This window comes from Pristis pectinata, chromosome 10 (assembly GCF_009764475.1).
Source record: "Pristis pectinata isolate sPriPec2 chromosome 10, sPriPec2.1.pri, whole genome shotgun sequence".
Lineage (NCBI taxonomy): Eukaryota > Metazoa > Chordata > Chondrichthyes > Rhinopristiformes > Pristidae > Pristis > Pristis pectinata.
This window is the reverse complement of record NC_067414.1, coordinates 48931576-49003664: the sequence shown is the minus strand read 5'-3', so window position 1 is coordinate 49003664 and position 72089 is coordinate 48931576. Positions and strand designations below refer to the sequence as shown.

General features: G+C 40.8%; 1 protein-coding gene across 1 annotated transcript; it reads right to left on the bottom strand.

The window, feature by feature from the left end:
* Window positions 1–20660: 20660 nt before the first annotated feature.
* On the bottom strand, window positions 20661–54906 carry LOC127575205 (33 kDa inner dynein arm light chain, axonemal-like). Its single transcript, XM_052024909.1, has 6 exons — window positions 54751–54906; window positions 30687–30796; window positions 25970–26139; window positions 24212–24390; window positions 23083–23247; window positions 20661–20696 (listed from the first exon to the last, which is right to left on the bottom strand). The coding sequence occupies exons 1-6, from the start codon at window positions 54904–54906 to the stop codon at window positions 20661–20663; spliced, it is 816 nt and encodes a 271-aa protein (XP_051880869.1).
* Window positions 54907–72089: the final 17183 nt, after the last annotated feature.

Genomic DNA, 72089 nt, shown 5'->3' with positions numbered 1-72089 from the left:
TTTACAAGTCTGAGGCCTTTTAGCAGGTTCACTAAATTGGTGTGCTCAGGCTGCCTTTTGAAAACAGTATTCAGCAAAGAGGGAATTTCTCAAGGTATTACGAAGAAAAAACACCAAGATGATCTCTCCTGTGAGAGACCTAAGTTGGAAGGAAAAGACAGAGAAGTTGTTCAGCCATTAAAGCAGTTAATTGAAGGGATAGAAAACAACAGGGTTGATTTTCATGGCTCTGCATCCAGGCACCTTGGTTCAACTGAGTGTAGCAATCATTGTAAAAGTGAATTAGCGTACATATATGTATAGGGACCCACATGATCTACTTCTGCAGGCCCAGCAAAATCTAATCAATGAAAAAGTTAATCCAGACATCATTTGGAGTTAAATCTAACTGTGGGATAAATAAATACAGACTTAATAACAGCATCATACAAAGAATGATTAATAGCTGGAGTTATTTTCTACATGCAGTAGAAATGACAATTAGATGTTGTGATGATTTTTCTTTGGTTTTGATGAACCAAATCATAATATCCGTGTTATATGTGGATGTGCTGATGTAGTAGTTGTTACCAGACTAGTAGTGCAGAAGCATGGATTAACAAACTGAGTTCAAAACCTACCATGGCAGCTATGGGTTAATCTAGAAAAGCTATCAAATTGTTATTAAAAACAAGCTAGTTCTCTGAAAATAAAGAAGCTTCAGGTGCTGAATATCTGAAATAAAAGCATCTGTTTCACTAATGACCTGTTGATATGACCTATATGAGACTCCTGGCCCATTGTTGTGGACCACTCTCAAATGGAAATAATAACTCGTGTAATTCAAAGGGAACTAGGGATGCATAATAAATATTTGCCAGCGATGCCCACTTTCCAAAAATGAATAAATCAGAAAACAAAATAAAAGTATATATCCCATAGATAACAGTAGTTGTGAACTGTCAGTTTTTTAAAAGTCTGTGCCACTTTAAAGATTGTAATATGTGCAAGATGTCTTTGTTATAACATTGTTTAGTACAGAACTTTCCAGAGGCTGTCAGAATATGTGGAAGAAAGCCAGAATAAGTCCCTGACAATGCAAGTTTTTCTTTTGTGTTATAAAGTACCCTTGTTGTTCATTTGAATTACTATTTTTCCTATGTCTCTTAGAAGGAGACTGACTTTCTTTTAATTTATGTTCCTTTAAGATCTTGTACATAATTCAAAATCTTGAGCAGCATTTACCTCCATGACTCTGCAAATTCAGTGAGCTAGGATTCTTGATTTCCAACAGTCAGCCATATTGTAGTAATTTCAATTGGCTTCTGGCAGGTTTCCCATCTACACTGGTGTGTCGATCGTGAAATAAGAGGCAAAACACTATCGTCTGCTATGGCTAGCTCCGTCCAGAGCAACTGGAGGAAAGTTGTTTCCTATTCAAAATATCAAAAATCCTGGCTGAAGGGAATTAATTAATTTTTCATTGATTAAATTCTGTGAATGTCACATGAATATAAAGTTAAAGCATAAAAATAGGCTGCATCTGTCAAAAAAAATATACAGCTTCACCAATGGCTCTTCTTCTGATGATCAGCCTAAAGCATTATGATCTGAAAACTTAAAACAAACATAACCAAAACAACTTTGAAGTCAGTAGGATTGGCATTTTGGTCTAAAAGCTAGATGCATTGGTAGGGATCTCCTAAGACCAGAAAAGATCCCTTTCTGTCATACTGCTATGCTACTAAGGATGTACCTCATGGGTGTATAACTGGCGGAGTCTTGAAACCTTAATAGAGAGTACATTCTACCACCTAATTGACTGATGTCTCCATGATATTGGAACAGTAAGATCACAATTTCTGGTTTCTACCCTCTCTTTACAGTGGTTTCTACCAAACTGATCCCTTTGCCATTTATTGAAGGGTCAAGGCATAGCATACGGGGAACAAAATCATTTGATTTCTGGTCCCAATGCCTACCTAATCTGAGTAAGCAAAATCAAATTGGCTCATCTGGTACTAGTCTCCAGCTTTAGAAGCTTCTTTCAGTCAGACAATCTATAGCATGCCCAGATCTTATTGAAGTCTGATGAGCAGGACCACATAAAGCATTGTCGGACCCTGCTCCCATCTCCCAAAAATTTCGAACATTCCAGAGTGCTAAAATATTTGAAGCTTGGACCCGTCTTTCCTGTCTCCTCCACCCTTACCTCCAATAACAAATGTGAGGAACTCATGGACTGAGATGGAATCCATCCAAACAGTTGCTTGTCCCTTCCCCAAGATCACCAGGCCAAGATTCCCTTTTCCCTTGCCCTAAATTTGCAGTTTGTTTTTTTAGTTTTTCTCCTAACATTTCTACCCTCTTCACACTCATCTTGTCCATAATATTCATATGCTACACCCTGAACCTTATTCTCACTAAACTGCTGACCATCCTGTTAGTATTAAAGGTTATTTTTCTTTAGGTATTATCACCAAATCTTTATCATTACCTTCTTCTCAAAAAATCCCCTCCTTCCCAAGAACAGCCACCTCATCTCCAACCCACCTTTCTTCTTCAAAGTCTTTAAACATACTGTCACTTCATTATTGAGGTCCTTTTCTCCTGAAAATCCTTGAAAATCCCTCCAACCAGATTTTCACCTCCGCCACAATACTGAGAGGCCCATAAACAAAGTGACTCATAACATGCTTATGACAAAGGTAGTTATTCCTTCTTGTCCATTTCAATGCACCTTTGACATACCTTATTGCCAATCATACCATTCTCCTTCAGTTGTCTCCACCATCATCAATGGTACAACTAAAATCACATGATTGTATTCTCAATCTGGAAGTCATTATATGACTCTAGGATAAGCAATTTACAACATACTCACTTCCATACTAATTCATCACATTCAGATTCCTGATATAACTTACTACTACCCATCCTGATGCGGGATTTCGACCCAAAACATCGACAATTCATTTTTTCCCCACAGATGTTGCTCGACCCATTGAGTTCCTCCAGTAGATTGTTTGCTGCTCCAGATTCCAGTATCTGCAGTCTTTTCTTGTCTCCTGACTAGTCCTCTGCCTTGTACAGTGTTCTCCTAAATGGACTCTTTTATTCTCTGTACACTTGAGATCATCTAAAACTTCATGTTTGTATCTTAATTTGCTGCATGCCCTGTTCATGTCTGTGTTTTCTGACCCTTAGCCGCTTCCATTTAAGCCATACCTCAATTTTAAAATTCTTATCTTTATTTTCCAATACCTCCACGGCTTTACCTCTCCTTTCTTCTATAATGTCTCATAAGCCCTTTGATATCTGTGATCTTCCAGTTCTGGCCTCTTGATTACATGTGAATTTAATCACCTGACCATTTCCAGCTGCAAGAACCTAAGTTCTGCAATTCTGCCACTTGGATGCTACCTACATGGCAATTCAAAAGTGCATCCAAACACCTATTATTAATGAGGTATTCTTTCCTTTTGTATGAAGACCGGCAAACATAACTATTGATCCTTCACTGAATGTATAAGGCAGGATGGGCTCTGTATTTAACATCAAATTGAAAAATTTGATGTTAAATACAGAGCCCATGGCACTATTGTCACATCTCAGGTGTACATCCAACTAAGCGAAGTATATAGTGGGCTTCAGCACAATGTGATCTGTAACCTTAGAAGAGTTGGCAGAGAAAAGAAAATGAAGAAATGATGGACAGTATCTTACCTGTAGCTCAACCACATCTACCAGCAATTGCTCAGATTATGAAGTAGTCCAGACCCACAGACAGCAAGACTTGAACAACATTTAAGCATGGGAAGATAAATTACATTTAAGAGCGGAACATCAACCATTCTCAATCAGGGAGAATCTAACCATCTCATTATTCAGTGATATAATCATTGCCAGATTACCCATCATCAACATCAATATACCAGAAACTTAACTGGATCAGCTACATAGAAAATTATAACTACAAGAGTAAGTCAGACACTGGTGACTCAGTTCCCGACACCACATAGCCTTTCACCATCTACAAGGACTAAGTCAAAATCTTGAAGCTCCACTTGCCTGGATGGATACAACTTCACAACACTCAAGAAATTATGATTCAGGACAAAGCAACCTAGTTTACTGTCATTCCATCCATTATAAGGAACATTCACTTCCTTAACTATCAGCACCATGGCTGCAGTCCATCAGTAAAACGTACTGCAGCAACCCACCATTCTGTTCCTGGATACTCCCGCTACAAGACTGCAGCAGCTCATAGAAAAGACAATTAGGAATGGCCATTAATGACAGTTTTGCCAGCAATACCCACAATCCTGACAAAATAATTTGTACACTCCTGGCAAACAACAATATCACATTTATTAACTTCCTTCCCAACATGGCAGTCAAAGCAACTCAAGCTACGAATGTTCATGCAAGCACTGAACTCCAAACTGGACACAAATCAGCATCTGTAGTGCCCAAACAATGGGTGCAGCTCCTCACATATTGCTTCAACATCAATTCAGATAATTCACTTCAATGTGGCATACACACTACTGATGCAATTCACATGCTCTTTGCACTTTTCAGTTGCCCTCCCTTTCCCCAACACTCACCATGCAAGAAGTCTGTCTAGTATTGCAGTGTTCCTATTTCCTCAAGATCTATCCCACCTTACATAATCCCTATGAAGGCTTTAAACACAAAATACACAAAATGCTTTTATCTTGATCTTTGTTAATATTCTTAATATTGTTAGATACACCTTGTATTTGAATAATTGTTATACACTGTGAAATGGTGCCATCAACAAACCTTACAGACTGGCAAGGTTAAATTTTGGTATGGTGTTTCCAGCTGGTGGCCAAATGCAGAAAACACAAAACTTAACTCTCACCTCTGCCAAAGAGGACACAACTCGCATTTGTACTTTTGAAAATAAGCCTAAACATGGTACAAGAAGATATGATGAGTTTGATTGTAGGTGACGTGTGATCCTTCAGTTTGGATTGTGCAAAATCCAAGTTCTTATATCTGTACCATGACATTCTTCTCAGGTACAATCAAATTACTTCTTCAGAAATTTAGAATTCCCAAATGTTCCACAGGAAACCAAATCATCTTGTGGGGTACTATAATTTCCAAAAACCAAGTTTAAATAAATTTATCAAGTCAACTTTTTTTTGTCTGAACATTTATGACATAAATTTAATACTTGTCCCTAATTGTGTCAAGTGCATTCATGGGAGTACATTTATTTTGTAGCTTTCAGGAACACTGTGTGCTGCAACCCCAGATATCTTCCGCAACTGTCATGTATATATTTTAGCCGATTTCTCAAACGGATTTAGGAGGTTGGAAAACCCATAGATTTCTGCTCCTGCTGCTGCTTTCTATCATTCCTGCAGTCACTGAAATCATTGGGAAGACATTAACCTGTCAGCAGCTTTGATGTACAGTTTGTGTTGTCCAAAAACAATGATTACATCTCAGTCTTGCTGATAGGCACGTCATGCACATTTTGAAAATGAAGGTATGGTGACATTCATTTTCATCAGATAATTCCTTGCAACATGTTAAACATTTGTCTCACCTGCTTGGTTATGACACATTACAAGTGTGAAACAGATTTTTCAAAGTAAAACATTTAGAAAGTGTAAAATTTAGACATTCTTCCAGGATGTTTTAACTAACCACAAAATCTGTGTTTCAAGCTATAATTACAAGATCAGAAAGGTCACAGCTTACAGGACCAGAAGCCCTGCCAATATGTTAACATCAGTCAAAGGTACTTTGAAGTTTTTATAGGCTTATCTGCAAATACTTTGATATAAAAAAACTATTATCAGCATTATTGGAGGCCTTTCAGGGTGCACTCAAGTAGTTCCACAAGTTAAAAATGGTTTATTTTAATAAAATTGCAAATGTTTAAGTCATCAAGTTGCTAGATTACTCAAGATTTCTGGGTGCCTTTATAGGAATATTTGCTGTTATACCCAAAACTTCAATCCAATACAATATACTAAGGGCATAATGTTACACATTGTCTGGACAGAATGGAACTCAATAACTTGCTTTACATTTTTTGAGGAAGATTAATTTCGATTCTTTTGGATTAATTTGGTTCCTTTGGCAAGATTGCTAAATATTGTGAGAAAAATTGTCTTTATTTATTTAAAGTATATAAAATCTAACTATACAAGATATTCGAAAAGAATAGGTTTACAATTTAACAAGTATAGGCCAAATCAAAGGAAATGTTGAGTACAGCTCCGCCTTCAATACCATAATTCCAAGCAAACTCATCACCAAACTATGAGACCTGGGACTCAACACCTCCCTCTGCAACTGGATCCTTGATTTTCTGACCAACAGACCACAATCAGTGAGGATATGCAGCAACACACCAGCACGATTATTCTCAACACTGGTGCCCCACAAGGCTGCGTCCTCAGCCCTCTACTCCCTATATACTCAAGACTGCGTGGCCAGATTCTACTCTAACTCCATCTACAAGTTTGTAGGCCGTATTTCAAATAATGATGAGTCAGAGTACAGGAAGGAGATAGAGAGCTTAGTGATGGCAACAACCTTTCCCTCAATGTCAGCAAAAGAGCTGGTCATTGACTTCACGAAAGGAGCAATGTACATGCACCTGTCTACGTCCATGGTGCTGAGGTCAAGAGGGTTGAGAGCTTCAAGTTCCTAGGAGTGAACATCACCAATAGCCTGTCCTGGTCCAACGATGTGGACGCCACAGCCAAGAAAGCTCACCAGCACCTCTACTTCCTCAGGAGGCTAAAGAAATTTGGCATGTTCCCTTTGACGCTCACCAACTTTTATTGAAGCACCATAGAAACAATCCTATCTGGATGCATCACGACTTGGTATGGCTACTGTTCTCCCCAGGACCGCAAAAAACTGCAGAGAGTTGTGGACACAGCCCAACACTTCACAGAAACCAGCCTCCCCTTCATAGACTCCGTCTATACCTCTCACTGCCTTGGTAAAGCAGCCTGCATAATCAAAGACCCCACCCACCCAGGTCATTCTCTCTCCTCTCCCATCAGGCAGAAGATAAAGGAGCCTGAGGGCACATACCACCAGGCTCAAGGACAGCTTCTATCCCACTGCGATAAGACTATTGAACGGTTCCCTTATACAATGAGATGGACTCTTGACTTCACAATCAACCTTGTTTTACCTTGCACCTTATTGTCTACCTGCAATGCACTTGCCTGTAGCTATGACACTTCACTCTGTATTCTGTTATTGTTTTTACCCTGCACTACCTCAATGCACTGTGTAATGAATTGATCAGTACGAATGGTATGCAAGACAAGTTTTTCACTGTACCTCGGTACAAGTGACAATAATAAACTAATACCTATACCAAATGTTCCTCCTAGGTGTGCAATGTGTTTATTCAGTAACCAAAGGATATCTCCCTCCTGTGGTACATATGCAAGTCAACAAAAAACTTAGTAGACTAAAACTAAGTCAGCTGTCATCATTAGTGAGGAATGCAGTCTCAGGGACTTGGATGCCAATGCTACAAAAGTTTAATGACTACACATGCATTATTAAGATCAATGATTTTATCTTCAATTGCAAAATCCACGAACTGCAGCAATGCTATCACATTCTGCTCAATGCATCATGCACTTAATACACCCTCACGCACTTATTAGTTCTCCAAGTCTCATATACAAATGTTTCTTCCTGGGCACACTGCCTGCTATTTGATAATGACAGGAATATAACCCAAACACATTATGTGACACTCACCCACTTTTCTCTAACTTGCAGGAGGAGGAGGCTAAGCACCAGCACAAGCAAATTGGTAGAAGATACAGGTAGTTCAATTTCTTATTCTGCTCGGAGGAAATCAAAGTGGCCATTACTGAGTTTATGGAGAGCAATGGGGAAGATACCATTAATGAAGGAGTGCCCATACCTGCTTGTCTGTCTCCCTTCTGAATGCTCATCATTCCACAATATCTTTTGACTTACAAGCAGCAGACAGGATAAGCATGCACTCTGTAATTCCCATCTCTGCTCACCACAATCCTAACCTTGTAATTTTTGTCTTTCAGATGGCCAAGAACTTGGGCAGGCAGTGATAGACAAAGATAAAGACACAGTCTTTATAACACTATCTGACACTCCCAGTCATTGGCTCAGATAATGATAACATAGGGTTTATTTGATTTTTTTTAAACATTCATTTTTGGGACCTGGATATCACGGGGAAAGCCAGTACTTCTTGCACACCCCTAATTGTCCTTGGGAAGATGGCTGTGAGATACTTGCTTGAACCTCTTAAGTCCTGGTGAAGATACTCCCATGGCATTACTGGTAGACAGTTCCACAACTTAGACCTAGTGACATACTGCAAGTCAAGTTGGAATTTAACTTGAGAAGAAACTGCAAGTGTTCCCATGCACCTGCTCCACTTGTCCTTCTTGGTGTTAAATGTCATGGGTCAGAGAGGTTGGGTAAGTAAATATGGGTTGGGTATTACGTAAATGGTACACACTGCAGCCACTGTGCAATGATAAAGGGAATGAATATTTAGGGTGGTTGATGTGGTAGTATTTAAATGGGCTGTCTTTATCTGGAAGGCTTCTTGAGAATTGTTGGAGCTAGCACTTATCCAGCCCATGGCACTCCTGAATTGTGCCTTGTAGATGGTGGAAAGAGTTTGAAGTGTCAAGCAGTTAGCCAGTTGCTGGAGGATATTCAGCCTTCAACATGGTCTTGCAACCACAATATTTATGTAGCTGGTCAATTTGGGTTTCTGTTTAGTACAGTGTGTAGCTTAATTTTTTTAGGTTAGCTTAGAAGTGAGATCTGGCAAAGTGGCCTACAGCCAGAGCTCAGGAAATGATTAGCCCCAATGCCATCTCAGATGAGGACTTCAATGGGGTAGGCTACAGAAGAAGCCTAATGGTTATGTGTGATGAAATGTCTAGTGTTTGATGGGCGTTCCAGGAAGCCTACATGCAAGTCAGAAGAGTGGAGGAGCCCAACATCAAGCTTGGACGGGGCTTTTCACAAGGCTTTATGCCATTCCTTTCAACATTTGCTGCCTCAAGCTTAATGCCGTATTCAATGGCCAAAGTCTCAGCTTCACAAAGATTTTGGAGCACAACAAGAAGCCACCCAATATGCGAGTCCTGCCTGGAAGCAGGACTGGATTCTTTTACTAAAATGATTTTTACAACAGTGATGGCACTCTAGCAATCTCTCTTCCAGTAGACTTCTGGGATTGCTGAGGCCCATCCCACAAACTGCCCAGGGAACACCAATCCTCTCTCAGAATAGCAGTATTTGTAATTACACCACCACTTGTCAGCTGTGCCTTGCTTGTTAGTGATCAAGTACAGGCACCTACCACTCATGCTGAGAGGTTACAGACCAAATCACCACCTTCCAGGCCCAGAGCTGCTGCAGGTTATCTGCAGCTTTCTTCATTATTAGCTACCTGCCTTCTAGTGTGGCAACTGGGGATGAACTGCATAGAACCGCAAGGACAGGAAAGAACATGCTGCAGACAGCCACCAACAGTGTGCAATAAGAATGATTTCTATTATTTCCTAATTTTGTAGGAGGCCAATAAGCCCATCAACTCTCTGCCGGCTCACAGAGCAATCCTATTCCCCCACTAATTTTCCCTGTAACCTACTCTCCCTACAATCCCATCAACTCCCCCCAGTTTTTACCACTCACCAACACTAGGGGCAATTTATAGTGGGCAATTAACCTACCATAAGTCTTTAGGATGTGGGAGGAAACCAGAGCAACTGAAGGAAACCCACTTAGTTACATGAAGAATGTGCAAACTCCACACAGACTTGCATTGTGTTGGATTTCAAGAGACCAGTTGATGTTTGCAAGATTTTGTCATGGTGGATGCATAAATATCTTTATGTATCTATATATTCCTTAGGGAGCACCTTCCAGACCCACAAGTTAGAAGGACAAGGACAAAAAAAGCATAGGAATACCACTTGGAAGTTGCGCTCCAAGCTACACTCAATCCTGACTTGGAATTGTATCGCTGTTCCTTCACCATCGCTGGGTCAATATTGTAGAACTCTCTCCCTAACAGCATTGTAGATATACCCAAACCTGAAGAACAGTGGCGGTTTGAGAAGGTAGCTCACCACCACCTTCTCAAGGGCAACTAGGAATGGGCAATTAAATGCTGGCTCAGCTTGTGAAGCCCCTATATATATATAAAAAAATGTTTTCTTCAATTATTTAGTTCTGGGAAATGAAAAAGACCAAAAAATGATGTGCTAGTCAGAAAATGATTGAGAAATAGCAATGTCAACATAATTAAATCCAATGTGAAAATAAAGTAAAATTCACAGATTTAATAATAAAAATGATGGACTACAAAGAGGCATCTAATAGGGGATCTATTCCAAATTAAATGGTTTGAAAGTTAACTGACTGGTCAATTGATCAGTAGCTATATTAGCTATAACTACATTAATATGGGGTTCATGAGATTTGACTAAGGCACTTACCTTATGTAATAATATTGTTTAATCAAGACTTATATTTTTGTTTGAAGTGCATTTAATGCTCATATTCCCAGTTCATGAAATTTGGTAGGTCAGAATTGGACATGTTACTTAGTCCCATACCCACCCACAATATGCTCCATGCTATCAGTAGTCTCATAAAATCTTCCTTATGGGAACACATATTAAAACTGTCAACAAAATTAATATTTGAGATTAAACCACTTAGCAGTTGTAAATACACATTTTTCAAAGTAATACCACAAAACAAAAATTATTATTTTACAATCATCAAATTCAAATAGACATGACTGCAAATAAAATTTTTTACTATAATTTTTATGATGTTTTCTGATTGGAATTGTTAACAGTAAGGAATAATAGAAAAAAATAACTATGAAATGAGTACATATAACAATACCTGAGCTTGTTGAGTTATAAGATGCAATGTTTCTAAGCTTACTAAGATAACATTATGGTATCAGACAAAATGAAAGAGATGGTGGTCATTTCCTTTCTACTCAATTAACCACTAGGAACACATTAAAATAAAATGACACATATTAATTCCACAGTGCTTTAATTTTTTTGTAAATAGTTCACCTTAACCCATTTTATCCCATTCCTTCAAATTATTATTGCGTGCAAGTAGTACTCTTGTTTCAGAGCATGAGTGTGTATTCAAGTCCCATTCCAAAGAGTTAAGTGCGAAAAAAAACTTCAGTCTGTACTGCTCAAGGTGCTGTCTGTTAGATGAACTGTTAAACTGAGGGTGTATTTGCCTTCTGAGAGTCATAAAAGATCCTGCAGCAATATTCAAAGAGAAGCATGGGAGTTACCCCTGGTGTAATGGCCAAACTTAATTTTTCAACCAATAGTTAAAAACAGATGATCGGATCATTATCACATCACTGTTGTGGGAGGTAGTGTGCATGATTTGGTTGCTACTTCATCAGCTGTGTATTTTGAGACATCCTGAGGTTGTGAAGGGCATTTCTTTCTAGTATTTAGGGTCTCTGATTATGTTTTCATTAAAAAAAAACTTTTGAAAATCCAGAAAATAATTAAAATTTATTTTTCCAATGATGCAGAAACATCAGAGATAAATTGATGTCTGACACTATCCAGCATAACAGGATCTAAGTGTAATCGTTAACAGTACCTTTCTTTTGCTTTTCACTTTTTGCTTCTTCCACCCCCCCCCCCACCCCCAATTTGCCTGATATTGGTGATTCATTGAACAGGAAATGTAATTCTCATCACACCTAACATGAACACTCATTTATCAGCAATGATTACTAGTTACGTATTTATAGTTAAAGATCAGGAGAGGAGAACCAATTTAAATCTGCAGATTTTCTAATAAGCCAATATTTCCAAAGTGCACCCAAACTACAAGACAGTAGCATGTGTCAGGCTGGTAAATTGAGCTTAAAAGCAAAACTTAACATTTTTCTTTTCTCTGCTTTTGAAGAAACATTAAACAAAACAACAGGTCCAAGATACCTGTACAACTCAGTATGTTTTAAGAAGTCAAAGGAGCAAAGAAAGTTGGAGATGTTTGGAGAAGAATCTTCGATCTTAGATCCGCATTTGGGTGATTAAAATCTGGAAAGTTCCAGAAACCAGAATTGGAAATAGGATAGATATCTCATAAGATTGTATGACTGGACCAGATCAGAGAGATAGGGAAGGCAATGTCATGGAAAAATTCAAAAATTAAATTGAGAGTTTGAGGCATTGCTTAATGGGAACCATTGTAGGTCAGTAAGCAGAGATGTAACAGGTAAATGGGATAATGCGAGTTGGGACACGGGCAGCAGAGTTTCAGATAACCTCCAGTTTATTAGTAGTATGTGGGCCATCAACAAGGAATGCATTGTCATAGTAAAGACAAGTATAAGGGATGTTGAAATATAGTTGGCTACAACTTATCCCTTTAATTGTCTGTCCTTTTTCCATTCCAACATCAGGGTATTATGTTACATTGTGCAAGATATCATGGATACAGTAACAAGTTGAGATTTTGAGAGGAAGGGAGAGATGATATATTTAATGATTGGGTCATTGAAATGGGATAAATATTTTGATACAAAATGGTAAGCAGAAAACAGGATTCACAATAAAGACTTCAGGTGCAGTAAAGCCAGCAGGAATTTGATAGTGCAGTGGAAACATCTTTTAATGTTTACATTTAAGCAAGTAGTTGGTTCATGGAAACCATATGGCACTATTTCCTACTTATTCAACTTACACAATTAATCAGATACGAGAACCATTGCATAGAAAGCAGTTTATTTGCATCAGTTTACAAACTAACTACATCCAGATGCTCTGATCTCTCTGCTCTGAAGCCCACCCGAGACCCATCTCTTCATTCCTGTACTGTTAGCTTCATTCTTTGGGGCCGTTTATTGTTCCCATCCGTTATCAGTGCCTTCACTTCCTTCACTGTCAAACTCTGTTTTACCAGATATCTTCACAAACCTTAGCTCTGGACTTTCACACACTTTCAATGTAGCACCTGTATCCCAATGCTAGTTTTGCCTCATTACTCCCTGGACCTTGCTTGGTCCCACTTCTAACTATAAACATTTTTATGTTTAAAACAAAAATCACACAGCTAAAACATTTAGGCAGTAAATGAAGAATAAATACACTGTAATCTGATTTGTTAGATTTAAAATAAACTCTCTAACATTAGTGATATGGAAACAATCCAGGATTAAGATCTGATAAATTAATTTTTGTGAATAAATGTTCAAAGTTGCCAAAAGAGTATTTGCATCAATCCTCACAAATGCTGTCATGGAAACTGTCTCTGATCACAGTTCTAAAAAGAAACATCTGCCTTTTTCATATACAGGAAAAGGGAAGGCTGAAGAATAAGAATGAGCCTCAGGCAGAGATGCAAGAATGGATTTCACATTTGTTCTGTCTTGGACACAGAATTTATCCTGCAGTTTCCAGTGGCTTTCCTCTGGAAGTGATAGTTGCTGTTATTGATGTGCATATTGAGGTACTCTTCAAATGATATTAGCGCAGCACCCAACTTACCTTGGCAACAGTGAATGTAAAGGTGCCTGCTTGCTGGGGATCAGCTCTTTTTACCATGAGTGATGGACTGTCCCTACAGTACCTTGCAGGATTATTTGTGAGAAAAAAAATGTTATGATAGAATGATATAAATTTCAGCACCCAAAGGGACTGCTTGGCTTATTATGGCAGTGCCATGTCTACATGAACCCTATTCAATGGACCAGATAGATCTGTCCTAATTCATGTTCATAATTTTTATAAATTCTCCCTTCAGTATTATTAACTTTGCCCCAATGGTTACTTAAAATATTAATTCTATCTTCTTAAAATCCTCAAGTTAAAAAGAATTCCAAAACTTCCAAATTTTTGCTTCAGGTATTAAATTTATTCCCTTTGGAGACAAATTTGTAGAGTTTTGCAATACACAGTCCATACATGAAGAATTTGAATACATCATCTAGTGGCCCTGTAAGCGTTTGTTCTTTGACATGGATGGATAGAAAATCCTGAAAGGTTTAATAATCATCAAATCTAATGTGTTCTACAAATTTTACCCTTTGTTGCCAATTCACTGCCCAGTGAAAATAATCTTCTGACTAATCACTTCCTCAAAGCATTTCAGAACTTTGAACAGTTCCATCTTAAACTTTTGTGCTCCAGTGAGCATTTGGTGAGAAGCAATGGTGGCTGGGATGGGATTTTGAAGGTTGTTATAGACCGGTTGGTACAAATGTCAGAAAACCTCTTAACCTGATTCTGGCCAGATAGAAGATAAACTTTGTATCCATGTATAGGAATGACAATGGCCAGTTCAACAGAATGAATTAATAGTAATTAAGTGGAAAAATGAACACGTTGAGACTACAGTTTCAGCTAAAACCATAAACAGATGAGGTAATTGACTACACAACTCTGAGAAAGTTTACTGAAAATTGAGGCATGCGCTACATGATTTTTCTAAATGGCCGGAAAACGCTTTAGTTCATAATAAAAAAAATACTAAATTTACATCCAGTTCTAATATACACATTCATTTGTAGGTTCACATTTTCTGTTGCTAGATTATCACACTTGGGAAAGGCTTTATTCAGATGTGCGGAAATTCCCATAAGCTGACTTTGGACAGCTTTACTTAACAGTAGCAATCTTGGTCTCCCGTTTTGCTACATATCTACCTACTAAATAACTCTCCTCACCTCCCCTCATTTTGCAGGATGGTGAATTTTCCACTGAGCGTCTCCTTTAGGGTTCTGCTTCACAATATGTTGTGCATATCTGGGCTTGGTCTAGATCATTGTGCTGCATTATTTCCAGTTCGACTTCAACTGAGTAAAATAGGAATAGCAGTGGGCCATTTGGTGTTTCAGCCTGCTCTGCCATTCAGTGCAATCATGGCTGATCCTCCAACTCAGTACCATATTCCCAAATGGCTTTTGTTCTTAGAAATCTGATCTTTCTTATATTCAGGAACTTAGAATCTGCTACCTTTTGAGCAGAGAATTCCACAGGTGCACCACCCTCTGAGTGAAGAAACTTCTCCTAAATATCTAATTTTAGATCCCAGCAGTGTGATCCCTGCTTCTAGAAACCTCGGGCAGGGGAAACAACTTCCCTGCATCTAGCCTGTCAAAATTTTGTATGTTTCAATCAGACCTCCTCTCATTCTTCTAAAACTCCAGTCAATATAGACCTAGTCAATCTGATCTCTCCTCATACAACAGTGCTTCCATCCGGGAATTATTCTGGTGAAACCCTGTTGTACTCCCTCTAATGGTATGTACTGTATATACATTCCTAGATAAGGAGAACAAAACTCCACAATATTTCAGATGGTCTTACCAAGACCCTCTATAATTGTAGCCGTACATCCTTCTTCCTGTATTCAAATCTCTTGCAATGAAGGCCAACATTTCAGTTGCCTTCTTAACTGCCTTCTGGACCTGCACATTTGCTTTCAGTGACTGGTTTAAAGGACACCTAGATTACTTTAGACATCAACATTTCCCAATCTATCACTATAACTTTTTTGTTTTTCCTACCAAAGTTGATAAGTTCACATTTGTCCACATTACACTGCATCTGCCAGGTATTTGCTCACTCAGTCAATTTGTTCAAGTTACCTTGAAGTCTCTTTGCATCCTCCTCACAGCTCACAATCCCACTCTGTTTCATGTCATTGATAAACTGTTACATACAGTTCCCTCATCGAAATAATTAACATGCATATAGAGTCATAGAACAATAATGCACAGATACAGGCCCTTTGGCCCACGAGTCCATGCCAACCACATTGACCACCCAGCTAGTCCCAATTTCCTGCATTCAGCCCATATCCCTCCAAGCCCCTCCCCTCCATGTACCTATCCAAGTGCTCCTTAAATGATACTATTGTATCCACCTCAACCACTTCCTATGGCAGCTCATTCCATATACTCACCATGAAAAAGTTGCTCTTCAGCTCCCTTTTAAATCTTTCCACTCTCGCCCTAAACCTATGCCCCCTAGTTTTGGACTCCCCTACCCTGGGGGAAAAGACTGTTATCATCCATCTTATCTGTGCTGTTATGGACTCAGTGAAAGTCCCTTTAAGATAGAGAGTGTGTGTGTATGTGTGTGTGGGGCGTGCTTACGTCAATAGAAGATAAAGGACGTAATGACGTTGTTGAAGAAGAAGAAGAAGAAGAGCGAGAGAGAAGGGAGAGAGACACCAGCCTGCTTGTTTTCTCTATCGATGGATGAGAAACAATAACTGTGTTTGCCACTGAAATCCATGTATGGAAGTTGGAAGTAATCCGGTGGAGTTCACTTTGTTGCTAACCTGTAGAAGGAAACAGGTATTTGTGTGTGGACGACCACGGTTCGGATGCTTTTCGGGGTGAGGAAGTCACTACCGAGTAAACACTGAAGTGTCGTTTGGGTTCCATCGTGGAACATTTGGATTTCGTATGTACTCTCTCTATGTTTTTCTACATCTACATCTTATCTTCAGACAACGGTGGTTGTTGAAGAAGCCCTTGCTCATGTTTCACCTTATGGCTTGCGGAACTGAACTTTAAGAACCATTCAGGAACTGGGAGTTTTGGACTTTGTCACACACACACACGAAGAGTTTAGTTTTGGGGTTAACGTTCGAGGTTTAACATTCTTGAATTCTAACATACTAACATTTTTACTTTTATTTTACGTATTATCAATAGTAGTGATTAATAAAATAGTTTTTAACACTGAATCATGCTCAGTGTGTTTCTTTTGTTGCTGGTTTGTGACAGTGCCTCTCAATTTTAAACACTTCTATAAGCCCCTCATTCTCCTCCATTCCAAGGAATAAAGACCTAGCCTGGCCAACCTCTCCCTATAACTCAGGCCCTCTAGTCCTGGAAACATCCTCACAAACCATTTCTGCACTCTTTCCAGTTTAACCACGTGACCAAAACTGTACACAGCACTCCAAGTGTAGCCTTACCAACAACTTACAGTACACAACTGCAACCTAATATCCCAACTCCTATACTCAATGCTCTGACTAACGAAGGCCAGCATATGAAACAGCTTTTTCACTAGCCTGTCTAACTGTGGCTATGTTTGCGATGAACTATGCCTTGGACTCCTAGGTCCCTCTGTTCCATTACACTCCCTGGTGCCCTACCATTCATAGTACAAGTCCTACTCTGATTTGACTTTCCAAAATGCATCACTTCACACTTATCTGTATTGAAAAACATTTGCCACTCTTCAGCCCACTTCCCCAACTGATCAAGGTCCCCATGATCTCTGATAACCTTCTCCACTATCAACAACACCTCCTAATTTCATGTCATCTGCAAACTTGCTGATCAAGCCTTGTGCATTCAGATCCTAATCATTTACATAAATAATGAATAACAAGGGTCCCAACACCGACCCCTGTGGCACACCACTAGTCAGCAGTTTCCATTCCGAGACAACCTTCAAACTACTACCCTCTGCTTCCTACCTCTGAACCATATCTGAATCCACCCAAGTAAATCTCCCTGGGTTCCAGGGCGCCTAACCTTCCAGACCAACCTGCTATGCAGGATCTTGTTGAAGAACTTGCTAAAGTCCACACAGACAACATCCACTGACTTTTGGTTACCTATTCAAAGAAATCCAGAGTTAAATATCTGTATGAATAGCTGTATCCTTTGAACTGGTCTCTGCGATATGCACCAGTCACTGCTTGCCACCCTGAATGGACCTATTTACCTTTTCTCTCTGCTTCCTGTCTGTCAACCAGTCTTCAATCTATGTCAGTTCATTACACAATAACATGCTTCAATATTGCATGTTAACCTCATATGATTCTTAAAAGCCCTTCTGAAAATCCAAATACATCACATTCACTTGTTCTCCCTTATATATTCTGCCAGTTACTACTTCAAAAAAGTCCAGTGATTTGCCAAACATGATTTCCCTTTCATAAATCCATGTTGATTTTCTCTAATTAGATGGAATTTTCTTAGAGTCCTGTTATCATATCCTTCCTAATAGTCTCTATTTTTAAGCTAACTGGTCAATAGTTCCAATGTTTACTCTGTTTCTTTTTTTTCCCCAACAAAAAAAAAGTGGGGATATCTTTGCCACCCTCCAACATGCACAAACTGTTCCATAAGCTAAAAAATCAATGGAAACTAATGCAATATTCTCAATTCTTAACCCTGTTTATTGGAATTTCTGCAGTTCTCATATGTGCACACTGTGTGTGTGTACTTTTGTATATGTACATATATTTGTTTTATAAGATATCTTTATTAGTCATATGTACATCGAAACACAGTGAAATGCACCTTTTGCGTAGAGTGTTTTGGGGGCAGCCCACAGATGTCACCATGCTTCCGGCGCCAACATAGCATGCCCACAACTTCCTTACCCATGTGTCTTTTGGAATGTGGGAGGAAACTGGAGCACCCAGAGGAAACCCACGCAGACACAGGGAGAACATACAAACTCCTTACAGACCGTGGCCGGAATTGAACGCAGGTTGCTGGTGCTGTAAAAGTGTTACGCTAACCGCTACGACTCTACCTTTTCATAAAATTGTTTTGAATAGCACCCTTCAAGTCAAGGTCATTTTTCTAGCTACTTATAATCAGTGTGCCTTATTGAAAAAATACACATTTACTCTGACAAGTCCCTTTGGTCTATGATTCCCACTTGTAGTTAGTAAATGATTCCACAAGTGAACCATCTGTGTTTCGTACTCAGACTCTGAACCATTGAGAAATGTATACATTTCTTGATTAAAGTGTTTATTCAGGCTGGGACCCCATCAGACTGATCAATATTCTCCACAGTTAAGGTACTTAATAGAGTGCATTTTGCCAACACAGTGTCAGTCAATGAACTGAATATGGGGCTTTGCTCACAAGTAAATAAAAGTCAATGTATACAGTAAACAGCACAGTAACTTCTTCCAGTAAAAGCAGAATAATTTCTCAATAAAAACTCAATGAAAGGATGGTGACATATAAATAATATGCATCAAGTCAATACTAATCATTTACAGCAACAAGGGCATTAATACTGATTGAGTAAATATAATCAGGTAATTCACCTGTCAGTTTACAGTTTTATGGGAAAATGTACGAATGGCTCAAAACACAAACTGCTGGGTCAGGCAGTCTTTGCAGAGGCAAAAGGGTGGTCAATCTTTTGGGTCGAGACCCTGCATCAGGACTGAGTAGAGGGGAGATAGCCAGTAAAAAGAGGTGAAAGGGAGGGGTGAAGCAGTGGTTGGCAGGCAATAGGTGGAACCAGATGAGGAAGGGGATGATAGGCAGAGGGAATCAGGAAGGGGAGGTGTGGTGTTGGGAGATAGTATCTGGTAGGTGATGGGTAAGGGCAGACAAAGAGAAAGAAAAAAGGACAAACGGAGCTGTGGGGGGGGGGGAAGGGGAGGATGGAGACAAGAAACTGGAAGGTGATAAGTAGAGACAGGAGGCTGCAGATCCTGGAATTTGATAAGGAAGGAAGGTAATAAGTGGAAGATAAGGGAGGGATGATGAGCAGATGGAACCAACTGGGGAAGGGGATACAAGACCCAGTAGGTTAAATGTGTGGGTGATGGACAGATGGAACCAGATGAGAGAGGGGTACGAAACTGGGTATCAGGGGCTGGTGGGGTGGAGGGTTGTAAAAAAGCGGGTTGAGAGGACCTGGGTGGATCAGAAGGACAGAGAAAGAAACACAGGGGTGTGGGTTATCTAATGGCCATTAACTTGGTGGGTGGGGAGGGGTTTAAAAACAGCACCACTTATGGAGTTTGTTGGACCAGACAGTTTTCATATGTCCATTATTTTCAAAAGGTAATACAGTACGTAGAACAGCACAGGATCAGGCCCTTCAGCCCACCATGCCTGTGCCAACCATGATGCCAATCTAAACTAATCCCATGTGCCTGCTCATGGTCTGTATCCTAACTTCCCCGCCTGTTCATGTGTCTGTTTAAATGCCTCTTAACCGTTGCTATTGTATCTGCTTCTACCAGCCTCCCTAGGCATAGTTATGATATTTGCTATGTTTTCAAATCAAGACCAATAATCTAACAATTGAGAGTTTAAAATCACAATGTGGCCAATTTGCATTTGGTTTAGAAAAAAAAATCTAAAAACGAAAATGGTCAGTCAACATGTCAGCATTTGATTAGTGTGAAAACTCGACTGGCTCACAATTATCCTTCCAAGAAAGAAAATCTATCAACCTTGCCTGTTTAGATCTATGTGGGCTCCACTCGCACAGTTGTGTGGTTGACTTTTAATTAGTCTACCAAGCTATTCAGATGGACCTGGACTTTGCAATGCAGAGTTATACCTCCAGTAATAATAATAAAAAGACAATGAATTCTTTCAAATACTTGTTAGTCATTATTTTATTGTAGAATAATGCATTAACATTCTGAGAATATCTATTTTATGCCTGTGGATAACCAGTAATTTATAAATAATTACCTTTGAAGATGTTAAATAGAATAACTTAGTTGCCTTAGGAAATGGGGATCCATCCGTAGGCATACAAGGCATTGTTCCAATACTGCTGATGAAAACATACATCAAAAGGTCATCCTGCCACGTAAGAAATAAAGCAGGGTGCAGTTCATCTCCTGAAAGTAATGACACCTTCAAGCTGCAGCTGTAAAAAAAATAATGCAGACCACAGTGTATGAAAACATTTTTACCTGGAAGTTCAACTCTAATGAACAACACTAAATATGCTACAGGACAACATTATATTCTACCTCTGAAATTCAGTTCCATTAACTGAAAAATTATGCCTTTGACATAAAGTCACTATTGTAGAAATGTGCTAACCAATGTGTACAGCAATCTTCTACAAACAGCAATGAAAATAACTTACCAGTATCTGGAAATTCAATCATTCCTAACACAGACCTTTTCATGCCAGTGCAATTAGAGTGTGGCAATCAACCGTGCTCCTTGTGAAAAATGCCTATTTGCGTTTAGAACATGTAGTGTTCAATTTCCCTACTTGATGTGTCATTAATGAGGATTAGTGGTTCAATACAACATACATCTAAACCCATTTATCCCCAGATTAGTTTCAGTGATCAAGCCTCCATAGGGCATCTGTCCACTGAGGCAAGCACAGTTTAAAGTGTCTTTGGTGTTCTGCATTTTGATGGCTGGTGGAGACAGAATACAGTGGAGGGAGCACTGACCTTCATATCTTTGTGACTTAAAGGAACCTACATCAGAAATGAAATGAAGGTGGCTAATGAAATCACTGCTACAAATGAGTCTCTCTGCGCCTGGGAGCAGTGCAAGAAAAAATTCTTTGCCCTACCTACTTGATTCAGCTGCCATGACTCACAACACATACATACGCCATCTTCCTGCTTCTTGCACAACATGGTGGGCCGAAGGGCCTGTTTTGTGCTGTATGGTTCTATGGTTAATGCTATCCTTCTATCTCTTGCTATCTAAGCACTTCTGAACATCTCAAACAACTCAGGGAACTTATCTCTCTCCCAAACACACAACCAAAGTACATGCCTCTCTTTTGCACACACACAATCAATGTACCTGCCTCTCTCACAATGAAATGGTCATAAAATAGGATCTGATGCAGGCTAATCAGCCCCTTGAGCCTGCTTCACCAATCAACAAGATCAGGACTGGTCTTTTACTTCACCATTTTCTACCCTATCTCCCGATTCCTCTAAATATTCAAAAGGTCCATTGATCTCAAATCTGAATGAAGTCAATGACTGAGCCTCCATAGCCTTCCAGGGTGGAGGATTACAAAGAACACCACCCTTTGAATGAAGGAACAAACAATCTGCAGGAGGAAGTTGGTGGGTTGAGCAGCATCCATGAGAGGAAAGCAACTGTCAACTTTTGGGTCAAAACCCAGCAGATCATTTGTTGCTCCAGATTCCAGCACCTGTGGTCTCCTGTCACCCTTTCAATGAGGAGGTTTATCTTCATTTCAGTTCTAAATGGCCAAACTCAAATATTTTACTCAAATCTCCTAGAAGTCAAGATTACCAATGCCTGCCTAACTGCTTGCTGTACCTGCACATTAGCTTTCAGTAACTTATGTACAAGGACACTAGATCCCTTTGAATAACAATTCCAAATCTCTTCCAATTTTAAAAACATTCAGCACCTCTGTTTTTTCTCTAACAAAGTGGATGACCTCACATTTTTACAGATTGCACTCTGCCTGCCCACTTGCTCAACTTGTCTTCAATTATTAGGATTTTTAGAAGGCATTCAGTAAGGTGCCACATAAAAGGCTGGCGCACAGAATAAAAGCTCATGGTTTGGGGGGCGTGGGGGGGGGGGCGCGGGGTAGGGGGAAATGTGATGACCAGTCTTTAATCCAACAACAACATTGATCAAGATTGCCAGTTCTTAAAAACCATAGCTGCCAATATAATCTTGCAAACAGATGATCTCTCTCTTCTTTCTTATAATGCATTACAAATCTTATTAAAAATTCTACTATTGACTAAAAGAATGACAAACAAACATTTGTCTGAGACTGCTGGAGCAATTCTCTTGGCTCATCATCTTTTATTTATAGGCTCTCTTGATTAAATGCACTGTCTCAAAACTACAATTGTTTAATTTCTTGGTTCTCATTTTTGGGACCTTAATATAGACAAGAACCAGCCCTTCAAGTAACACTAGAAAAGAGCAATGGAGGCCCATTTTAGTGCTCAAGGTCTGTGATGCTCCTAAATCATGTTAGGAGCAGTACAAAAATCATGTGCATGAAGTCAATTTTGTATTGTAGTCCTAATTGTCATGCCTGTTCATGGCCAACAGACTCTGTGAATACGCATGCCATCGGTATATAGAACTTTCTTAAAGTTCCACCAAAATAAATCAGATTTAGATAAAATTCAATCACATAACACATAATCACATAAAAAGTATTGATCTAGAAATGTTACAGAGTAGTATTCTAGATAATATTATAAGCAGTATGCAAAATTAGAATTTTCAATAACTTCTGAGGCAATAATAAAATTTTAACTTTGTAACTTTACCTTCAATTGTTGATTGATCCTTCTAAGGGTAATGATTTCTTCTGAATGTCTCTTGTCATCCAGCTCTTTCCTCTCAGTAAATCGTTTCTCGACTGCATTATATTTAGCTTTCATTTCGGTGAGTTCATTTTGAAGATTGGCTATTTCTTGTTTAAGTGCTTCAATCTATTGTAAGAGAATGAACATCAAAAGATCTTCCACATTTTGTTCAATAGACAATGAAATACTACATTTACACCAGAAGAGTGGACAAAATAATTCCAAGTAAGATTTCAACCTTCGCAGCAATGTCAATTTTAGGATTCTTAATTTTTTTTTCCTTTCTGAACTGAACCACTTATATTTTAAATAAAATCAGAAAGTACCAGAAATACATAGCAATTAGATAGCACCTGTGGAAAGACAGGGTTTGCATTAGAATTTTTTTTTCCCAGTTCAAGACATTGCTTGAGTTTATTCATAGTAAATTGGTTTATTCTCTTACAAGTAGAAAATGTGTCAGAACATCTCAATCCTGAGGAATGCATTGTTTGTGTGCAGAAATTCTAGTTAAATGTTTACGTTCTAGCCAGCCACAGGTGCATAACATGTTGTTAGTTCGAGAAATTCAAGGCCCAGGTTTGAGGAACAGGAGCTTATATAACCACTGGTATCGCTGCAGAGCATTCCAGGATGCTGAGTGCTAGAATACTTCAGATGGTCACCTATCAATTGATTTCAAAGGGGATTCTGAATCTGTAAAGAGGAAAGTAAGATTTTGTTTTTTTTTAATTACTTCATCATATTTCAAAGTGTAGTTTAATTTTTTTTAAATGAATTAGTTTCCTTTAGTATTTATTTCATTTTTGAAGCTCTTTATATGTCTGTGAATGCACCAACTTTGCCTTTTGTCAAAGTCTATCAGGGCTGTTTTGGGTCAGCCCTCTGCACTATGAGGTAGGGTCTCTGCATCTGGCCCAGCTCAGTAGGGATATGCAAGGACCACAGGTGGTGCTCTAGGGCAGTTCAAGGAACAGATCCAGTCCAACATAATCTGCCCCACTAATTTTTCCTTGTTCAGATGATAATCTCCATTACATTTCAAGCATTCATCTTAAATGCATGCACAGTTGTTTTTGCAGTAATTTACCTGTTGACGCAGTAAAATTTTTTCTAGATCTCCTTGGAGAGCCTTCCTCAACCCAAATGCAACACTACTTTCATACAAGGTCTCATACGCTGCAAAGGTCATGAGAATCTCATTACGAATTCTAAGGAGCAGCAGTCCACGTTCTGGACAGTTGATGGTGATCTGTCTAATCAGCTCATCTGTTCAATAATTCAAATTAAGGACATCTTTCATGTATTAAAATGATCACAGTTTCAGCACTGCACAGTTTTAAAATGACAACTTTTAGTGTTATTTAACCTTTCCTGCACAGTAATGCTGTATAAATCCCCATATAGATAGCTGAGAGTAACTAGAGTCTCAATGGTGGGGCTGTTGGCCAGGAAGAAGATACTGACATTGGTTCCCTTTTCTTCCAGTAAGTTAGGAGGATTTTGTAAAAGCAGCATTGGTGGTACTTTTCCAATGCCCTGAGATGAATTTACAGAACTGATTGTGATCTGCCTCACAGTAACATTTGCATAAACCTACAAAGTGAACTGAAATCCAACTGTAAAATTAGAAAGTGTATGTCATGACAAAAAGTCATGTAAAATGAAATATCAATACACTATGTCTTTAGCAAAGTGTCCTCTGAACCCAGCATCCACATAGTATTGATTTTATAAAGGGCAATGGAATTAAATAAGTTGATTAAATTGAATACATATTTTCAGACAGGCATAGCAGGGAAGTTCATGTGAAAGTGGGAGCTATTGGAAACCATTGAGATCAATCATGACCACAACTGCAGTACTTGTCTATAGCTCAAGGAACTTTAACCAATTCAACACTATAATTTATCAGAGGTGGGGAAAGTTATCTGGACAATTTGTTCTAGAAGGCAGTCACACCCTTAGATTACATACTATTGAATTAGTCAGTCAAGGGGGATAGGACAGTGTGACTAAGAGTGAAACAGTTAAAGGGATCCAGCAGGAGCTGCATATAAGCCTCCAAACAATAATTGTAATGTAGGACATCATACAAATCAGGAAATTAATAGTGCATGCAACTGGGATAATGTACAATAGTTATGGAATCTTTTATCCACATAGAGACCAGGCAAACCAAAGTAGCAGTAAGAATGTGGAGGATAAGGTTATGGAGGTTATAAGAGATGATTTTGTAGATCAGTGTATTGAGGAATCAATAAAAGGGAAAGCTATTTTAGATCTTGTATTATGTGGAGAAAGGGTTAATGGAGGATCTGACAGCTGAGAGGCCTATTATCCCTGAAATTTAACATCTGAATGAGTGTGCATGGTTCACAGAAAATTATCACCAAAATACTTTTCAACTTTTTCACCCATAGTCATACAGCACAGCCCATCATATCCATGCCAACCATCAAGTATCCACATGTACCAACTCTTGGCCTGTAGCCTTCCATGCCTTGATACTTCCCTCCACAGATGCTGCTTGACCTGTTGAGTTTCTCCAGCAGTTTGTTTTTTGGTAATTCAAGTACTCATCGAGATACTTCTTAAATGATGTGAGAGTACCCACCTCCATTACCCTCAATCTACAATGTGTCTTGGTTTCCTCCTATTCATGCAAGTATACTAAATACCATTAAGAAAAACATATTGGGCAAAATTAGATATTAAGTCAGAAAAAAGTTGATTTTGTTTTTGAATGTTGTTGGGACATAAAATTAAACAAGAAAATGATAAATCCATTCATGATGAAATTGCTTATGTCTGAATATCTGCATTTCTGAATGGAGACTTTACTTACCAAGGCATTGTGCATATAACTCCCGGCGAATAGGACAAATGCCAGTTTCCCGAGCCTGCCTTTGCTGCAGTTTTCTATCTAAGCTTTCCTGCAGATTTATCACATCTGTTCGAGTGGCTGGAATAGTAGATATTTGTTGAATCCATATCTGCCCATCCTCTGACCATTGTCTTGAAAAGGAAGAAATAGTAAAACTAAATTTCCTGTTTCACTTGGTATTATTTCACTTTCTCGAATGCTTTCAGTTATGCATTTACAAAGATTTCCAGAGTTTACATTTATAGTCTCCAATCTTTTTTTCAACAAAAAGGATTCTATTTGTCCTCCAAAATGAATATTTCCATACTTTCCTCTATCTGCCACCTTCTTGCCAACGTCCCTAATTGGTATATTTCCCTTTGCAGCCTCTGCATCTTCCTCACAGCTTACTTTCCATTTAAATGTTTACTGCAGCACTACCATTTACTTAACTCTGCAGGGTCATTATTCAGTTACACAACTCACTTCTTCTTGGGTGCATGAACATTGGTTGAAATAAAAGATGATATCACACTCTTTTTGTTTAAAATCAAGCTCTCCAGGCAGCTGGAAGTCATGGATGAACCATGAGATCCACTCCCTGCTGAAGTCGAGGACTGCTGCATTCCAGTCAGGTGACCCTGACATATATAAGAAATTGAGATACGACCTCCATAAAGCTATCAGAGGTGCCAAGACAATTTCAATCCAAAATCAAGTACCAGACCAGCCGTCACTTGTAGCAGGGCTTAGGTGTTATAACGGGCTACAAAAAAGTTGAGCAGCATTGCCCACAACAGCACATCCCTTCCTGATGAGCTTAACACATTCTATGTACATATTGAACAGAAGGATATTAGCATGTCACCACCCAACCCAACAGCCTCCAATGTAACTGCACCCACAATCACCGTTGCAGACGCAAGATAAGTCTTCTACAGAGTAAACCTGCGGAAAGCATCTGGCCCCGGATGGTATCCCTGGCCATGTCCTCAGATCCTGTGTTGATCAACTGGCGGGGTATTTGCAGACAGTTTTAACCTCTCCCTGCTTCAATCTGAGGTTCCCACCTGCTTTAAGACCACTATCATCCCAGTACCCAAGAAAAACAAGGTAACATGCCTTAATGACTACTGCCTGGTGGTTCTGACATCCACCATCATAAAGTGCTTTGAGAGGCTGATGATCGGCACGCATTAACTCCGGCCTCCAAGACAACCTCGACCCCCACTGCAATTTGCCTTCCACCAAAACAGGTCTAATGACTGACGCCATCTCCCTGGCCCTACATTTAGCTCTGTAGTATCAGTAAAGACACCTACAGTACATTAGACTATTGTTTATTGACTACAGCTCTGCATTCAATATTATAATTCCAAGCAAACTCATCACCAAACACCAAGACCTGGGACTCAATACCTCCCTTTGCAACTGGATCCTTGACTTCCTGACCAACAGACTGCAATCAGTAAGGATAGGCAGCAACACCTCTGCCATGATTATTTTCAACACTAGTGTCCCACAAGGCTGCATCCTCAGCCCTCTACATACACTCACAACTATGTGGCCAGATTCTGCTCTAACTCCATCTACAAGTTTGCAGATGATAACACCGTTGTAGGCTGTTATCCCAAACAGCGATGAGTGGGAGTACAGGAAAGAAATAGAGAGCTAAGTGGCATGGTGTCATGACAACAACCTTTCTCTCAATGTCAACAAAAGAGCTGGTCATTGACTTCAGGAAAGGGGACGGTGTACATGCAACTGTCTACATCAACGGTGCTGAGGTCAAAAGGGTTGAGAGCTTCAAGTTTCTGGGAGTGAACATCATCAATAGTCTGTCCTGGTCCAACCATGTAGACGCCATGCCCAAGAAAGCTCACCAGCACCTCTACTTCCTCAGGAGGCTAAAGAAATTCAGTATGTCCCCTTTGACACTCACCAACTTTCATCAATGCACCACAGAAAGCATCCTATCTGGATGTATCAGGGCTCGGTACAGCAACTGCTCTGCCCAGGACTGCAAGATACTCCAGAGTTGTGGACACAGCCCAGCACGTCACGGAAACCAGGTTCCCCTCCTTGGACTCTGTCTTTACCTCTCACTGCCTTGGCGAAGCAGCCAGCATAATCAAAGACCCCATTCAACCGGGTCATTGTCTCTTCTCTCCTCTTGCATCAGGTAGAAGATACAGGAGCCTGAGGGCACGTACCACCAGGCTTGACAGCTTCTACCTCACTGTGATAAGGTTCCTTTATACAATGAGACAGACTCCGACCTCACGATCTACATTGTTGTGACCTTGCACCTTACTGCACTGCACTTTCTCTGTAGCTGTGACATTTTATTCTGTACTGTTATTGTTTTTACCTGTACTACCTCAATGCACTCTGTACCAACTCAATGTAACTGCACTCCGTAATGAATTGACCTGTACGATCGGTATGCAAGACAAGTTTTTCACTGTACCTCGGTACAAGTGACAATAATAAATCAATACCAGTACTCCCAAAACATTCACGACTGTGTGGCCAGATTTTGCTCCAACTCCATCTACAAGTTTGCAGTTGATATCACTGTAGTGGGCAGTATCTCAAATTAACGATGAATCGGAGTACAGGAAGGAGATACAGAGCTTAATAACATGGTGTCATGACAATAACCTTTCCCTCAATATCAGCAATACAAAAGAGCTGGTCATTGACTTCAGGAAGGGGGGCGGTGCACATGTTTTTGTCTATATCAACAGTGCAGAGGTCAAGAGGGTTGAGAGCTTCAAGTTCGTCGGAGTGAATATCATCAATAGTCTGTCCTGGTCCAACCATGTAGACGCCACGCCCAAGAAAGCTCACCAGCACCTCTACTTCCTCAGGAGGTTAAAGAAATTTGGCATGTCCCCTTTGACACTCACCAACTTTTATCAATGCACCATAGAAAGCATCCTATCTGGATGCATCATGGCTTGGTATGGCAACTGTTCTGCCCAGGACCACAAGAAACTGCAGAGAGTTGTGGACACAGCCCAGCACATAACGGACACCAGCCTCCCCTCCATGGTCTTCACCTCTCGCTGCCTTGGTGAAGCAGCCAGCATTATCAAAGACCCCACCCACCTGTGTCATTTTCTCTCTCCTCTCCCATCAGGCAGAAGATACAGGAGCCTGAGGGCACATACCACCAGGCTCAAGGACAGCTTCTATCCCACAGCGATAAGACTATTGAACAGTTCCCTTATACGATGAGATGGACTATTGACTTCACAATCTACCTTGTTGTTACTTTGTACCTTATTGTCGACCTACAATGCACTTCCCTGCAGCTGTGACACTTCACTCTGTACTCTGTTATTGTTTTTACCTGTACTACCTCAATGCACGCTGTATTAACTCAATGTATCTGCACTGTGTAATGAATTGATCTGTACAAATGGTATGCATGACAAGTTTTTCACTGTACCTCAGTACAAGTGACAATAATAGACCAATACCATGCTGAAAAAGCTCACCAGAACCTCTCCTTCCTCAGGAGGCTAAAGAAATTTGGCAATGTCCCCTTTGACACTCACCAACTTTTATCAATGTACCATAGAAAGCATCCTTTCTGGATGCATCACGACTTGGTACAGCAACTGCTCTGCCCGGGACCACAAGAAGCTGCAGAGAGTTGTGGGCATCATGGAAGCCAGCACATCATGGAAGCCAGCCTCCCCTCCATGGACTCTGTCTATACTTCTCGCTGCCTCAGTAAAGCAGCCAGCATAATCAAAGACCCCACCTACCCCAGATATTCTCTCTTCTCCCCCCTCCCATCAGGCAGAAGATACAAAAGCCTGAAAGCACACATCACCAGGCTCAAGGACAGCTTCTATCCCGCTGTTATGAGACTACTGAATAGTTCCCTAGTACGATAAGATGGACTCACAATCTACCTCATCAAGACCTTGCACTTTATTGTCTACCTGCACTGCACTTTCTCTATAGCTGTTACATTTTATTCTGCATTCTGCTATTGTTTTACCTTGTACTCCATCAATGCTCTGTGTAATGAATGATCTGTATGAGCGGTCTGCAAGACAAGTCTTTCACTGTACCTTAGTACATGTGACAATAATAAACCAATTCCAATTCCAGTTCCAGTTGAGTAGTGAAAGATTTGCTTAGTAAAAGACTGCAGAAAGAAGAAACACAGGACAGAGCAAAGTTATTTTTGCATGCTCAGTGAACCCAGGGATGTGGGAAATCCAGCAGGAAAATGGACAAGCTATAGGAGCAGCCAAATTAGTACTGAATGGCACAGTAGGCTCAACAGGCCAGATGGGCTATACGTGCTTCTATTTCTTATGCTCATAATTCTATTTAGCTTGAGAAGTGGGAAAGCACTAACTATTATCTACTTTTAAATCATTTTGTAAAAATACTATTAACCCAGAGGTGAATTCCTCTGTACATTGCAGCAAAATAATTTGTATTAAATAATGGAAGATTTTCATATCAAACCTCACCTTACCTGGTTGCAAACTAGCAGCCATTGCAGATCTTCAGGGCAATCAATTTTTTAAAATTGTTTGTCTACAACATAATGGAAGACCTACTACAAATATTAGAAGATATTGGCTCAGCCAAGTCTTTTGTAACTTGATAACATCCAAAAATATTATGAAGATGAAAGTGAGAAATAGTGTTCAATGAAATCACTTACCTTGGAGGTAATATTGCATTCAAAATACATTCTATAGACTGTTTATTAGTTTCCCCTGCTTTCTTTGCTTCTGTAAGAACACATTTTTTAGGGCTTATTTTTGTGTGTACCTGTGTAAACAAAGCATGTTGAATAAATTTTCTTCTAGTAAGAAAATTAATTTTAGACTCTAGTATATTTTTGATTAATATTTGCTTTAATTTATGTGACTCTGTCAGTAGTAGCACCATTTACAGTTAGCTGTACTCATACTTTGAGATCTAAAACCAGACAGAGCAAAACTAGGTCTGGAAAACCATCTCTATCCTGCTCCATAATCATGTATATCGCCCAAACTCAAATCCTAGGAAAACTACTGCAGTGTGAATATTTGTATTTTGGATGAGCTATACCAAATGATGGTTGCCCTGATACAGAATAGAGTACTGCTTGGATATAAATTTAAAACCAACGTGGCCAAAGGCCAAATTAAACCCAACCCAAGCATTTCTAATTTTTCCATATCTAATCCAGCCATCACTGTAAACAAAATAATCTCAAACATATCACTGATCTGTTTGAGCACAAAATATCAAATCTGAACCTCACAACTTTCTGGAAGTTACTTTCTTACTAAGTGATCCTGAACTGGATAAACTACTGGACCTCGCCTGGCCTGACTCATAACAGAAATCATTATAAGAGCACATGTATAACTTGACCTGAACCTGTCGTGTATAGTCAGGTCTCATTAGGATTGGGTCAGGTAAGCAAGTTCTAATATAGTATCAGAGACCTCTAATTTCCAGTCCTCCTGAGCAGGCAAACAGCCAATTAACTTATGGATCATGCTGACTGTGTGCCAGATTCACTCTAATGAAATCATATTCTAACTAGAATTTTGAAAAGAGGCTTGTAAATCATGAACTTTACCCCCTGCACACCCATTTGTAGGCCTGTGCTCCAAACACTCATCTCACTGCTCTTCTACTCCCTTTGGCAATTTACCATCAAGCATATATATCCTCCCATCCGACTCCCATAATCTATCACATTGTACTTTGCTATATTAAATTTCTTTCATTATCCATCTTCCCAATAATGCTATCTCATACCTTCTTAAACTCACTGATTCTTCACACCAAACCATTCTCCCTCCTTTATTTTGCTTGTGTTCCCCCAATATCTGCAATTAACATGCTCAGTTTGGTTCTACAAGCACTACTCGGTTCTGGACATTAATTCATTCTTGGCCTACACATGGAAAAATGAACTATATTTCAGAGGCAAGGTGATAGTGACATATTAGTGCCTGATCCAGACCCAAGCCTGCACTGGTTCCCTACCACTCACTGTGATTTTCCTGCAACTACATTGACATTTGCAAGTCTGTGGTACCAATTAACCTTGAAGCCCAGCTGCTGCAACCATCCCACAAGGTGAAATGGGGTTTGAGCGACAGAGACTTCGAGGAGTGTGTCCTGAGGTGCCGCCCTGATGGCCTTTTGACATCTAGTCACCATCAAGGGCCTTTGAACTTTTTTTTTGTTAAAGTGACTGACACTTTAAAAATTTATGTAGATTTAAATAATGAAAACTTTGAAATTAAAAAAAATAATTACTTAAAATACACCAAACTACTAGAAATTGATTCAAAACATAAAGCAAAGAAAAATAAACAACATACCTGCACTTACCTTGGTAATCAAGGTCTGCTATGTACTTCAGCTATGGCTGGGTCAAACCTAACAGGCTAGATGTGAATTGGAACTGGCCCTCTGGCTCAGTACTTTGCTGAGTCCAATAGGACTACCAGGGATGAGAAGCAACTATAATTTAGCCCCTTGCATTAAATCAAGGAGCTTACTAAAATTAAAATTAATGGGAATTAAGAGAAAACTGCACTGTCTGGAATTTGTCCAACTTCACTGTTTGGGCTTTACGTAACCCAAAGGAATATATTTGTGCTTGTTGGACATGGTATGGTGGAGGCCAATTATCTCAGTCCCAGGATTCACTGTGCATTGAGCTCAGGGACCCCACCACCTTCAGCTGCTTCATCTCTGGAATATTTATTGACATAGTGTACATGAAACACAAAAAGTTAGTCTGTAGATACAGCAAGTATTTAGGAACACTGATGGACTGTTGGTCTTCAATGCAAGGACTACAGAGTATAAAGGAAGGGAAGTTTTGATTCAAGTTTACAGGGTGCAATTGAGACCTGGAGTAGAGCATATAGCTGATCTCTACAGTTAAGGAGTGATGTACTTACATTGAAGGCACTACAGAGAAGGCTCTCCAAGTTGATTCTGGGATAAAGGGGTTGATGCATGAAGAGCTTAGAAGGATGAGAGATGACAGACCAATTACTGGTAAATGGGATTAGTATAGGTACATATGTGATGGTCAGTATGGACAGACTGAGCTGAAGGGCCTATTTCTGTACTCTAAGAAACATAAAATTCAGAGCAGAATTGACAGGGTGGATGCTGAGATTACGTACCCATAGTTAGGGTATCTAAAGTTAAGGGGCATGGTTTCAGAATAAGGAGTCACCCATTTAATTTGTGGATGAGGAAGAACTCCTTCGTTGAGTGGGTTGTAGATCTGTGGAATCCTCTTCCCAAGAGATCTGTAGAGGTGGAATCATTGAATACACTCAAGGTGGAGACTGACAGTTTTTAAAGGGAATCAAGGGGTATTGGAAAGTTGAATGATGCAGCAGACTCAAGGAGAATGTTGTCCTCTTCCTGCCCTGTTTCTTATATTCTTGTGTTCTAATTAAGCTTGTTCAGTTTATTCAGTATAGTTACAAGATTAGAGGATGGTCATTTGTAACTGAGCTGCACATAAACTTATTCTTGCAGAGGGTGGTGCTTCTCTGGAATTCTCTACCCCCAGAGGGTTGTGGAGGCTAAATCATTGAGGGCATTGAAAGAGAAAGTAGATATATTTTTGAAAGGTCAGGGAACTGGGGCCTATGGTGAATTAGCACAAAAGAGAACATGAGGCCTGGGACAAATTAGCCATGATCACATTAAATGGCAGAGCAGGCTTGAGGGGCTGAATGGCCTTCTTCTCTTCCAATTTTCTTATGTCCCTTCTTTGATAAAGGGGAAGTAACAGTCATACTACATACATGCTAGGCGATGACCATCTCTGTCAGGAAGCAAGGGTCTTATCACCTTTCTTCAGTATTCAAATATGCTACCATCACCGAATCCCACTTCTTCCCTCAACAAGAAATTACTATTGATCAGCTACATAAACACAGTGTTATAAAGACAAATCAGAATCTGTCCAATATGGGGTAAATTACTTATCCATTTCTCCAAGCTTTTCTAGTATCTACGTTAAATGTATGATAGTAAACTCCTTACTTGCCTGGATAAGACAAGGTATCTTTATTAGTCACATGTACATCGAAACACACGGTGAAATGCATCTTTTGCGTAGAGTGTTCTTGGGGCAGCCCGCAAGTGTCACCATGCTTCCGGCGCCAACATAGCATGTACACAACTTCCTAATCCATACGTCTTTGGAATGTGGGAGGAAACTGGAGCACCCGGAGAAAACCCAAGTGTACTTCACAAGAAGTTTACTAACATCCAGGATAAAGCAACCTGTTTAAATATCACTAACGCCATTGGCTTGACCATTCTCTCCCTCCATATCAATGGCTACATTATGTACCATCTGCAAAATGTACTGCAGCAACTCACTTCAACTTCACGGCCTCAACATCGATTTCTCCAACTTCTGGTAATCCCCTTCCCTCTTCTTTCCCCCTTTTTTCTCCTTTGTCTTCCCTCATTCCTGTGGCGCCCCTCCCTGCCCTCATGACCTGCCCATCCCTTCCCCCGCCTCCTTTCCTCCATTCCATGGTCCACTGCCCTCTCCTACCAGATTCCTTCTTCTTCAGCCCTTTGCCTCTTCTACCTATCACCTCTCAGCTTCTTACTTCTCTACCCTCCTACATTCCCCCTCTCACCTGAACTCACCTATCACCTGCCTGTATGTACTCCTCCCCTGACCTTCTTATTCCAGCTTCTGCCCTCTTTCTTTCCAGTCCTGATGAAGGGTCTTGACCGGAAATGTCAACTGTTTACTTCTCTTCATAGATGCTGCCTGCCCTGTGGAGTTCCTCCAGCATTGTATGTGTGTTGCAGCAACTCACTTGTTTGACAGCACTTCTCTACAATCTCTGCAGGGCAAGGGTAGCAGGCCCATGGAAACAACTGCATGTTCCATTCCAAGTGATGATAAATGCTGTTTAAAATAGATCACCAGACTTTCATCATTGTTGGGCAAAACCCTGCATCACTTTACCTTTTACCTCTTGAATCTCTATCTGATGCCTTGTTACATTCTGCTTGACCTTTCTTAATATCACAGAGCCCGTCTTGCTGCCTCTTTTAGATCTCACTTTAGCTTTAATTTTCCACTCACCAACAATTTACCTGTCTCTCTTCAAAATTTTTTTTAGAAACTTCTTCCAAAATATGTTTTATTTTAATATTCTGACTGAAAGAGTCCTATTGGTTGTAAACAGGCTCATCTGTCAATCTGTTTTACAAACTTATCTGGGCTAATTTCCTTTCAATCTCAGTTTATATCATTCCCTTATTTCTGTTTCTTTTCCCTTTCAGGATTTATATTAAATCTCAGTTGGAAGCATCTGCTCTGTGAATGCTCCTATTTCTTCAATTAACTACTCCCAAATTATCTCATTGAACTAGATCAGCATTGCTCAGTCCTAATACTAAAAATATCCTGATGCAGGAAATTGTCTAAGAGAAATTCATTTGCATTAGGTTTACCCAAAATTGTCTACGGACAACTTGAAGTTAACTATTTGCATAGTCCTTTTACTAATTTGTCTGCATGGTTCTTTCTCCAACTCCTTTTACTGACCACTGGACTGTAAAAACTCCCAACAGAAGAATAGTTACTCGATCGTTTTAAATGCATACACCTGAAACAGAAATAGGAGCTTTCAAAATTGCAAGTGTTTCAGGTATTTACATTGCTTACGAATCAATGCTCATTTAAATTTGCCAAATAAATAAACATTCACTGTTCAGTATAGATTCGTGATAACTACCTGGGTAATGAAAGGTAACCTTTTGCAATTTATCATATTTAAATTTTATAAATATAGATAACTGTTTTACTACTGACAAGAGCAAATGTAAGGAAACCACATTTCGGAACATAAACCCTTCCTGAGCACGTAAGTAACTTCGCTAGATGGGGTTGTTTTTAATTTTAAGTTTCAATTAACGGTTCAATCTAAAACTTAATTAACCTGCATATCTGGACTTGAACTTGCACCATTTAAAAGCACATGGACCAAAGACTTGGTTAAATACTTGCCTGGGAAGGCGACGCTCCAGTGTGCCCACTAATTTGAACTGGATTAGCAAACTTCAGCAGGGTTTCTGAGGCCGGGATCATTGTCTGGACCTTTACTGATAAGATGAACTCGCAAGTCAGAATCAGCAATTGGCTCCAACTGGAAAACAGGGTCCGGTACAAGGGTCACGTGTAAACCCCCCTCCCGGTGTGGCGTCCAGCTGTGTAACAATACATCTCCATGGAAACCGCGTGCGTAAGACTCTTCCACCCCCCCATCCCCCCATCCCCCCAATCCCCCCAATCCCCCCAATCCCCATCCCATTGAGTCCCTCGTACGCAGTACCTTCGCTAGGTCACCCGGTGGGACGGACATTGGCGTAGGAATCTGCACTTGAATTTTGCATAAGTGCACCACACATTTAGACAAGGGCACCAGGCGCACGTCAGCACTTTCACATCCGAGCTGGGATACTAAGGGATTGACAAGACAAGATGGACTTGCACAACTGAATGAGCTTGGACTTGCAAACTTGGGTTTGGACACCTGGATGCACACCAGGACCAGGACAAGGAGAAGGGCGAGATAGTAGTAGAGCTGCTGCCTCACAGTGCTGTTGTCTGGGTGGAGTTTGCACATGCTTTCTGTGACTGGGTAGGTTTCCTCCCACATCCCAAAGACATGCAGGGTTGATAGGTTAATTGGCATCTGTAAATTGCTCCTGGTGTGTAGGCTAGTGGTAGAATGTGACTGAAATACCAATACCAAAACCAATACCAAAACCAATACCAATACCAAATTGATGAGAAAGTAGGAAGAATAAAAAATATGGGATTAATGTGAAATTAGTGTAACGGGTGTTTGATGGTCAGCATGGACACTGGGCCAAATGGCCTGCTTTCAAGCTGTATCTCTCGATTATTCTATGACTTTATGACCTGACACAACGCTGCACATGTAGAGCAGGATACCAGGTTTTATCCTGAACTTGCACATCTGGACAAACATACCAGGGCTACACACCAGGATAGGGTCAGGAAGAGGACCAGACAATCAGGTGGGATTTACAGACTGTGCCCTGTGGTGGGAAGCTGTGGTTAGGGTCTTAGGGAGAGCTTTTGTGAGGGTAAGACTTTAACTTGAAGATGACCCACTTGAGCTCAGCAGCTTGTGACCTGCTTACTCAGGCCACCTTTGAGTTGTAGTGCAAGTCTCAATCTGCTAAACAATCTTGCTTCTGCAGAAATGGCCCATGCCATCCATGTACACTGAAACCACTGAAGTGGTACCCTGGCATACATTGCACATTACTGGTACATGCCTGAGTATCACTTTAGTGAGTTAGACACTCAGAAGACCCAGAACAAAAATCAGAGAATTCAAAATCTACATAGTACATCCATAATCTACATAGTACATCCCTGACAACACACACAAAATGCTGGATGAACTCAGCAGGTCAGGCAGCATCAATGGAGGGAAATAAACAGTTGAGGTTTCGGGTCAAGACTCTTCATCAGGACTGGAAAGGAGAGGGCAGAAGGCAAAATAAAAAGGTAGGGGGAGGGGGAGGAGCACAAGCTGGCAGGTGAGAGGTGAGTCCAGGTGAGGCAGGGAAGACCATGGAATAAAGGGCACTCTTCCTTTCCAGTCCTGATGAAGGGTCTCAACCCGAAACATCGACTGTTTATTTCCCTCCATAGATGCTGCCTGACCTGCTGAGTTCCAGCATTGTGTGTGTTGCTCCAGATTCCAGCATCTGCAGAATCTCTTGTGATTCTGTAGTACATCCCTGATTTTCTTTACTGCACAATTGTTTACAAAATTCAATTGTGCAGTGCAGATAAGCATTGAACCTGGTAATAGAATTTTTAAACTGTGGTCTCTCCTACCTATTTCTGTATTCTTTCAAAAATAGAGCCTAGATTAGAACAATATTCAATTGTCAATATCACAGTATGGCAGATAGAAACAAAAGCCTGAAAGCAGGTATCACCAGGCTCAAGGACAGCTTCTATTCCACAGTTACAAGACTACCGAGTGGTCCTTTGTTGGATAAGATGGACTCAATCTACTTTGTCATGGCCTTGCACCTTATTGTCTGCCTGCACTGCACTTTCTTTGTAACTGTAACACTTTATTCTGCATTCTGTTATTGCTTTTCCCTTGTACTACCTTAATGTACTGACGTAATGAAATGATCTGTATGGATGGCATGCAAAACAAAGTTTTTCATTGTATATGTGACAATAATTAACCAATTTACCAAAATTTAAATTAATTTAAACTTTACCATCATAAACCTTCCCAACAATTGTGATAAATAACATTTGATTTTTGAAATAATTTTTTTTCTCCTTGGATTAAAAGTGCTTGTGCCAATTCAGACTAAGCCGACTATTCATACTCTTATTAGCTTCTCAAATATTATTAGTGAGTTATGCTTATGTTGCTGTATGTGGTACAGGTGTGGCCCACACCCAACTCCCTGCACTGAGGCAATCACCAGACCCATTTTCCATTTCATGTGGAGATCCAAAATAGATTGTGCCCATAAGGACCAGATGTACAGACCTACAGAGAAAGGGGGTGTTGTGCAAATATTCCCAATGCAGCCTTCATCCTGATGGCCACGTTTGTGTGTGGCTGCATCAAGCTGTGTGTAGAGCCGGAGTATGCCACGTAGTACCACTATGTGCTTTCATTTTACCTGTCCCCGGTGCTGTGAAGAATGGGCTTGGCTTCATTGTGGCAGAATGTTCCATTCAGTTGGACCATCATGGGCCACCTGTTCCTCACAGAAAAGTTTCTGTGGAAATAAACCTTTGACCACAAGTCAATCAGATCACATTGGATGCATTATGAGGGATAAGATCTTCGGAGAAGGTTCCCTGAGCAGACTGTCAAAGTCATTACCACGGTGTCTCATTGCCAAAACTCTCAAACAAGCACCAAGGTGTTACGAACCAGCAACAAAAGAAACACACCAAGTCATGTATAAGTGTTAAAAGCTACTTTATTAATAACTACTTATGATAATAAGAAAAGTAAAAGTAAAAATATTAGAATGTTAGAAGTAAAAATGTTAAATCTTAAACATGAACCCCAAAAACTAAACTTGTCGTGTGTGTGTGGCAAATTCCCAAACTCCATGTCCAGGAATGGTTCTTAAAGTTCAGTTCAGCAAGCCATAAGATGAAACGTGAGCAAAGGCTTCTTCAAATCACCATTGACTGAAGACAAAATGTAGATGTAGAGAGTAAATAGAGAGTAACTACGAAATCCAAACGTTCCACATTGGAACCCAAACGACACCTCAGTGTCTACTCAGCAGTGACTATTCCACCGCATCTTCCTCACCCCGAAAGGTTCTCAAATCGTGGCTGTCCACACAAATACCTGTTTCCTTCTACAGGTCAACAACAAAGTGAACTCCACTGCTTTGTTCCGAAGTATCTGCCGCCCCGGAAAAGCATTGAGATGTGGCCATCCACACAAATACCTGTTTCCCTCTACAGGTTAATGACAAAGTGGACTCCACTGGATTACTCCAAAAATCCATACATGGATTGTAGTGACAGGCACAGTTATTGTTTCTCATCCATCGATAGAGAACCTAGCAGGCTGGTGTCTCTCTCTCTCTCTTCTCTCTCTCTCTTCTTCAGACTGACTCCAACTGACTGCTTCAAAAATGTCATTACGTCCTTTTCTTCTGTTGATGTAAGCACGCCACACACACACACACCACTATGCTCTATCTTAAAGGGACATTCACCAATAGCAACCTAGTCCGTAACAAAGGCCTCACTTGGCTGGTGGTGAGAAGAGCCCTCCTCGCCAGATGCTTCATACGCAACCAAAATCTCAAACCCACCACGTACTACCCTGGAGGTGCAGATGAAACAGTAATCCATTTCCTTGTGGACTGTTTGTTTGCCAAGGTCTGGAAAGGGTGCAATGATCTTGGTAGACATTCATCCTGACCAACTGCATAACATAGGACTCTATACTCTGCAGGATGTTCTCAGAAACAAACATTGACTGCTGCTGGAAGATCTCTGTGAAAGATGCACTTTGGTCTGCCCGAAATTTGTTGGTCTTCCAGTACAAGGAGATGTCTGTAACTGAATGCTGCCAACTGGCACACTCTGAAGTGGAGAAGTACATGCTGAGGGATGCACTGAAACTTGGTGTGGCCACCATAAAGGCTCTGCAGGTAAGGATCACAGACTAGGGTCCTGCCATCACTGGGCATCGGTGCCCAGTGTAACAACTTCTGCAATAATAAGAGTTGAAACAATAGTGACAATGATATATTCCATGTGACTGTATTGAATTTCTTGGTACAGTGAATGAAGATAATGACTTGTCCTGATTGCATTTCTGTATTCTGTAAGAAAGTATATTTTTGGAAAGAAACTGAGAGCTAAGTAATTAAATTTCAAACAAATCCATCTGACAACTCAAGGATTGAACATTTTAACATGTCAGAAAGCCCAAAGATTTAAGATTATTTTTACATGATTTTTTTGTGAGGAGATAGGTTTATATGGTTTGATAAGGTTGTGGATTTTATGGGCAGCTTAAGTACATCTAAGTGCATTTTTATTTTTACTTCAGTAGGTCTCACTAACAACCATTTGGTGAACTTCACTTTATTGCCTTCTTTATTCTGAACAAACACAGATGTATAAAATTGAAATATACTCCAGAACATTTTCTAAAAGAAGTAGTGGGGCTGTTTTTGAAGATCTGGCACTTGATATATTTCATTAATGTAATTTATTTCCAAGTTAAACCAAAAGACGAAGTGCTAACTTATTTCCTTGGTTGACTCCTGAACTGCAAGTACAAAGCTCAAGTTACCACTTTCTGAGATGTGTCAGCTCCATTTCATAAGGTTTTACATAATTGAAAAAACATGGATGGCAAGGTTCAAATATCTTGCTCCATATTTTTCAAAGAAAAAGGAGTAAACTTGCACGAACTAGAGTACAATGTTGCAACAGCAAGTTAATCCATTCACAAGCAATATTTTGAGTAGAAATCCCAAACAGAACAGCTTTCAGTTTGCAGAAGGCAAGTCTAAGAGAAATGCTTGCTGTAGCACTTAGGCTAGGAATGCAGTCAAAGGGAATCCTCAGCTGCAATCAGTCCAAAAGTATTTTTCTGGCAAACAATAGGGAGGCAGCAGGTGTTGCTTAATGTAGCAGGGACAGGATTAGAGGAACATAGGAAAAACACTACTTATAAAACAAGTATCCAAGTAGTATCATCGCCAACTTAAGCATGCTGGTTCAGCTGGGCCTCAATATCAGAATATAAGGCCTTCTTCAGTAAGACCACAGGTAACAGTCAACAAGCAGCACGGTAGCATAGCGGTTAGTATAATGCTATACAGCACCAGCGATTGGGGTTCAATTCCCGCCGCTTTCTATAAGGAGTTTGTACAAATCTCCCTGTGACTGCGTGGGTTTCCTCAGAGTGCTTCCAGTTTCCTCCCACATTCCAAAGACGTACGGGTTAATAGGTTAACATGGGTGTACTTGGTTGGTGCGGGCTCGTTGGGTCGGAAGGGCTTGTTACCGTGCTTCATAAATAAAGTTTAAAGATTAACAATGTCAAGAAAGATCACTATTCCTTCAGGTTTAATAGTGTCCTCCCAGGCAGTTGGAAGGAATAACTCCAGAATTCACACATATTCTGTGTTTAAAAAATCCAATGACCTGACCAAGCATCAATATAACTTTCAGGAGTCCTGATGAAGGGTCTCGACCCAAAACGTCGACTGTTTATTTCTCTCCACAGATGCTCCCTGTCCTGCTGAGTTCCTCCAGGATTTTGTGTGTGTTGCTCCAGATTCCAGCATCTCATTAAATATATTTAAGACACACTTAGATTTTTCCATAACAGGGGAGTTAAGGGTTATGGGGAAAAGGTAGGTAGATGGATCTGAGTCCACAGCCACTGGGGTCATTTTCTCTTCTCCCCCTATCCCATCAGGCAGAAGATACAGGAGCCTGAGGGCACATACCACCAGGCTCAAGGACAACTTCTATCCCACTGTATAAGACTATTGAATGGGTTTTTTACTTTGTACTACCTCAATGCAATCACATTGTTGGGTCTAGAGTAACAAATGGGCAGATTGGGTAAGGATCTGAAGGACATTAGGGAATGGGGCAGGGTGGTGGGGAGGTTAACCACAATCTGACAGCTTCATTCTAGATGCACACAATGGCTTGAATTGGCACAATTGAAGATTTAAACACAGATGTATAGATTAATATCCCAGGCTTCTAGATGGTAGCTTAACAAACTATTAATGTTTATTTAAAGGACACATGAAGTAGAACCTGCCATAGTAAATTGAATTTAGGATTTAATTTCCAATGTGCTTTGCAGATGAAGGAGCAAGACTAAATCTTCGACACCCAAGCCCAAGGTTGACGAGTAGAAGAAGTTATCATGGCTTGGTGCTTAACTGTTCATGTTGCTGAATTCTGCCCAAGAATATTTTGGAATATAGAATGATAGAATATCAAATATTATACCACTAAAGGAGAATAGTCATCTCATTAAGTCTGTGACAACTCATATATAATAAACATTATAACATTCAGCAAAAAATTACCAGTTCAAAGATTACCAGATTACCTTCAAAGAATCTGAATAAGTCACATGCTTTTTAAAAAAATATTATTGTGTTCTAATATTTCCTTCTTCCTATTTTTTCACTGAAACATTTAACCATGATTACAGTTTTTAACTGATCTTATTACTTCTCCCTGGGATCAGGATGTATTATGGTCTTACTCTGGCTGATCTTTGAGCTCGCTGTGCCTCCATGATCACTATAAATTTGAATGTTCAAACAGCTGCACCACTTATCCTGTGGGTTTGTCTGAGTCACTCATCCTAGAAGATGGTATAGATTAACTTGTTGAGTTCCAGAGCGTCAGGGCAGAGGTAAATTCATTTCACTTAATTAAATCTGTCAGGAACATTTCAGTTATCAGTACATCATGTTTACATCAGAATTAAATAAATAAAGACGTGTTATAAATGAGGAATGTAAATAATATTTTTGTAGGCCACTGCCAGAAACACTGCACAGACATTAATAGCGATAAGAGCAAAATAAATTCAGGCTCAGGAATAGATGCACTTTGCAAATTTTGTGGATAGGGAATGCAGTACACTGTATCAATAACTTCCTCATACGCATTCCAGAAAAGCAAAACCTTGTCCAGCACTGGTTGTCCACCTCTCAAGGATCATTGCAAGGACTTGCTTCCTCACATGTGGATAAGTTGAAGCAAAAACAATATCAACAATTAAAATCTGCTGTCAGGAGTTAGATTTATTATTGCAGAGGCTGTGGGCTATTGGTGATGCCACAGTCCAAGGCAACAACTTTATTTGATGGTATGGGGATGAATATCTCAAGGCTGTACTAATATTTAGATTGAAATCTATTTGACAAGCAGTTTATTCCAGCTCCAACAAATTTGATCTTTCAATCGCTAGCCAACCATTTCTGCTCCTCCTTCCCCTTGCCAATATTGCTGTTGACATTTCTGATATGCCAGTGCTGATTATAAGATAACAGATATAAGATAGGTCTCCCACACCTATTCATGAGTGCACATTCTCTGCTGGTATTTTAACGCAGGCCTGTTCAGCCATTAATATCACTCTGTCTTCACATATGAACACAAAGTTCCCTCTGTTTTAAGCAGATAACAGCAGAAATTTTAATATTAAGTCAACAATGAGCACTGAGGAAACAAAGATTATTTTCAGTTAATGACAGCAGACCTATAATTCATTAGAAAATGTGCTCACCACTTTTTACTCAGTTTTTGGCTGTTTTAAACACTTGGCTTTGGTCAGAAGGTATTCCCAGGGTGATTTATTTAACCAATGTCAAATGCACTCATGTATACAACTATCAATGAAAGTAACGGAGGGTTTACTCTCTTTGCAATTAATATAGAGAAGTATAGTTAAGAATCCTGTGAAATATTTCAACACACAATTGTAAAACTCTGGAGATGCTCAGGGGGTTAGACAGAATATGTGGAGAGTGATAAACAAAGTTAATGTTCCAAATTGTGTTGACTGAAGAGAATCACCAGCTATCAGCTTCTTGTACCTCATCGTATCTGAGGTGGCCAGTGAAAGGTGGAGGCCCAGGATGAGCTGAGGGTCACTCAGAGACCACTACACCTTGGAGTTTGTCTTTGGGTGCAGAAAGTCAGCTCACCTGGCCTCCATTTCCAGAAAAAGTAATCTGGGTGGGCAGACAGTCAATGTGTTCAGGTACTGATTTATTCGCAGGAAGGAATGCCTAGGGTATTTAATTTCGAAGCCTTCATTATTCACCACAACAGAAGTCCAGCTGCTGCAGAACCAAGAGTCCCTGAAGTTTGGTCTTGGGTAAATGGTAAATTTATGAAGGATCCAGAATCAAAAAGTGTTGAGGGTATTGGTGCTTTAGATAAGCCTGGAAGAGCAAGGGCACTAAGTCCAATTGACAACAGGACTTGTTCTCGCAAACTGCAGGTATTTGCCACCATCTCTCAGTATACTGGGACCTCTTGCAAAAGTTGTGTTCCAGCATATTGTGACAAGTTATCCCCTGCCTGCAGACCCAGCTCCTATAAGATGCACCTCTCTGTTACTTTCCTCTATCCTATGAAGCTACAGGTCTGTGCCAGCAGGTTGGTAATTGATTTATTATACTGAGGTAAAGTGAAAAGCCTTCCAGACAGATCATTCCATACATCGAGGTAGTACAAAAGAAAAAAAATAGAATTCAGAATACAGTGTTACAGTACAGAGAAATTGCAGTGCAGATAGACAAATAAAGTACAAGGCCATGACAAGGTAGATTGAGAGTTCAAGAGTTCATCTTTATTGTATAAGAGGACCATTCAAGAGGCTTATAACAGCTGGATAGAGGCTATCCCTGAACCTGCTGGGACGTTTTTTTCAAGCTTTTTATCTTCTGCATGATGGAAGGGGGGAGAAGAGAGAATGACTGCTGCTGTTGTTACTGCTGTTTCCGGCCATCTCTGTCCTCATCTGACATCCAAAGTAAGGCAGCAGATTTAATAGATCAGAACTTCATAATGCAAGTAACACCACCAAGCCTCCAAAGCTTTGAAGCAAAAGTATGTATAGCAAGCTCTGAGCAGAGGTACTGTGAAAACCTTTCTCACACATACATGTACGAAAGCAGTTGTGACCACTGAGTACTTGCTGCTATATTTTCTTAAATTACTCCCATCCCCTCAATTGTTGCTGCATGCTGTCTAACTTCCACCAACATATGACAAGAAGCCCAGGTCCAAAGTTAAATTTAAACATCAGGTTGTTGTAATTGAGTGATTAACAGATGTTTAGGAGACAGCCTGCATTTCTTGGAGGGTTTGCTCACACAGAACTTTATGTGTTGCTGTGAAGCCCCAAAGTTGTATGATGGAACCTGTTTACTGAGGTGCTGTGAATTTTGCTGTTTAAACTAATCCCCCCCTCCCCTAATCTGCTCCCATGCCTACATTAAAATCAAGTCCATTATTTCAAACTATTTAAGTTAGTTTAAATTCATCTATTCTAAGTGTTTTTAAGGTTTGTACATTTTTACATTCTCTTAAATCTTTTTTTTAAATGTTCTTAAGCTCTCAGGGAGATTCCCCACAGAGAACCATGGAGGATGCAATGGGAGATACTCTCTTCTGTAGTATGTTGAAGTCTTGATAACGCTGTGTTCTCCTTGTGCATAGTAAATTAACATGTATGATATTTAAATCACATTTTTATGGCAGCATTTATCCAGTGTTTATTACACATTAACACTTCTGCCATGCTACTGTAACACACTTGGCAAACAGTTGATATTGCAGTTACAGTCATTTACATTATACTTATCATTTTCTTTTCTTCTGTTTTGATAGCTTTCCTGCCTCTTTCCCAAGTTGATCAAATCTTCAGTCCTCATATTTCTGTCTTCATACTGTATGTACTTACTCTCAGAAACAAAGACAGCAGGCAACAGTCTTAAAGATTTTGAGTAAATCAGATTCCACTCCTGGTGACAAAGTAGATTCTGTTAAAATATTGCTGCTGACTTAACACTACCCCTTCTTCTGATGCCTTATTTTCACAGTGAGTCTTGTCCCCATCTAACTGACTTTGGTGTCACTGCTTTGGTTCATATCTATGTATGGTGTGCTGCATTTTGGGCACCTGTTCCTGTTTTGCTGTCACCAAGCTTCTCCTCACAGCCCCTTTGGTATCATTATCTTCAGTAGTTCTGAGAAGCCACTAAGATAATTTGATTGATTGACACCCTTTATACTACAAGCCAACTGTTTCAAATATGAAGCAGCATAAATAAGAACAGAAAATGCTGGAAATACTCAGCAGGTCAGGCTGCATCTGTGGGAAGAGAAACAGAGCTAATGTTTCAGGTTAAAGACCCATCATCAAAGTTTTGACACTCACCGAGTGAGAGCAAGTCATTACTGGGGTCTGGTAGAGGCTGCTCCATGTGTTGACATATTGCCCAGACCCCACATCCTGTTGGATGGAATGGAAGCTGACCGCCCTTGGAGATTGTTACCATAGAGAAAGCTCTGGGCTATGGAGAGCTGTGCAGGAAAACAAAGATAGGGGGAGGACAGCAGCTTCCAGCACATACCAGCCAGGGTGCCACCCTAAGCCCCTCATCTCAGCACTGAGAGGCTGCAACGCTCAACCCAGCCCACCCAACACTAGCTCTCACAGCAGCCACTCTACATTGAACTATGAGTGATTCATTGTACAAATACTTCGCTCACTGAAGTGCATCTGAAACGTAATAGCCATTGCTTTGTAGGCAAATATGTCGGTCAATTTGTACAAAACATATACAAGATTTGACTGAGTTGTGAGATGAATGTTGACAAGAACAATGAATAAGCTCCTCACTCTTTTTTCATTTAATGCCTGCAATCTTCTTCATATGGTGGAATTAGCAAAAGTTCAACATCTCTCCAGAACAAAAGGCAGCACTTCTCAATCAACCTGGAACCTTGCAACCCAGAAGAAAGAATGCACCCTGCATTCAAATATTACTGTTAAAATTTATCCTTCTTTTCCAATTCTGATGAAGCATCATTGACCTGAAAGATTAAGTCCATTTCCCTTTCCATAGACACTGCCTGATCTATCCAGCATTTCTGTTTTTATTTCAGACTTCCAGCATCATTTTCTAATGTATCCTTAGATCATAGAATATAAAACAGTACAGCACAGTACAGGCCCTTCAGCCCACGATGTTGTGCCGACCTATGTAAACCTTATCCATGTTCTATCTATCCCTCTCTCTACTTCACCCCCTCTATTTTTCTTTCACCCACGTGCCTATCTAAGAGTCTCTTAAATGACTCTATTGTATCAGCCCCTATCACCCCCCCCACCCCCTCAGTGCATTCCAGGCACCCACCACTCTCTGTGTAAAAAACCTACTTATGACATCCGCCTGAACTTCCCTCCATACACCTTAAACGGGTGATCTCTAGTATTGGCCATTACCACCCTGGGGAAAAGATGCTGGCTGTTCACTCTGTCTATGCCTCTCATAATCTTATCTACCTCTATCAAGTCTCCTCTCATCCTTTGTCTCTCCAAGGAGAAAAGCCTTAACTTGCTCAGCCTCTCCTCATAAGGACGTTCTCCAATCCAGGCAGCATTCTTGTAAAACCCCTCTGCACCCTCTCCAAAGTTCCACATCCTTCCGAAAGTGTGGCGACCAGAAATGAACACAATATTCCAGATGTGGTCTAACCAGAATCTTCTAGAGCTACATCATTATCTCTCTGCTCTTGAACTCAATCCCCTGGCTAATGAAGGCCAGCACATCATATGCCTTTTTAACCACCCTATCAACTTGCGCGGCAACTTTGAGGGATCTATGTACTAGAACTGCAAGATCTCTCTGTTCCTCCACACCACCTAGAATCCTTCATTAACCATGTAATTTTGCCTTCAAGTTAGATCTTCCAGAGTGTATCACTTCCCACTTCTCCGGATTGAACTCTATCTGCCACTTGTCTACCCAGCTCTGCATGCTGTCAATATCCCATTGCATCCTACGACAACCTTCTGCACTATCCACAACACCACCAACCTTCGTGTCATCTGTAAACTTACCAACCCACCCTTCCACTTCTTCATCCAAGTCATTCATAAAAATCACAAAGAGCAGGGATCCCACAATAGACCCCTGTGGAACACGAGTCACTGGCCTCCAGGTCAAATACTCCTCTTCAACAACCACCCTCTGCCTTTTCTTCTCAAGCCAATTCTGAATCCACTCAGCCAATTTCCATGGATCCCATACCTCATGACCTTCAGGATGAGCCTACCATGGGGAACCTTGTCAAATGCCTTGCTAAAATCCATATGTACCACATTCACTGCTCTACCTTCATCAATCTGCCTTGTCACTTCCTCAAAAAATTCTATTTGGCTTGTGAGGCATGACCTGCCCTTCACAAAGCCATGTTGACTATCCCTTATAAGGCTATGTGTCTCCAAATGCTCATAAATCTTGTCCCTAAGGATCCTCTCCAAAAATTTGCCCACCACTGATGGAAGACTCACTGGTCTATAATTCCCAGGACATATCTTTATTAGTCACATGTACATCGAAACACACAGTGAAATGCATCTTTTTTTTGTGTAGGGTGTTCTGGGGGCAGCCCTTTTTACTTTTCTTGAACAATGGAACATTTGCCATCCTCCAATCCTCCGGTACCACTCCTGTGGCCAGGGAGGAGTCAAAGATCATCATTAATGCTCAAGCAATCTCTTCCCTTGCTTCTCATAGTACCCTTGGGTATATCCTATCTGACCCCAGGTACTTATCTATCCTAATGCTTTTTAGTAGCTCCAACACTGCTTCTTTCTTAACCTCAACATGCTCCAACACACTTGCCTGTCTACGCTAACCTCCCCTTCATCTAAATCCCTCTCCTTGGTGAACACTGAAGCAAATTATTCATTTAGGACCTCCTCTACCTCCTTCGCCTCCAGATACATTTTTCCCCCTTATCCCTGAGTGGTCCTACCCTCAACCTAGTCATCCTCCTGTTCCTCACATATGTGTATTAACACCTCAGGGTTTTCCTTAACCCTACTTGCCAAGGCCTTCTCATGCCCCCTTCTAGTTCTCCTAAGTCCCTTCTTAAGCTCCTTCCTAGCTACCTTATAACTCTCAAGAGCCCTGACTGAATTTTGTTACCTAAACCTTAAATAAGCTTCCTTCTTTCTCTTGACTAAACCTTCCACCTCTCTTGTTAACCATGGTTCCTTCACCATACCATCCTTTCCTTGTCTCAGGGGGACAAACCTATCTAGAACCCCATGCAAGTGGTCCCTAAATAATCTCCACATTTTCTGCAGTGCATTAACCAGAGAACATCTCTTCCCAATTTATGCTCCCTAGTTCCTGCCTAATACCATCGTAATTTTCTCTTCCCCAGTTAAATACTTTCCCATAATGTCTGCTCCTATCCTTGTTCATGGCTATGCTAAAGGTCAGAGAGTTGTGGTAACTATCCCCGAAATGCTCACCCACTGGGAGGTCTGTCACCTGACCAGGTTCATAGCCTAGCACCAGATCCAGCATGGCCTCTCCTAGAGTCGGCCTGTCTACATACTGTGTCAGGAATCCTTTCTGTACACACTGAACACATTCTGCCCCCTCTCAACCTTTTGCACTAAAGAGGTGCTAATCAATATTAGGAAAGTTGAAATCACCCATGACAACAACCTTTTTATTTTTGGACCTTTCTAAAATCTGCCTACTTATCTGCTCCCCAGTGTCCTGGTAGCTATTTGGGTGCCTATAGAATACTCCCAATAAAATGATTGCTCCCTTCCTGTTTCTAACTTCCACCCACACTGACTCAATGGATGATCTTTCTATGATGTCCTTCCTTCCTGCAGCTGTGATACTATTCCTAATTAGCAATACCACCCCCCCCACACCTTCTACCTCCCTCCCTATCTCTTTTGAAACATCTAAACACCAGAACCTCAAGCAGCTCTCCTGCCCTTGCGACAGCTGAGTCTCTGTAATGGCCACACATCGTAATTCCATGTACTGATCCATGCCCTAAATTCATCACCCTTATTCTTAACACTTCTCGCATTTCAACTCATCTAACTGATTGTATTTATGCCCTACACCCTGCCTATCCGTCGTCACATTCTCTGTACACATCACATCTACTTCTACACCAGCTGATCCATCAACTAATCTAACACTCTGGTTCCCATCCCCCTGCTATCCTATCTTAAATCCTCTCCAACAGCTCTAGCAAACCTGCCTGCAAGGATATTGGTCCCTCTCAAGTTCAAGTGTAACCCGTCCCTTCTGTACAGGTCGTATCTACCCCAGAAGGGATCCCAATGATCCACAAATCTAAACCCCTGACCCCTGTACCAACTCTTCAGCCACTCATTTATCTGCCTTGTCCTCCTATTCTTTCCATCCCGGTGAGTGGCACAGGCAGCAATCCAATGTTTACCACCGTTGAGGTCCTGCTTTTTAACTTCCTTCCCAACTCCCAATACCCGCTCTTCAGGACCTCATCCCTTATCTTACCTATGTTGTTGGTGCCAATGTGCACCATGAGTTCTGGCTGCTCATCCTCCCCTTTAAGAATATGTGCACCTCGATCTGAGATATCCCTGATCCTGGCACCTGGGAGGCAACATACCATCCTGGAGTCTCGTTCTTGTCCACAGAATCTCCTGTCTGTCCCCCCTAACCAATGAATCCCCTATCACTATCGCACTCCTCTTCCCATCACCCCACTACCCTTCCTTTCTGAGCCACAGAGCCAGACTCGGTGCTGGAGACCCGACTGCTGTGGCTCTCCACCGGAGATTCATTCCCCCCCCCCCCACCCCAACAGCATCCAAAACGATATACCTGGTATCAAGGGAAATGCTTCAGTTTCTTTTCCATGGGTTGCTGAGTTTTAAAACAGGGCATCATTTTGCTGGTAAATGATTAAATGTGTCTTAGTAGTGGGGACAATTTCCTCTTACAGTGAAGTCAAACTGTAAACAAACTTGGAGAAATATCCTCTGGAAGTTTTTCCAACAAACCTTCCTTTTTTGGGTAAGAAATAACTCAAGTTTATTAATAAAGCAGATAGAGAGAAACATTTCATTGGTAGAAGGATCAGTTGTGATCTAAGGACATAAATTTAAGATAACTTGCAAAGCACACTTGCCTATAACCTCATCCCCAGTGAAGAATGCTGAAAAGCTGCACATCAGCACTTTGTATTCTGCCTTTGAATAGAACGAATTGCAGATACTGACACCATATCACAACTTTTTCGACTGTAGATAGATCTGTTGTAATTGGAATACACTGCCTGAAAGGGTAGATGAAGCAGATTCAGCAGTAAGTTTCAGAAGAGAATTGGCATTTGCAGAGAAATTTGCAGAGAATTGGGCAGGAGCACGAGAATCAGAGTCAACGTTTTCAGGATGGAGACCTCTCAACAGAACTGAAGAGGAGGCAAAAGAAGTTTGTTAAGCTGCAGGGGGTGGGGGGGGGGTGGAAGAGTTAATGGTCTCTGATAGGGAAAAACCAGGTGAACATGAGGATATGATGTATACAAGATTACCTGGTCACTGGAGTGAATGGGAGCAGTTAGAAAGTGACAATAAGAAAAAAAAAGAACATAGAGAAAAGAATGTGGGAGTTGTAAAATGTAGAGCAGGGAGACATGCCCAGTAGGTCTGGCTGTGCATGTCATAGAATCATAGTGTCATGGAGTCATAGAATCATACAGCATGGAAACAGGCTATTTGGCCCAGCTTGTCCATGCCAACCCTTGGCGCACCCTTCCATATTAATCCCATCGTCCAGCTCTTGTTCCGTGCCTTCTATGCTTAAATGATTCAAATGCTCACCTAGATACTTCTAAAATACTGTCAGTAAACCAGCTTCAACTACACAGTGCATTCCAGGTACTTACCACTCTCTAGGCAAAGAAGGTCCCTCTCATCTTCTCCTCTAAATCTCTTACCCCTTTCCCTAAATCTATGCCCCTTAGTTTTATCTACCTCTTATATAGGGAAATGCTTCCCGCACTCTACCCCATTATACCCCTCATAATTTTATATACCTCAGTCATGTCCCCCTCTTAACCCTCCTTGGCTCCAGGGAGAACAGACCTAGCTTCTCCAGTCCCCTCATTACTGAACTGCTCCATCCCAACCAACACGAACAACTAGCACTCCAACAAACTGGTTAGCACGAAGTTCAGACCCTAGTATTCTTGATCCATTAGATGTGCTGCAGTAGAGTGGCAAAATTGCATGTAAATAAGATGACTTGTTATTTCCAGTCAGATTAATTTATAAATGTTTAGTTTCAAGAAATATCTGAACACTTATTAGTACTGCAAATTTATAGATTATCTGCTTTGATGTCCTGGAAAGTCAAGGGAAATGCTCTGTCTAATTCAGTCCATCAAAGTTCTCCCAGGTCATCGGTATTTGTTAGATGTTGTGCATAAGCTTTGGCAGGTAGAATTCAGAGCTCATGACATCGATTGATGCATCCTTTGTGATTTTTTTTTTAACCAAATTAATCCCAATTTATCACAAAATCAGGTCCAGATTTGGGATCAGCCTGGTCCAGAGAAGAATTTTCCAGATCAGGAACGTATTTACAAGACTGCCCTATAACTTTGGTTGACCTTCATGTAGTTAATTTATGTAATTAAGATAATTTATAACCCCTGTTGAATTCCTTTAAAGACTTAATGAACCTGTAGGGTTCAGGCCTACTACAAAATTGACAGTTGTTGAAAGACTCAGTTAGTAATTATTTGTGGTACCTGCTAAGTACTTGAAATGGTTTAATGATTTATTTTATTACACCCCCCTGTTTGGTGCATCATTGATTTTGGAACACTACACAATCATTGTTAGCTAAGCAATGCAAGTTTTGTGATCTATATAATAAATAAGTTTGACAAACAGTTTGGCATGCGATTTGAATTAAATATTATGATACATGGATTTCATTTGCTTCTCAGGAAGAAAAATATATTGACTTGACTTGCCAAGTCAGCCGCTCCCAGAAGACAAATCTGATTTCCTAATAAACTAATTACTTGATAAGCTATGAACAAAGGAATCTGATCAGAATGCTTTTGTAACAATTGTAATTAACAAATGTGTCCAAACTGCCTAAATTGGAAAGAAAGAAATCTGCAAAAAATCTGAGAGTTCAACACAGAAAGATTCAAATTACTCTCCCTGCACTGTTCACTGACCATGCCGATTTATTTGGAGGTACCAAAAACCAAACACTTCTGAGGGAAAGATGTTGAAGTGGTAGGTAGCAAGAAGGTCAAGAAGGTTTCTAAAGTTACAACATTGCACAAAACAATGATTTGCATCAAAAAGCAGGACAAAGAAAATTTAATTCACAACATAAATCTGTACCTAATATTGTTTTAGCCCTGAGGATATACAGTAAGTAAAGTCCAGATGTACTCACAAAGAGAAAAAAGTAATGTGGACTAAATTGAGGGTAAGCCAAATATTCTACCTTCTGAAAGAAAGACCAATTCCATCATCTGAATCCACTTATTTTTGTTAGTATTTTGTGAATCCACTGCAAATCATAGTGCTATTGCAGCAGCTACCATTGCAACTCGTGTAAAATGAGGTGGTGTCGAATTTAAATCCTTTAATACATACAGAAAGGGTTTGGCACATAATCATTTGCATTTGCATATCTGTGTACCAATTTCATCTGATGTTCACAAAAAGAATTACAAGGTGGCGACAAGATCAAACCAGTGACTAGCTTGTGCCTGAAGTAAGAAGCCAGGGAATAGACATGAGTTAATCTTTGGTCATTGTTCACACCTGCACAGGCAGCTCATTCAAGCCAGGACTAGGGAAAGGATGGGTAGTGATGGCATTAGAGAAAGCTTTGGGAAAGGGGTGATTTATGACTCTTAAGAAGGTGGTTGGAAAAGCATACCTGTTACGTGGAGTCCAGCAGAGCATTTCTTACAGACATATTTTACAGACAATGAGTCCATCTTGTCCCAGCAGTAGCACAGATCCACCACAGAGATAGTCAGCCAGGAGGGACGAGCCCTAGGAGTCTTCACATTGACTCTAGACCCATGCATGGGCAAGTAAACCTCCTCCTGATTACAATCTGCTGTCCTATTCTCCTCCATATTGTGCAAAGCTTAGAAGAATCATTGAAAGTTACAAAAGCACAAAATTATTTTGAATGGAAACTTCAATGTCCATCACCAAGTGTGCCTTGGAAGCACTACAGGTGAGATAGCTGGCTGAGTACTAATGGACATACCTGCCAGACTGGCTCTTGAATGAACCAACATGAGGAATAAACTACAACCTTGTCCTCACCTATTTACTTGTAGATGCATCTGTCCATGTTAGCATTGGCAGAAGAGGTCATTCTGGAGATAAAGGTCCTGGTTTCACACCTTAGAACAAAATTACCTCGTGGGCTGGCAGTTATCTCACTGCCATTGTTTTCATACAAGGTCATCAACCCTGCTTCAATGAGGAATGCAGAATGGTAAGTCAGAGCATCATCAGGTATATTTAAAAATAAGGTGCCCACCTGGTGAAATGGCACCAACTCACCTGCACACCAATCGCCGGTTTTGATGCTCCCTGAACCACTCGGCTCCAGTCCTTATTGTAACCATGGTTCAAATACGGATCAAAGAGCTGAATTCCAGAGGTGAGATGAAAGTCACTGTCCTTGACATCCAAGCAGCATCTAATCAAATTTGCCATCATGGCACTCTGGTAAAACTAGAGCCACTGGACATCAAAGGGAAAACACTCCGAGACTGGAGTCATATCTTGCACAAAGGAAGGTGGTTGTCATTATTGGAGGTCAAACATCCCAGCTCATTACCTTTTTTTAATCTCTGTTTCCCAGTTCTGACAAAGGTCTCTGACCTAACACATTAACTCTGTTCCCTTTCCATAGATGCTGCCTGCCCTGTTTTCTTCCAAGTTTCCAGCATCTGCAGTTTTTTTTTTGATTTTCCCAAATATCCTCTTCATCTACAACCTTTCTTCCATTATAAGGTCAGGACAGGGCTAATGATTACACAGTGTTCAGTTCTATACCATGCCCCTCAGTGTGAAGCAGTCCATGCCTGGAAGTATTAAAACCTGGAAACTTGCAGCACGGAGGTTCCAATCAGTGGCCATCTCCGCAGGACAGAGTCTAACCATCTATCCCGGATAGTTAAAGGCATTACCAGTGTCAAGTCTCCTACAATAAAGAGGACATAGGTTTAAGGTGCTGGGGAGTAGGTATAAGAGGAGATGTCAGGGGTAAGTTTTTTACTCAGACAGTGGTGAGTGCATGGAATGGGCTGCCGGCAATGGTGGCGGAGGCGGATACGATAGGGTCTTTTAAGAGACTTTTGGATAGGTACATGGAGCTGAGAAAGATAGAGGGCTATGGGTAAGCCTAGTAATTTCTAAGGTAGGGACATGTTCGGCACAGCTTTGTGGGCCAAAGGACCTGAATTGTGCTGTAGGTTTTCTATATTCTATGTTCTAAATATCCTGGAAGTAACCATGGACCAGGAAGTCACCTGGACCAGCCGAATATATACACTTCAACATTAAAAAAAAGCTTGACATCATCCTCGACAATGCAGTTCACTTAATTGGTACCCCATCCACTACCCTAAATACTCACTCTCTTCATCATTGGTGCAAAAGCAGTAGTATGTACCATTTACAGTAAGCACTGCAATTATTTGCTTATGGTGCTCGAACAGCACCTCACAGACCCACATCCACTACCATCAAGAAGGACAAGGATTTTAGACACATATGAACATCACAACCCATAGGTTCCTGACAAAGTCGAACACCACCTTGACTTGGGAGTATATAAGTTCTTCATTGTTGCTGGGTCTAAGTCCTGAAACTCCTACTCAACAGCACTGTGGGAGCATATTCTCTGGTGGTTCAAGAATATGGCTCACCACCACCTTTTCAACATTCCTAAATTAACTAAACATCTGTTCCTGCATATATTTTGCTCTGCACAGGAACCTATGAACTGCTCATTAAGGTCCATGGATCATACATTCGCATATGCTACAGAAAGCATTTGGTTTAAGGAATATTGATACAGTTTTCTGTATACTTTATAGAGTGCTTGTTGGAAATTCAGAAATGTGTTGTGCAATATTTTTCAACAAATACACACATGGAATTTGCAGTACAGAAATAGGACATTCAGGCCAATTGATCTAAATGGGTACCTCTGCTTCACATTGATGATTGGCAATTGATTTATTATTGTCACATGTACCAAGATAGAGTGAAAAGCTTTGTTTGCATGCCCTCCAGGTAGATCAATCCAAACATAAGTATATCAAGATAGTACAAAGGAAAAACATTAACAGAATGCAGAATATAGTGTTACAGTTACAGAGAAAGTGCAGTGCAGATAAGCAAATAAAGTGTAAGAGCCATGACAAGGTAGATTGAGAGATCAAGAATTTATCTTTTTTCGGACAAGAGGCCCATTCAAGAGTCTTATAACAGCGAGATAGAAGCTGTCTTTGAGCTTGTCGTTATATGTTTTCAAGCTTTTGTATCTTCTGCCCGATGGAAGGGGGGAGAAGAGAGAATGACCAGGACAGGAGGGGTCTTTGATTATGTTGGCTGCTTCCCCAAGGCATTTGGAAGTGTAGACAGAGTCAATGAAGGGGAGGCTGGTTTTCGTGATAGACTGGGCAGTGTTCACAACTCTCTGAAATTTCTCATGGTCTTGGGCAGAGCAGTTGCCGTACCAAGCTGTGATGCATCCGGATAGGATGCTTTCTATGGTGCATCTATAAAAGTTGGTGAGGGTCTTCAGGGACATGACAAATTTCCTTAGCCTTCTGAGGTGATGTGCTTTTCTTGGCCATAGTGTCTACGTGGTTGGACCAGGAGAAATTGTTGGTGATACTTACACGTAGGAACTTGAAACTCTCGATCATCCCACCTCAGTACCATTGATACAGGCAGGGGCGTGTGCTCTGTCCCACTTCCCGAAGTCACTGACCAGGTCTTTTGTTTTGCTGACATTGAGGAAAAGGTTGTTGATACCTTTTCCACTTCATTTCATTTACTTGCATCAACCTTCCTTCTGCTTCTTTCTCCATCGTGTGCTTATCTAGCTTCTGGTTAAATGCATCAGGCCACCAAGTCTGTGCCAACCATCAACAACCCATTTACATTAATCCTGCACTAATCCTTTTTATTTATTCTCCCATCATTTTCATCAGCTCCCCCCATATTCTATCACTCACCGAAACACCAGGAGATATTTACTGTGGCCATTCACCTACCAACCCACATGCCTTTGGGATGTTGGAGGAAACTGGAGCACCTGGAGGAAACCCACACAGTCACAAAGAGAACATGCAAACTCACACGGACAGGACTGGGGGTCAGCATTGAACCCAGGTCTCTGGCACTGAGGCAGCAGCTCTATCATCTACCCCAACTGTGCTGTTCCCCTTGTAAATGTTGCAGTTATCACCCAGAAATGTGTTCAATTATTAGGATGAGGGAGGAAATTTCTGCAGTCAGATTTAAATTACCCTAAATCTTAATTACTTAGACAGCAGCTACACCAGGGGCTGCTCATACTTTACATGGATCAGAAAGGAAATCGGTTTTGGATAGAAAGAATCTTTCCAGTTACAGTTCCCTAACCTTTTCTCAGCCATCAACAAGAAGCAAAAACCAGAGCTTCTGAAATAGGAAAATAGGTTACCACTCCTGCATGCCACCCTACATCAAACCTATCCCTAAGGCATTTCTATATCATATGCACGTAAATTGATCCAACTCTGCTCCAATATCATTGTTTTATAATCATGGAACTCCTGAACAAATTGCCCGGGATCAACACTAGAAGCAACCTCAAAATATATAATAAAAGTTGCAATGCGTTTAGAAATGTTATATTTTAGCACTGAAAAATGACAAATCAAAATGGAAATAGCATTCTAATTCTATACATTTCATGAGTTATTCCAATTTGATCAGTTGTTGCATAAGTATCATTTTGGGATGTAAAGTATGCATTGGTATTTATTCTTATGATAACCATGTCGGAAGCTTCTAGATTTGACTAAAGCTAAAATAACCTGCCAAGTGATACTTTACCTCAGATGGATGAGCTGGACATGAAACAAACAACACAATAATGGTTACATCAAAGGGAGCAAAAACCTTTCAAATATTTTAAAACATTTTTTTATTTGCGCATGGAATTGTCATACAACATCTGGGCTGTGGGTTTTGTAAATTTATTTGATCCATTGGGACATCATAAGCAGTACATCTGATATTAATAAGGCTACAAACATTTTTGTCGACAGTTCACATAACTCAAGGCTGCCTCCAATTAGCAATACAGTGTGGGAGATTTGCAGGCCCATCTCACAGCTTTCTGAAGGAGGTTCCACATGAGTAGGTCCTTTACCGATACACTGGGTTTATAAACACCAACTAATCCTTCCCACATGACCACCTGAAGAATATCAGAACTGACAGTTGTTTAAATCTGGAGGGAAACTAATGACTTTTTAAGAGGCAGGCTTATCATCATTTGGCAAAACCTGATAATATAAAACCACCGAGGAGTAAAATGTTTATAAGTGTTCTTAAGTGCTCCAGCTTGTAGGTCCTTTTTAGAAGTTGCCATTGACAATATCTCTTTTATGTTTGCACTGACAGAGGATAAGCCTATAATGAGGTGAAAGTATTTAGACTGTAGCATTAGTTTGGAGTCAGCAAACTGTGTAAAAACTATTCTAGGAAATTTGGAACTTCTGTGTTGCTTTAATATTGATCTCATCTCCAGTGTTGGTGGGAATCAAAACATTTTTCTGAAACGGCATTCAATAACAGTGAGCAAAGAGTATGCAAAAATTTTACCTTCCTTTTAATACCACTTGTGCAGTGCTTATGGGAAGGATGGGACTGCAACACTGTACCATCACTAACAACTCTATTTCTAAGTATAAAGACAATTGGAACTTCTGTACCTTCAGTCTAAGTGGCGCTCTAACCAAATCCTGGAGCATTTGGCATTTTCACCAATGGCAAAATAATACTTTCCATTGCAGGATAACTAACCAGCAGCATTTTGAAATCAGCGTCCACTTGCCCTTCTGTGTAATTTTAGATTCCCATTTGATGATTTGTCCCATGAATAGGAAACTACTGTTGATGAGAATCTTCACTATAGTTTGTATTTCACCTGTGGAGTGGCAACATCTGGGTTTGCCCTCAGACAGAGGGTGGGCATGAAGGGAGTTGCCTAGTAAATGAGTTTCTGGTTGTGGACACAAAGCACACACAAGGACTTCCTTAATGACTCTAATAATGCAGGAGGACAACTATCAACAATCAAGAAAATCCAAATCATTTTATGCACATTGTGCTATTAAAGAAAAAGGTGGCAGCAGGGAAGTAAATGTTAAGCAGAAATTAGAGAACACTCATAACTTGCTGCTTGGAAGTGGGGTGAAGAAATGAATGTCTCTGCATCATTAAGACACTGTACAGGGAATTTTCAAACAATTCGATAACATATATATCCCAAATAGCAACTTCTAAAAACTTAAAAAAAACACAAATTTTTGTGTCTCATGATCAAATGATGAAATGGTGCACGTTCAATTGTAGTTATGAAAACAAAACCCTGTAGCTTGTTGAACACATTTCTTGCAAAACCTTTTCAGTGTGGCACAAAGCTGAGCTCAGGACTCCCCAATCCCTCTGTAAGGTACTGGCGCAAGTACTTCACTTTTTGCATGTTATTTCAACATTTATTATGACGAGAGGTGACTGTCAAGGTAGGTTTCCAGCCTACAGGCAAGGCTAAAGCTACAGGCAAGACATTTGCCAACAGACTCAGCAATCAAGAATTCACAGTTTAGCCCTGATTTAATAAATCCCATTTGCTGAGTGTTCCATTTCTTTAAATAAAATATATTTGCCATAATCTGGTAACTAACTCTGCAGTAGTGTTATTGTCCTGTGAAACTGAGGCTGTTAGAATACATTCTCCTCTGTACTGTAGAAGGATGTATAAATATAGTGCAGATATTGACTTGCATGTTACGATTCTGTGGTCAGATGCTGCGTGAACACCGATTTACTGCAATCAATTTCTCCTCATAAGCCATAAGGAGACAGACATTAGGAATCCAAATGCTGACATAAGTGACATCTAAATCACCTGGCACTCAAAGGAATCATGCCATATCATGAAAATTCTGCCTACTAGTTGATGGTTGCATCCTCACTACAGGGGGAGTGTTTCTTGGCTGTAACCCTTGGAAATGGAATATTTGTCACTTTCATGAAATGTGCACACTGTTAGATTGACATAACTGATACTCCCAAACAAGTTTTGAGGTAGAGAGTGACATCATGCTCTTGTAGTCAGAGAAGAACCAGTCCTGCTCTAAATCCTTCCACAGATAGCAGAAACATGTGACAACTTGTCCTGTGAAGACAGGCCTCTGATATGTACATAGAAAGTGCAGTGGGGTGTACAACTGTGGGCTCTGTGCATCATTATGAGTGCAGAATAAAAATCTCTCAAATGTCAATGCATATGTATTGGTTATCCCTTTATGAAATTCATCCAAATAACAGCATTTTGTAAATCAACAAAAGATATCCCAACATAACCATTTAACTGGCAACGGTAAGTAAGAACAATAAAGGACTGGAGAAAAAAATGGCAAAAGTGACAGACTACAAAGCAAAAGCAGTGTATTAATTATTTGTAAAAAAAACAGAAAACAAACCTTTGACAGCAACATAAATGTCAATTTCCTTTTAAGAAATCTTCTTAAAAGGGTAGGTTCCAAAACTGCTAGTGCTTCTAATTGACATGGTAAAATTCAACACAAAACCAAATTTGGATAAATAATCCATTCTGAGGAGGTGTGTGTGTGCCAGTTCTCTGGCCTTACTATGACAGAAATATCACACTGCAAGACATGAGGCAATTAGAAATGTGAGGTCTAAGGACACATTTCTCCATCAACACTTTGAGACTCAAGACAACCTTAGACCATTGAGTACCCAGAGTTACTTTAGGGAGTCATACAGATAATGTTCACCCAGAAACTATCATGCAAAATTAAAATTCTAATGATGATAGGCCTTGAAGTAAAGGTTACAAAGTAGAATTTCCTCATATTGTTTGTGAAGGAATAAATCAACAAATGAGTGAGATGTAAAGGAACGAAATACAAGAGATGATGCTAAACATGAATTTGAGGAAGCTCTGGGACCACCGTCATCCAGCCTTCCTATTGCTCCAGGCCCTGAGTCACTGATACCCCTTCCTGTAAAGCTTAGATAAGATTTGCCCTTCCTGTCTCATGCTCTTCTACATATCATGGGTCATCATCTTCCAGTAGGGGAAAGGGAATATATGTTCGATAGAGAACTCTGAGAGAATGTGAGTTACTGAGCACCCAATCTATCAGACACTTATTGCAAGTCTCTGAATGGGAAGCATGCAGGCATTTTGCTCTTGATTGGAGGATGACTTCCAGCTCCAGAAAGGACCAGACATGTCTGTTTGACCTTGCTGCTATCACTTCTCCATTTCATTCACAGACAGCTTTAAGGGCTAAACATAGCCCTTGAACATCTGCTGAGGTCAGATTACCTGTCTGTGTGGTATAATGCAGTAATGTGCCTGAAATGGGCCTGATGAGACAACAGGATATCTGGACTTTCACACTAACCACTGATAAATGCACGTGGCAGGAAGAAAACAGGCTCGTTAAGTGAATATGAATTGTTAAGCCTGCAGCTTGTCCATCTCAGAAGTAAGCAGTCAGAAGGCAGGACTAAGCCCTCACAAAGCATACTATTGGTCAGTAACCTGACACTGCCCTGCCACACAAATGAAGCATTAGACTTGATTTAAAAACATATTTAATTCAACTCTAGTGCTTCATTTGAGTGGCAGTGCAATGTCAGGTTGCTGACCAATATTTATTTGGATTTGAGGAAGCAACAGAACATCCACATATACAATGTGTTTGGGTTACTAAAAGCCAGGTGGGCCTGAAGCTGTGTGTAAACTTAGCACACTTGCAAAGGTTTGCCACCTTGTATCATCCAAAGGCAGAAAATACAAGATCTAAAGCAATAGAAGGCATATCTATGAAGGTAGTGGAATGGATATGGACAGTACTATTCATGCCTCTTGCACATTTTAAAGTTAGGAGGTGTTCCATAGCAACATTTGTGAAATAATTCCTGTGGACTTTGTTCTGCAGCTTATTCAGGCACCTCCTGCTCTCCTTATTGTGCCTGGGTCTTTTCTATCCAAAGCTTTCATAGTGAGATTTTATGCAGGATGAAGAACATCTTCTAGGATGAATAAGCAGCCAGATCTTTGCATCAACATTCCAGTGCTGTGTTTTGTGATTAAATGTATGAATGGTTGGTGTCCTGGGATACCTCAGAATCATGAGATTTAGCTTCGGCTGTCAGTTTGAGATAGTTGCAAATGAGTTCCATGTTCAGAAATGGAATCCTTTACAATCCAGGTCATTCAATTATGTAACTGAACTCATGGGCTACGTGGGTGTAATTTATAAACCTCCATGGCCTTTAGGTATGCTGCAAATTTGCACAATTATATAACTGTATTCTCATGCTCCTGTCCATGGAGAAGCAGATAAAATTATTTGCTTAAATAAGTCATGTTCTTTATACATCTACATGGTATTGCCCTCTACAGTTAATCTTGCCTGTAACACTTAGGATTATCTTGAAGAAATGTTAAGGATTGTTGTAAGCTTCATCACCACTCACTCCTTGCCTGTGAAGGAGCTTTGCTTCAGAACATTTTACAGTTTGTGGTACATACTAATGTGAGTCCTAGCCATTTGAGATAAAACACATCAAGCTATAATTAGAGTACAAGATGGCCAAGACCTTAGGTTGCCTTGAATCCCTCTATTAGTCCAAGTCCTCCTCCAGAAACACAGGTAAAAGAAGGACCCCATGTGGAAATTCATTCTGCTATCATTAACAAAGTTAGGCAAAATTGAACTAAGGCAGCAGTTGTCACAAGACATACATAAATACTGAAGTGTTAACACAAAGTTATCAAAAGAAAGTAATTCCTTTAACAAGTGTAACTCAATTTTCTTGACAGACTTCAGCCAGAGGTGCCATAACAACAAACTCATGCTCAATGCCAGCAAAACTAAAGAGCTGATTGTTGACTTCAGAAAGGAGAAGGAGGGCGAACATGCACCAGTCTACATTGGGGATTGGCAATGGAGTCAGTAGCTTAAATTCCTGAGCGTTAACATAATGGGTGACCTGTCCTGGGCCCAGCACTTGGATGCAACCATAAGGAAATCGCACCAGTGTCTTTACTTTCATAGGAGGTGAAGGAGGTTTGGCTTGTCACTGAACACTCTAACAAACTTCCACAGATGTAATCTTGAAAGTATCCTGACTGATTGCATCATGGTCTGGTATAGCAATTTGAATGCCCAGGAACATAAGAAGTTGAAGAGAGTAGTGGACTCTGCCCAATACATCACAGGCAAATCCCTCCCCACTACTGGTATTATCTGCAGGAGGTGCTGCCTCAAGAAAGCAACATCCGTTATCAAAGATCCCAACTATCCAGGCCATGCCATCTTCTTGCAACTACCATTGGGCAGGAGGTACAGAAGCCTGAAGCCCCACATCACCAGGATCAAGAACAGCTACTTCCCTTCAACCATTTGGTTCTTGAACCAACCGGCAAAACCCTAATCACCACAGTTTAGTAACACTGTGACCACTTTGATCACTTTGCACTAAAATGGACTTTAATATTTTTTTGTTCTGATTGTGTTCTTTCTTGTAAAATTGTGTATTATTTATGCTTAATTTATGTTTTTCTTGTGAATGCTGCTTATATGATGTAAAGCGCCTGTGATGTTGCTGCAAGTAAGCTTTTCATTGCACCTGTGCATACATGTGACAATAAACTCGACTTTGACTTTGACTTAAGTGGCAACAGTTCTAGAAGCTTATTTAATAAAAACAAGTCAATAAAAAGGCAGCATTGCTGCAGGAATGCTGGAAATTCCAAGAAAGACGTCAACTCTTCATTGTGGCCTAAACTACATATGTAAACTATCAATCTGTCACATGTCACCAGTGCCAGAAAAACATACCACAGACTGCACAGGACGCAGAATGAGTGATTGGCTCTCTATCTTAATTTGTGTTCAATTTCAAATAATTTACCCCTGCTTTTTAATCCAGTTCACAGATTAAGATGATAACAGTTGCCACACCATGGCCCAGGTGAATTTGCTGCATGAGGTTGTGAAGGAATATCACAAGCTCCAAGAGCTGCCACTATATAAATTCCACGGCTTCAGTGCCTCTGACCACAGGATTCTTTCCCCTTCTCATTATTTGACCACATATAGCTAAGTATTTCCAAATTTCTTTTTATCTCCCAACTTCTTTGTTCCCTTGTCCCTGTTTGTAACAAGCCCTTTCTGGACTTGAAATGAAAATAAAATCACAGTTAACATTTGGCTAAACATTTTGGCAACACATCATGGAAGGGCTCTTACACAGAATAAAAAGGAATTTCAACTATTATTTGCAATTAGTTCTTCTTTGGAATCTGATATATGGCTCCTTACTCATTCTGATGGGTTCCACTGTTCACCCATAATGAGAAAAATAACCACAGACAGGATAACGGCATGTGTAAGTTAGACTTTGCAGTGTACACAAACAAAAGGTTGCCTGTGTAAAGCACAGATATTACAGTCAAGTTTCCATTACAAAATGTCAAGCGATCTAAGTTTGGTCTCACAGTTCTAATCATGGGGATTTCCTTTCTTTGTTGTGATGAGGATATTTGGACTCTGCAATAGGATATCACCTCCACTGAGTGAGTAGGCGAAAACTTGACAAATGAAGTTTAATGTTGGAGGGTGTGAGGCCATGCACTTCGGTAGGAGGAATCAAAAGTCTATTATCTAAATGGAGAGAGATTGCAAATGAGCGGAGTGTAATGCCTGAGTTTTATTTTGATTACATCCTCCCTGTTTAGATACTGAAAATCAGATGATCAGTATTAGAAAATGACAGCAAGTCCCACCCTCTGTTCCCACTTTTCCAGTCAGCAGAACCAAAAGAAATACTCACCTCACACAGGCAGGTATTTCATTCGGGGGGGGGGGGGGATACATATCAGTTCTGATAGTCATAGAGTCATATAGCACAGAAACAGACCCTTTGCTCCTCCATATCCATGATGACTATCATTCATGGGAATTAACTATATTTCCCTTGTATTGGTATTCTCAGCTATCAATGTTAATCAACATTTAGTAACCTGTCGCAATGAACTTTGTAATATTTTACAAAGAACATTTCAGCTGGCTGGGGCACCTAAGTGAACTGTGTTACAGGAAATGACACTCCTGTAAAAACTAAGCTAACCTTTTAGGGTCAGAGGTTCACTAGATATTCTGACACTGTAACTTGGTCAGAAGTGCAGCAGCAACCCTGCTTTCACTTGCAAGGATTTTTGTTATAATCCTGGCAAACGTACAGGTGAAACAAAGGCCACTCCAAGGGAGTTCACAGCCCTCATCTAAGCTGGAAGTCATTTGAAGATTGAATGGATTGTTACTTGTTAATCAACATTGAACCATGAGACCCCCCACTCTGCTGTCAAAGGTGAAACCAGATATTCATCTAACAGAGACAGCAGCAATGGCATCCCGATGAACACAGGAGGATGGCCCATCATCTGCACTCAGGAGAAATTATAGTTGATGGCTCACTTAGAGCAACAGTGAGGAGCAGACTCGGATATAATCTGCAATGGGAATAGGGCAGCCCTGCAGGAAGAAGGACTGAGGACGCTGAAGTGAACAATAATCTATTCCCCTCACTTTCCCCTTAGAGACTGAGGCCTGGGTTCGAGGCAACTCTTGTTGAGATCTCACCTGCCCAAAGTCAGCATAAGTTACATCATCACCAGTAAGCGGGAATTAAGGCAGAAGACACATGCCACTAAGGACCCAGGGGAACAATCCTCATCAAACTGATAGTTCTAGTGGATTTTGTTGAGGGGAGTGAGGGATGGGGAGCTGTTAGGTGGTGCTACAGGAAGAGGGAAAGACTGCATAGTCCCAAAATTCCTTGAAGAGCACACAAGAATACTCCCATTCCTCTAAGTACAAAGGAAATCCTTATCCAAATTTTAAAAAAACCTATTTACCTCAGTGATCTCCAGCCACTCTTTCACCTTACAGTTCTCCCCTTCTGTCAATCTTTGCTTGATTTTGTCACCACAAGTATTTCAGTGCTAGTTGGTTTCCATTTCTCCATCCTTCATAAGCTGAGACCCATTCTAATCTCTGCATCATATTATCTTCCTGGACCTCACCATCCTTCTTCATGGTTGATGAAGGATTCAAATTTTAGATCCTCATTCTCTGGTTTTAATCAATTCACGGCATCTTCCACTGTACCCTCCTCCAATGCTACAACCTCCCCAAAATCCCCACCTTTTTATAATTCTTTTATGGTACTTTTGTTGTCTTGGCATTCAGGTTTCCAGTTTCATCTCAGTAAAGCACATTGAGATGCAAGGTGATGGTGTTCCCTGTCTGAGGTGTCCAGAACCAGGGGTCACATTCTCAAAATAAGGGGTTGACTCTTCAGTACAGAGATGGAAAGGTATTTTTTCACACAAGAAGTGGTGAATCTTAGTATTACTCCACCAAAGGAGAAATGGAGGCTCTGTTGCTGAGTATGGGCAAGACAGAGATCAACGGATTTTTGGACGTTGAAGGAGTCAAAGGGGTAAGTGCAAGAAAGTGGCATTTAAGTAAGTAATCAGCCATTATCAACTTGAATCTGACACAAAGGATTGAATGACCTACATCTATTTCTTACATTAAGTTCTCGTGATTATCTTCCTTGAGTAAGAAAGCTTTATGAAGGAATTGTATCGATCACCAGCTACCAAAAGAACCAATTTTATCGGTTAATTCCCACAAGCAAGGAGGACTTCTCCCATCCTTCAGGAGAGATGTGAAACTTTCCTTCATTTACCACAATGATGACATCCATATGAATGACATTTATTCACATTGGAGCTTTTTGTGCTGATTTCAGTCTTCCTTCAGTATCCTTGAGTAATGATTCATTTCCCCATGAAATTCAAATCTTCATACATTGCACATCAGAGCAGCACACTGGAAAGATGACATGACTGTGGTGCACTCATGATCATTTTTTTCTTTAAAAAAGTACTCAGTAATAGCAAACACATCAGCAGTCTGAGGTCGCAAAGTGCTTTAAAGTTCAGAAGAATGTACCAAGACACTTTGCAGTTGCTGAGGGAAATGAGTATTAGGTATTGGGTATTGGTTTATTCTTGTCACCTGTACCAAGGTACAGTGAAAAACTTGTCTTGCATACCGTTCATACAGATCAATTCATTACACAGTCAATTGAGGTAGTACAGGGTAAAAACAATAACAGAATACAAAGTGTCACAGCTACAGGGAAGTGCATTGCAGGTAGACAATAAGGAGCAAGGTAAAACAAGGTAGATTGTGAGGTCAAGAGTCCATCTCATCATATAAGGGAACCTTCCAATAGTGGGATAGAAGCGGGATAGAAGCTGTCCTTGAGCCTGGTGGTATGTGCCCTCAAGCTCCTGTATCTTCTGCCTGATGGGAGAGGAGAGAAGAGAGAATGACCCAGGTGGGTGGGGTCTTTGAATATGCTGGCTGCTTCACCAAGGCAGCGAGAGGTATAGACAGAGTCCATGGAGGGGAGGCTGGTTTCCGTGATGCGCTGGGCTGTGTCCACAAGTCTCTGCAGTTTCTTACAGTCCTGGGCAGAGCAGTAGCCATACCAAGTCGTGATGCATCCAGATAGGATGCTTTCTATGGTGCATCGATAAAAGTTGGTGAGTGTCAAAGGGGACATGCCAAATTTTCTTAGCCTTCCAAGGAAGTAGAAGAGCTGGTGAGTTTTCTTGGCCGTGGTGTCTACATATTTGGACCAGGACAGGCTATTGGTGATGTTCACTCCTCGGAACTTGAAGCTCTCAACCCTCTTGACCACAGCACCATTGATGTAGACAGGTGCATGTACACTACCCCCTTTCCTGAAGTCAATGACTAGCTCTTTAGTTTTGCTGACATTGAGGGAAAGGCTTTTGTCACGACACCATGTCACTAAGCTCTCTATCTCCTTCCTGTACTCCTACTCATCACTATTTGAGATACAGCCCGCTACGGTGATATCAAATGGGCACTCAAAAGGATAGTCTAGGCTGACAGCAGTGTCAGGTAAGGGAAAAGGTGCCGCCATCTGCTTTATGATAAACTCATTGTGGTGCACGGACATGGTGGTGTCCCCCAACCTGGAACACCTGGCAATGAAGTGCCGACCGCTCTACCTTCCAAGGGAGTTCTCTGTCTCTCTGCCGTCATCCTGACTGCAATCTACATCTCACCTCGGGCAGACATCAAGCTAGCACTTGAGGAACTAAGAAGAAGAATGAAGTGGTGTACCCCGACGCCTGTCACATCGTGGCGGGAGACTTTAATCAGGCTAGCTCGAAGAAGTCTCTGCCTAACTACTATCAACATATCACCTGCAATACTAGAGGACCCAACACATTCAACCAATGCTGTACCACCATCAAGAATACCTATCGCTCCATCCCTTGCCCGCACTTTGGTAAATCTGACCACCTGGCTGTGCTTTTTCTGCCTGTGTACAGACAGAGACTGTAGAGCGTGACACCAGTGAAGAGGACGATGAAGAGCTGGACAGCAGAAGCGGAGGAGCAAATTTGGGATTGCTTCGAGTCTGTGTTCAAAGATTTGTCAGCGGACATAAATGAAAATGCCACAGTCGTCACCAACTTCATAAGGACACGTGTGGATGAGTGTGTACCCACAAAAACATTCCAAGTCTTCCCCGACGGAAAACCCTGGGTGAACCAGGAGATTCGTAATCTCCTAAGGGCTAGATCTGTGGCCCTTAGGGCTGGCGTCCCAGATTCATATAAGTCCAGGTACGGCCTCCAGAAGGCCATCATGAGCATGAAGAGGCAATTTTGGACTAAACTGGAATCACAGATGGACGCTCGACAGCTGTGGCAGGGCTTGCACAATATAACTTCCTACAAAGCGAGATCGGGTAGCATAAGTGGTAACGACCCATCACTCCCAGATGAGCTCAATGCCACTAATGCGCACTTTGATAGGGAGAACTATGACACACCCACACGGACCCTCACATCTCCGGATGACCCTGTAATTTCAGTCTCTGAGGCCAATGTCTGGGTATCCTTCAAGAGGATGAATCCATGAAAGGTGTCTGGTCCAGATGGTGTAACTGGCTGTCTACTAATGATCTGTGCTGACCAACGGGCTGGATTATTTACAGACATATTCAACCTCTCACTTCTGTGGTCTGAAGTTCCCGCCTGCTTCAAAAAGGCATCTATTGTACCGGTGCTCAAAAATGCGTGGCGACTTTCCTCAGTGACTACATCAACCGTAATGAAGTGCTTTGAGAGGTTGGTTATGGTGCGAATCAACTCTTGCCTCAGAGACGACCAGGATCTGCTCCAGTTTGCCTCCTGCCACAACAAGTCAACAGCAGATGCGATTTCTCTGGCTCTTCACTCTGCTCTGGACCATCTGAAGAACAGGAACATGTACGTCTCAAGCTACTGTTCATTGACTACAGCTTGGCATTCAACACAATCATCCCATCCAAGCTCATCATAAAGCTTCAAGACCTAGGCCTCCGTATCTCCCTCTGCAACTGGATACTCAACTTCCTCATGGGCAGACCTCAGCCAGTGAAGATTGGTAACAACATCTCCTCCTCGCTGATTATCAACAAAAGTGCACATCAAGGCTGTGTGCCCCTGCTCTACTTTCTATACACACCCAACTGTGTGGCTGAGGACAGCTTCAATGCCATCTTCAAATTCACCAATGACACCACTGTTGTTGGACGAATCACAGGTGGCGATGAGTCAGCATACCGGAGAGAAAGAGGACACATGGTTGAATGGTGTTGCAACATCAGCAAAACTAAAGGGCTGATTGCTGAGTTCAGGAAGGGGAAGGAGGGCCAACATGTGCCAGTCTACATTGGGGGATCAGCGGTGGAGAGAGTCAGCGGCTTTAAATTGCTGGGCATTAACATATTGGATGAGCTGTCCTGGGCCCAGCACTTGGATGCAATCATAAAGAAAGCGCGCCTGCATCTTTACTTTCTTAGGAGATTAAGGAGGTTCAGCTTCTCACTGAACACTCCAACAAACTTCCACATGTGTACTGTTGAACGTATCCTGACTAGTTGCATCATGGTCTGGTATGGCAATTCAAATGTGCAGGAACGTAAGAAGCTGCAGAGAGTAGTGGACTCTGCCCAATACATCACAGGCACATCCCTCCCCACCATTAGTATTATCTACAGGAGGCGCTGCCTCAAGAAAGCAATATCTATCTTCAAAGATCCCCACCATCCGGGCCATGCCATCTTTTCATAGCTACCATCGGGCAGGAGGTACAGAAGCCCAAATTGCCACACCACCAGGTTCAAGAACAGCTGCTTCCCTTCAACCATTCAGTTCTTGAACCAACCAGCAAAACCCTAATCACTACAGTTTAGCAACACTATGATCACTTTGCACTAAAATGGACTTTGAATTTTTTTCTAATTGTGTTCATTCTTGTAAAAATTGTGCATAATTTATGTTTAATTTGTGTTTTTCTTGTGAATGCTGCGTATATGATGCTATGTGCCTATGCGTACATGTACTTGTGCACATGACAGTAAACTCGACTTGACTTGAGTAATTCCTGAATGTGGGACTCACATGGCTGGAGATATGGCCAGCTCTGCCAGACAAAGGCAGGGGCAGGCAAGATTTAAAAGAACAAGGAATATCTGGTGGTGTGTGCATGTGTGTGTGTGTGCGTACGTGCGTGCGTGCATGCGTGTGTTTGTGTGTTTTGGGGGGATGGGGGGAGGGGTCCAGAATTGTAGAGGAGGTTGCAGAGATAGAGAAACATGAGGGCAAGAAAGAAAAGGAAGGACTTAAACACAAAAATGAGATTTTATATATCTGAGACATGGTAGACCGAGAGTAAAACCCAAATGGAGCAAACCCAGTGTATGATGACTTGGCACAACCAGATTTTCCAGTAAGACAGGTGTTAAACTCTTTATTAACATACACAAGAAGCCATAGTTTGTTTTAAGTTATGGCTCCACATGCCAGAAAATTGATCCTACTTAGTTTTTTTGGTGCCCCTGTAGGAGAAGACATTGGTCACTGAATATGGGCTCAGCTTTGCCCATCTTACACTCTAAATGGGCACTGCAGGGTCCAGTTTCTATCCATAAGAATATAGACTTGACCTGAACAAGGAGTACAAATATGAATCCCTGCTAATTGTGATTGACTTTTGGTCACTCTGCAGGAGGGGATAATGTGCTTATGTTCTGTGGTGGTCTAGTTGTGAATTCTGATCTTTGGTGGTCTATTTGATGGATGACCATACCCATTTGAATATAAGTAGCTTGACATTACGTGGCCTTGACATAAACTTCAAAACTATGTATTTCGGGATGGAGCCAAACATTGAATAAACCTTGATGCTCGTCCGTGGCTCTTATGTAGCAATAAAATGACAGGCGGTTGGAGATGAGTTGCATATGTGTACTTGAGAACTTGTGTATTTCAGAACAAATGAATGGCACCAAATTTCTTAACATCCAGCTCAGCAGCTGGATATTAAGAAACACAAATTGAGTAAACATTTCACTGCAAATTGCAAACGCATTACACATAGCTGGTTGTTCTCTTC

Bases quoted from the DNA above. Each gene is read 5' to 3' on its own strand.
- LOC127575205 (XM_052024909.1), bottom strand. From the start codon at position 54,906: ATGGCAAATTTGATTAGATGCTGCTTGGATGTCAAGGACAGTGACTTT. The intron at 24,391-25,969 runs GTAAGTAAAGTC...ATTATTGAACAG, and splicing joins GTTATATGCACAATGCCTTG to ATGAGCTGATTAGACAGATC. The intron at 20,697-23,082 runs GTAAAGTTACAA...TTTTTTTTACAG, and splicing joins GGATCAATCAACAATTGAAG to CTGCAGCTTGAAGGTGTCAT.